At 44.6% G+C, this 61598-nt stretch overlaps 1 protein-coding gene and 1 long non-coding RNA gene across 2 annotated transcripts; one reads left to right on the forward strand and one right to left on the reverse strand.

Annotated features, from left to right (window-relative positions):
• Positions 1-4130: 4130 nt before the first annotated feature.
• LOC106569968 (uncharacterized) lies at positions 4131-7889 on the reverse strand. Its single transcript, XR_006769115.1, has 2 exons — positions 6809-7889; positions 4131-5083 (listed from the first exon to the last, which is right to left on the reverse strand). It is a non-coding gene; the product is annotated as an uncharacterized lncRNA (long non-coding RNA).
• Positions 7890-19834: 11945 nt separating this feature from the next.
• LOC106570006 (protein ELYS) lies at positions 19835-59217 on the forward strand. Its single transcript, XM_014141899.2, has 36 exons — positions 19835-20113; positions 22263-22388; positions 22663-22916; positions 23013-23193; positions 23321-23528; positions 23618-23734; positions 28507-28591; positions 28984-29134; positions 30867-30999; positions 31208-31389; positions 31505-31566; positions 33177-33305; positions 33448-33538; positions 33769-33858; positions 34125-34265; positions 43472-43576; positions 43776-43872; positions 44992-45115; positions 45286-45342; positions 45645-45791; positions 46807-46997; positions 47118-47262; positions 47395-47526; positions 47736-47883; positions 47994-48144; positions 48292-48384; positions 48593-48749; positions 49009-49227; positions 49373-50207; positions 50705-50810; positions 50897-51006; positions 52572-52849; positions 53031-55146; positions 55263-55363; positions 55701-55780; positions 58173-59217. The coding sequence occupies exons 2-36, from the start codon at positions 22268-22270 to the stop codon at positions 58366-58368; spliced, it is 7533 nt and encodes a 2510-aa protein (XP_013997374.1). The 5' UTR covers positions 19835-20113; positions 22263-22267; the 3' UTR covers positions 58369-59217.
• Positions 59218-61598: the final 2381 nt, after the last annotated feature.

Genomic DNA, 61598 nt, shown 5'->3' on the forward strand with positions numbered 1-61598 from the left:
CGTTGTGTAATGGTTAAAGAGCTATTGAAATGTTTAAAATTAGATTTGTCACTATGTTGACAGTCCCGTAAGGAAAACTACAGGCGAATATCCGTTGAATATGTATATATATTGTATATATATTGCTCTCGCTGCTGGTGATTCTCTGATCCACTCTACGCAGACGACACCATTCTGTATACTTCTGGCCCTTCTTTGGACACTGTGTTAACAACCCTCCAGACGAGCTTCAAATGCCATACAACTCTCCTTCCATGGCCTCCAACTGCTCCTAAATACAAGTAAAACTAAATGCATGCTTTTCAACCGATCGCTGCCTGCACCTGCCCGCCCGTCCAGCATCACTACTCTGGACGGTTCTGACTTAGAATATGTGGACAACTACAAATACCTAGATGTCTGGTTAGACTGTAAACTCTCCTTCCAGACTCACATCAAACATCTCCAATCCAAAGTTAAATCTAGAATTGGCTTCCTATTTCGCAACAAAGCATCCTTCACTCATGCTGCTAAACATACCCTCGTAAAACTGACCATCCTACCGATCCTCGACTTCGGCGATGTCATTTACAAAATAGCCTCCAATACCCTACTCAACAAACTGGATGCAGTCTATCACAGTGCCATCCGTTTTGTCACCAAAGCCCCACATACTACCCACCACTGCGACCTGTACGCTCTCGTTGGCTGGCCTTCGCTTCATAATTGTCGCTAAACCCACTGGCTCCAGGTCATCTACAAGACCCTGCTAGGTAAAGTCCCCCCTTATCTCCGCTCACTGGTCACCATAGCAGCACCCACCTGTAGCACGCGCTCCAGCAGGTATATCTCTCTGGTCACCCCCAAAGCCAATTCCTCCTTTGGCCGTCTCTCCTTCCAGTTCTCTGCTGCCAATGACTGGAACGAACTACAAAAATCTCTGAAACTGGAAACACTTATCTCCCTCACTAGCTTTAAGCACCAGCTGTCAGAGCAGCTCACAGATCACTGCACCTGTACATAGCCCATCTATAATTTAGCCGAAACAACTACCTCTTCCCCTACTCTATTTATTTATTTAATTTATTTTGCTCCTTTGCACCCCATTATTTCTATTTCTACTTTGCACTTTCTTCTACTACAAATCTACCATTCCAGTGTTTTACTTGCTATATTGTATTTACTTTGCCACCATGGCCTTTTTTTGCCTTTACCTCCCTTATCTCACCTAATTTGCTCACATTGTATATAGACATATTTTTCTACTGTATTATTGACTGTATGTTTGTTTTACTCCATGTGTAACTCTGTGTTGTTGTATGTTGTTGAACTGCTTTGCTTTATCTTGGCCAGGTCGCAATTGTAAATGAGAACTTGTTCTCAACTTGCCTACCTGGTTAAATAAAGGTGAAATAAAAATTTAAAAAATATCCAACTTGAAACTGTCTTTACCTCTGTCAATTCTGTCAGGCAGAAATGAGCGATCAGGAAGGTTACCGCTCACGACCTCTACAAGCCAGAATGCTGAATAAAATTATACTTTACCGGTTGTCCGCATGGTTGGTCCTTTTGCAGGTAAGAATGTGAGAATATATCCACAGGAAAGTATAATCAAACTATTCAAAGCGCTAGAAGAGCATTAAGATTCATTTCACTGAGATAAAATGTGTTATATATTTGTCTTGTCAGAAGCTATTGAACTAAGCATACTATGTAGTTGATATACAGTGGGGGGGAAAAGTATTTGATCCCCTGCTGATTTTGTACGTTTTCCCACTGACAAAGAAAGGATCAGTCTATAATTTTAATAGTAGGTTTATTTGAACAGTGAGAGACAGAATAACAACAAAAATATCCAGAAAAACGCATGTCAAAAATGTTATAAAATGATTTGCATTTTAATGAGGGAAATAAGTATTTGACCCCCTCTGCAAAACATGACTTAGTACTTGGTGGCAAAACCCTTGTTGGCAATCACAGAGGTCAGACAGTTCTTGTAGTTGGCCACCAGGTTTGCACACATCTCAGGAGGGATTTTGTCCCACACCTCTTTGCAGATCTTCTCCAAGTCATTAAGGTTTCGAGGCTGACATTCAGCAACCAGAACCTTCAGCTCCCTCCACAGATTTTCTATGGGATTAAGGTCTGGAGACTGGCTAGGCCACTCCAGGACCTAGGGACAGACGTTCCCCAACGGAACGCCTCACCAATATCCAATGGTATAGCGTGGCGCGAAATACAAATACCTCAAAAATGCAAAACCTTCAATTTCTTTCAATTTCAACATATGACTATTTTACACCATTTTAAAGACAAGACTCTCCTTTATCTAACCACATTGTCCGATTTCAAAAAGGCTTTACAACGAAAGCAAAACATTAGATTATGTCAGGAGATTACCCTCCCAAAAATAATCACACAGCCATTTTCAAAGCAAGTATATATGTCACAAAAACCAAAACCACAGCTAAATGCAGCACTAACCTTTGATGATCTTCATCATATGATACTCCTAGGACATTATGTTATACAATACATGCATGTTTTGTTGAATCAAGTTCATATTTATATCAAAAAACAGCTTTTTACATTAGCATGTGATGTTCAGAACTAGCATACCCACCGCAAACTTCCGGTGAATTTACTAAATTACTCACGATAAACGTTGACATAAAACATAACAATTATTTTAAGAATTATAGATACAGAACTCCTTTATGCAATCGCGGTGTCAGATTTTAAAATAGCTTTTCGGTGAAAGCACATTATGCAATATTCTGAGTACATAGCCCGGCCATCATGGCTAGCTAATTTGACACCCACCAAGTTTGGCCCTCACCAAACTCAGATTTTTTGGATTACCTTTGCTGTTCTTCGTCGGAATGCACTCCCAGGACTTCTACTTCAACAACAAAAGTTGTTTTGGTTCGAAATAATCCATAGTTATATCCAAATAGCTCCGTTTTGTTCGTGTGTTCAAGTCACTATCCGAAGGGTGACGCGCCGGCGCATTTCGTGACAATAAATTTCAAAATATTCCATTACCGTACTTCGAAGCATGTCAAACGCTGTTTAAAATACATTTTTATGCTATTTATCTCGTAAAATAGTGATAATATTCCAACCGGGCGACGTTGTATTCGTTCAAACACTGAAAGAAAAACATGGAGACGTCTCGTGCATGCGCGCTCCTGGTGTCATTGTTCTCAGCAGGACCACTCACAAAAACCCCTGCTGTTTTTCGCCCAGAGACTGGAGAGCTCTCATTCCACTTTATGGCGTTTTCTGAGAGCCAATGAAAGCCTTACAAAATGTCACGTTACAGCAGAGATGCTGTATTTTTGATAGAGATGCCCTAGAAGGAGAACAAATTGTCAGACAGGGCACTTCCTGAATAGAATCTTCTCAGGTTATGGCCTGCCATATGAGTTCTGTTATACTCACAGACACCATTCAAACAGTTTTAGAAACTTTAGAGTGTTGTCTATCCAAATCTACTAATTACATGCATATTCTAGTTTCTCGGCAGTAGTAACCAGATTAAATCGGGTACGTTTTTTTATCCGGCCGTGAAAATACTGCCCCCTATCCCAAACAGGTTAATGTGCTTCTTCTTGAGCCACTCCTTTGTTGCCTTGGCTGTGTGTTTTGGGTCATTGTCATGCTGGAATACCCATCCACGACCCTTTTTCCATGCCCTGGCTGAGGGAAGGAGGTTCTCACCCAAGATTTGACGGTACATGGCCCCGTCCATCGTCCCTTTGATGTGGTGAAGTTGTCCTGTCCCCTTAGCACAGGGGTCGGCAACCCAAAATGTTGAAAGAGCCATATTGGACCAAAAAAACAAAAAACAAATCTGTCTGGAGCCGCAAAAAATTAAAAGCCTTATATAAGCCTTATAATGAAGGCAACACATGCTGTAAGTGTCTATATTAGCTATTTTAGCCTACTATCAAAATGATAAGTAGGCTACAAATACATAATGAGCATTCATGATTAAACGTTTATTTTACCTGCAGCGCTTCCTGGAGAGAATGACACACCACGTGACTACTCTGCTGTACGATGGTGCTTTAAGTTTAACTTCCATTATAATATTAATGTATTAAGTTTCGTTGCATTGATGAAATTATAGAAATACAATACAGAAATCAGATTTTTGATGTCATTTTTATTTTAGGATTTGAAAAAACAACAACAAAATGTGCAACGTGCATAATAGGCCTCCTGTAATTTCAGACCTCCCCATGGAAATAAAATGCAGTCCTTTTCAATCCTCAATAATACCATACAATCCTCTTCTCTTTTCCCCCTTATCTGGGCAACAGACAGAGTGCAGTAAAACAGCAGCCTTTTGAAAAGCTAAAGTATATAACATTTAAATAATACAGTTTAAGTTCGATTTGCATTATCCTCTTCTCTTTAGTTTTCTGCAAATGTGCAAGGGTAAAATGCAGCAGCACCCTCTTCTCTTTTGACATGCACAATACAATGCAGCCATCCTCGGACCTGAGCAACAAAACACAATAATATCCCTATGTGTCATTCCAAATATATACTGACAAAAATCCGAAATCACTTTATAAAAACAGCCACTTTGTTACTAAATATGTGCCTATGACAGGATTGTGTTCTTACCCGTTTAATGTGACTTCTGTTTTCGGACATCACTGGACAGCTTCTCAACATCGGGCATGTAAGATGTAACTTTAATCTTCACGCAGGACTGCAAGCTCTCATCTGTGAGGCGGGTGCGGTATTTGGATTTTATGTAGTTCATGTTTGAGAATATCTGCTCGCACAGGTATTTTGATCCAAAGATGGATAATACTCAAAATGCATATTTCTTCATGTTCCTATAACTGTCAGGAAGAATGGAAATGTCTTTCCACGTTACTCTTTTTGTTATTTGACAACTTCTCATTACAAAGCAGACATGCAGGCAATCCTTCCGCATTGGCAATGAAAGCAAATGATTCGGTCCAAGAACTGTGGAATCCTCTGTTCTCCTCAGCTATCTTTCTCTTTTTCCCTTTGGGATCCATGGCCCATGACACACCCGCCGGTTTGTTTGCAACAGCCACCTGTCTGGCACTACGTCGAGCTGAAAGAAACGTGTGTCGCAGGCTATGACGTAAATCTTCGTTGACAGAAATGTTGTAATTAAATATTTATTATACACATTTTTACAGCATTGGATAATAAATTATATTAAAACAAAAAATATATTCACACCATCTTTTTCCATTTTCATATTTTTGAAAATGCTCCAGGGAGCCACTAGGGCGGCGCTAAAGAGCCGCATGCGGCTCTAGAGCCGCGGGTTGCCGACAACCGCCTTAGCAGAAAAACACCACCAAAGCATAATGTTTCCACCTTCATGTTTGACGGTGGGGATGGTGTTCATGGGGTTATAGGCCGCATTCCTCCTCCTCCAAACACGGCAAGTTGAGTTGATGCCAAAGACCTCCATTTTGGTCTCATCTGACCACAACACTTTCACCCAGTTGTCCTCTGAATCATTCAGATGTTCATTGGCAAACTTCAGATGGGCATGTATATGTGCTTTCTTGAGCAGGGGGACCTTGCGGGCGCTGCAGGATTTCAGTCCTTCACGGCGTAGTGTGTTACCAATTGTTTTCTTGGTGACTATGGTCCCAGTTGCCCTGAGATCATTGACAAGATCCTCCCGTGTAGTTCTGGGCTGATTCCTCACCGTTCTCATGATCATTGCAACTCCACGAGGTGAGATCTTGCATGGAGCCCCAGGCCGAGGGATATTGACAGTTCTTTTGTGTTTCTTCCATTTGCGAATAATCGCACCAACTGTTGTCACCTTCTCACCAAGCAGCTTGGCGATGGTCTTGTAGCCCATTCCAGCCTTGTGTAGGTCTACAATCTTGTCCCTGACATCCTTGGAGAGCTCTTTGGTCTTGGCCATGGTGGAGAGTTTGGAATCTGATTGATTGCTTCTGTGGACAGGTGTATTTTATACAGGTAACAAGCTGAGATTAGGAGCACTCCCTTTAAGAGTGTGCTCCTAATCTCAGCTCTTTACCTGTATAAAAGACACCTGGGAGCCAGAAATCTTTCTGATTGAGAGGGGGTCAAATACTTATTTCCCTCATTAAAATGCTAATCAATTTATAACATTTTTGACATGCGTTTTTCTGGATTTTTTTGTTGTTATTCTGTCTCTCACTGTTCAAATAAACCTACCATTAAAATTATAGACTGATCATTTCTTTGTCAGTGGGCAAACGTACAAAATCAGCAGGGGATCAAATACTTTTTTCCCTCACTGTACAACTAACCTCTCTTTCACACACACAGTGACACCCTGAGCTCTCACAGTCACTGCGACTGGGCTTCCACCCTTCTTACAGGTCTGGCCAATGTACCGTTACACTAGGGTTTTACCCTCCACAGGACTACCCTGTTCAGGACTTCCCCTCTCTCTATGAGATTTTACCCTCCACAGGCTTTCTGCTCAGGACTTATCTGTGAGATTTTACTCTCCACAGATCTATTCTGCTCGGGACTTACTCTTGAAATTTTATATCAGCCTGGATCTCGCAGAGGAAAACCTCCACTTGGGTCCTATACTTATGGAACCTACCCTACACCATAGTTTTATCTGGATCTCGCAGAGGAAAACTTCCACTCGGAACCTATCCTCATGGAACCTACCCTACACCAGTTGTTAAACAATGGGCCTACCGAATTAAACTCATGCTCTCCAGGTCCGTATCCTATAATTGTTCAGCCTATGATTCTCATCTCCCCAAGATGTCAAAATGAGTGGAAACAGGTATAGGAATTCGCCTACCTTGTTTGTTGCCAGCTCTGCTCCACTGATCTGGACTCTTTGGTTTGACTACAAATCATGGTGAACCCTCCTCGCAGCGCTATCTTTTAGGTTCTAATTTTGAGTAAATAACTCACGGACACTGGAGAAGCTTAACCAAGTTTAATTCTTCCCAAAGGGTCGATACAGCTGTAATTCAAACACAGACATGGCTTCCCCCGTGGTAGTATTCATTCCCCACTTTGGGTGGAGTCTCCTCCTTATCGCTAAACATTGCATCATTATTGCTGAGCAGGGAGCTGAGTGATATGATCCTTCAACAGTTTCTCCCCTTATCAGTACTGCCACATGTGATCGTGTTCCCTGCACTCAGCCCCTCCCAAACTTCATTATGGCACCCCTCATGTCTCTTTTGTAACTAATGTTCCTATAATTCTGAGTATAACAATGTTCCAAGTTTAACCCCAAATCCAACACCAGGACAAAAATAGTAAACCCCATCAATGCTCCAAATGTGGGAGAGGGTTCACCAAAATTGTTTTTTTTCAAAAAACATCAGGAATCCCATGTTGAAGAGTGGCCTTACCACTGCTCTCTGTGTATGACGGGTTTCATTTCAGCGTTACGCTTTAAGGTACATCAGCAAAACTATGCAAAAGAGGCGCGTTCTCAAAAAGTGTGCGCGTTCTCAGTTTAAGAAGGAATATTATGAGAAAACATAACCCACAGAGGTCATAAATGCCCTGACTGTAGGACGGAGTTCAATTTATTAAGTGAATTTCAAACTCACCAGCATCAAGTACATAAAGAAAGGAGTCTTCACAATTTTTTTCAGTGTGGTTATACTGCCATGAATGCATAAAGAAGCACCAGCAAATTCATACAGGTGAAAAGCCGTCCGTCTGCTCAACCTTGGAGAAGAGCTCTGTCGAATCAGAAGTCCCGAAAACAGACCAGCGAAGTCGTACAGAGGAGAAGCCTTTCTCCTGCTCTGACTGTGGGAGAGGCTGGCTATAAGTCGTCATTAAGCCTAGAGCTACACCGACGAAAAATGCATAAAGGAGAAAAGCCTTATGTGGGGAGTGTTTCATGACACTGTGACGCCTAGAGGCACATCAGTGACTACTGAGCCACACCTCAAAACCTCATGGAATTGTGGGTGTTGAGACACAAGAGGATTTTAACGGGTGTCGTCGTAATGAGACCAAGGTGCAGCGGAGGATGTGTGTTCATCTTAGATATTTAATGAAAAAAGGAGAACACTATACAAAAATAAACCAAAGACGACAGCAAAACAGTCCCGTCAGGAAAAACTCTCAACAGAAAACAGTAGACAGAAACAATCACCCACAAAAACCCAAAGGAAAAACAGGCTACATATGTGTGACTCCCAATCAGCAACAACAAACTACAGCTGTGCCTGATTGGAAGCCACACGGCCAAAATCAACGAAACAAACCAACCTAGAAAAAAGAACATAGAATGCCCACCCAATGTAACACCCTGGCCTAACCAAAATAAAGAAGAAAAACCCCTCTCTATGGCCAGGGCGTTACAAGGATGGTGGTATTGAAAGTGGAAGAAGTAAGTATGGCCCGAATGACTTGGTGATCACTACTGGGCCAAGCTGCAAAGTTGTAAGTAAAATTGTGCAGCAGTGCTGATTAGGATGAGTTTTTCATATGAGATTTTATGGATGGGGGACCAGGGCATATAAACATATGATCTAAAAAAGGCGACGTGTCGCGCTGCATGAGGCAAATGGTGGTCACACCAGATACTGACTGGTTTTTGGATCCACGCCCCTACACATGATTGTAGCTAGGAATTATGGGTGCAACAGCTGGCATTAGCATAGAGGCAGGCTTTCCATTAATTATACTGAACAAAAATATAAACGCAACATATTACAGTTCATAAGAAAATCAGTCAATTTAAATAAATTCACTAGGCCCTAATCTATGAATTTCACGGATGCAAAACTGAAAGCGCGAACCATCGCATTTAACCACATTTAAGCGTGTTAACCCTCGCAAGATTGCCGGCCCAGACGGCATCCCTAGCCGCGTCCTCAGAGAATGCATAAACCAGTTGGCTGGAGTGTTTACGATCATATTCAATCTCTCCCTATCACAGTATGTTGTCCCCACATGCTTCAAGATGGCCACCATTGTTCCTGTACCCAAGAAAGCAAAGGTAACTGAACTAAATGACTATCGCCCCGTAGCACTCACTTCTGTCATCATCAACTGCTTTGAGAGACTAGTGAAGGATCATATCACTTCTACCTTACCTGACACCCTAGACCCTCTTCAATTTGCTCACCACCCCAATAGATCCACAGACAATGCAATCGCCATCGCACTGCACACTGCCCTATCCCATCTGGACAAGAGAAACACCTTTGTAAGAATGCTGTTCATTGACTCTAGCATAGCATTCAACACCATAGTACCCTCCAAGTTCATCGTTAAGCTCGAGGCCCTGGTTCTGAATCCCGCCCTATACAACTGGGTCCTGGACTTCCTGATGGGCCGCCCCCAGGTGGTGAAGGTAGGAAATAACACTTCCACTTCGCTGATCCTTAACACTGGGGCCCTACAAGGATGCATGCTCATCCCCCTCCTGTACTCCCTGTTCACCCATGACTGCGTGGCCACGCACATCTCCAACTCGATCATCAAGTACAGACGACACAACAGTAGTAGGCTTAATTACCAACAATGATGAGACAGCCTACAGGGAGGAGGTGAGGGCCTTGGGAGTGTGGTGCCAGGAAAATAACGTCTCACCCAATGTCAACTAAACTAAGGAGCAGATTGTGGACTAAAGGAAACAGCAGAGGGAACACCCCCTATCCATATCGACGGGACCGAAAGCTTTAAGTTCTTCGGCGTACATATCAATGACAAACTGAAATGGTCCACCCACACAGACAGTGTAGTGAAGAAGGCGTAACAGCGCTTCTTCAACCTCAGGAGGCTGAAGAAATGTGTCTTGGCCCCTAAAACCCTCACAAACTTTTACAGATGCACAATTGAGAGCATCCTGTCAAGCTGTATCACTGCCTGGTATGGCAACTGCACCGCCCGCAACCGCAGGGCTCTCCAGAGGGTGGTGCGGTCTGCCCAACGCATCACCGGGGGCAAGCTACCTGCCCTCCAGGACACCTACAGTACCCGATGTTACAGGAGGGCCAAAAAGATCATCAAGGACAACAACCACCCGAGCCACTGCCTGTTCACCCCGCTATCATTCAGAAGGCGAGGCAAGGTCAGTACAGGTGTATCAAAGCTGGGACCCGAGAGACTGAAAAACTGCTTCTATCTCAAGGCCATCAGACTGTTAAATAGCCATCACTAGCACATTAGAGGCTGCTGCCCTATATACATAGACTTGAAATCACTGGTGTGATGCACGTCATAGAGAGGAGACCAAAGTTCAGCGTGGTAAGTGCTCATGATTACATTTTATTATTACTCAGAACACTAAACAAAATAACAAACAAAGGAAAAACGAACGTCACGTTCTGCAGGCTTTCACTGAGCTGACAAAAACAAGATCCCACAACTGAAGATGGGAAAAAGGGCTGCCTAAGTATGATTCCCAATCAGAGACAACGATAGACAGCTGCCTCTGATTGGAAACCATACTCGGCTAAAACAACAAAAACTAGATTGTCCACCCCACCGCACACCCTGACCTAACCAAACTAGAACAAATAAAACGTCTCTCTAAGGTCAGGGCGTGACAACTGGCCACTTTAATAATGGAACACTAGTCACTTTAATAATGTTTACATATTTTGCATTACTCATCTCATATGTATATACTGTATTCTGTCCTATTCTACTGTATCTTAGTCTATGCCACTCTGACATCGCTCGTCCAAATATTTATATATTCTTAATTCCATTCCTTTACTTTAGATTGTGTATATTGTTAGATATTACTGCACTGTTGGAGCTGGAAACACAAGCATTTCGCTACATCTGCAATAACATCTGCTAAACATGTATATATGACAAATAGAATTTGATTTGATTTGACTGGGAATACAGGTATGCATCTGTTGGTCACAGATAGCTCCAGCATTAGGTTTGGTAAAATAAATCCCCAATTGTAAGAACCCTATTTTACTATGACATCACATTGTAAACAATGAGCCTAACAGATTATCATTGTACATTGCCAAAACTGAACTGTTTTGTAGATGTTTTTGTTGATTTGATTTTCACATTAATGTATTCTTGCAAACCTAATAGGTAAGTTTTACCCAAGGTTTCACTCGAGAATTGGAAGATAAATCGTTGAGCTAGCCGCTTGTCACGTCCTGACCAGTGAAAAGGGTCATTTTGCCATAGTAGAATGGTCAGGGCGTGGCAGGGGGGTTGTTTTGTGTGTTTTGGGGTTGGTTTGTTTCTAGGGGAATTTGTTCTAGTTTTCTGTTTCTATGTTTCATTTTCCATGTGTGGCCGAGTATGGTTTCCAATCAGAGGCAGGTGTCTTTCGTTGTCTCTGATTGGAAGCCATACTTAGGCAGCCTGTTTTTCTTTGGGTTTTCTGGGTGGTTGCTTTCTGTTTAGTATGTTAGGATACCTGACAGAACTGTTTGGCTGTCGTTTGTTTTTCTTTGTGAAGTGCTTTTTTTTAATTCAAAAATAAAAGATGAGCACTCAACACGCTGCGCCTTGGTCTGTTCACTACGACACCTGTGACAGCCGCTAGTATTTACCTCCCTTTCGAAAGTGTCAAGCAGTGATGTAATAGTGAAAAATGTTGTTGCTTTTTATAATGCAAAATCTTCTCATTCTCTCAGGAGGAACCAAGGACCATCGACATGGAAAAAGAAGAAGAACAAAAGGGAGAAGAAGAATGCTAATAAAAGGAAAATATGGCTGTCTCGAATGTGGGAAGCCAGGTTAAAAGACAGCAGATTACCCACACGGGAAAGCAGCCTTACCACTGCTCTATGTCAAATCAAATCAAATTTTATTTGTCACATGAGCTGAATACAACAGTAAAATGCTTAATTACAAGCCCTTAACGAACAGTGCAGTTTTAAGAAAATACGCACTACCCTCTAGTGTCTTGCGGTCGGAGGCCGAGCAGTTGCCATACCAGGCAGTGATGCAACCCGTCAGGATGCTCTCGATGGTGCAGCTGTAGAACCTTTTGAGGATCTGAGGACCCATGCCAAATCTTCTCAGTCTCCTGAGGGGGAATAGGTTTTGTCGTGCCCTCTTCACGACTGTCTTGGTGTGTTTGGACCATGTTAGTTTGTTGGTGATGTGGACACCAAGGAACTTGAAGCTTTCAACCTGCTCCGCTACAGACCCGTCGGTGAGAATGGGGGCGTGCTCGCTCCTCCTTTTCCTGTAGTCCACAATCATCTCCTTTGACGTGATCACGTTGAGGGAGAGATTGTGGTCCTGGCACCACACTGTGAGGTCTCTGACCTCCTCCCTATAGGTTGTCTCGTTGCTGTCGGTGATCATAATGATGGTGTTGGAGTCATGCCTGGCCGTGCAGTCATGAGTGAACAGGGAGTACACGAGGGGACTGAGCACGCACCCCTGCGGGGCCCCCGTATTGAGGATCAGCGGGGCGGATGAGTTTTTACCTACCCTTACCACCTGGGGGCGGCCCGTCAGGAAGTTCAGGATCCAGTTGCAGAGGGAGATGTTTAGTCCCAGGGACCTTAGCTTAGTGATGAGCTTTGAGGGCACTATAGTGTTGAATGCTGAGCTGTAGTCAATGAATAGCATTCTCACATAGGTGTTCCTTTTGTCCAGGAGTGAAAGGGCAGTGTGGAGTGCAATAGAGATTGCATCATCTGTGGATATGTTGGTGCGGTATGCAAATTGGAGTGGGTCTAGGGTTTCTGGGATAATGGTGTTGATGTGAGCCATGACCAGCCTTTCAAAGCATTTTATGGCTACAGACGTGAGTGCTACAGGTTGGTAGACATTTTGACAGGTTACCTTAGTGTTCTTGGGCACAGGCACTATGATGGTCTGCTTGAAACATGTTGGTATTACAGACTCAGACAGGGGCAAGTTGAAAATGTCAGTGAAGACACTTGCCAGTTGGTCAGCGCATGCTGCAGTACATGTCCTGGTAATCCATCTGGCCCTGCAGCCTTGTGAATGTTGACCTGTTTCAAGGTCTTACTCATATCGGCTGCGGAGAGCGTGATCACACAGTCGCCCGGAACAGCTGGTGCTCTCATGCATGTTTCAGAGTTACTTGTCTCGAAGCGAGCATAGAAGTTATTTAGCTTGTCTGGTAGGCTTGTGTCACTGGGCAGCTCTCGGGTGTGCTTCTTTTGTAGTCTGTAATAGTTTGCAAGCCCTGCCACATCCGATGAGCGTCGGAGCTGGTGTAGTACGATTCGATCTTAGTCCTGTATTGATGCTTTGCCTGTTTGATGGTTCGTCGGAGGGCATAGCGGGATTTCTTATAAGCTTCCTGGTTAGTGTCCCGCTCTTTGAAAGTGGCAGCTCTACCCTTTAGCTCGGTGCGGATGTTGCCTGTAATCCATGGCATCTGTTTGGGGTATGTACTGTACGTACAGTCACTGTGGGGACAACGTCATCAATGCACTTATTGATGAAGCCAGTGACTGATGTGGCGTACTCCTCAATGCCATCGGAAGAGTCCCGGAACATATTCCAGTCTGTGCTAGCAAAACAGTCCTGTAGTTTAGCATCTGCTTCCTCTGACCACTTTTTTATTGATCGAGTCACTGGTGCTTCCTGCTTTAATATTTGCTTGTAAGAAGGAATCGGGGATAGAATTATGGTCAGATTTGCCAAATGGAGGGCAAGGGAGAGCTTTCTATGCATCTCTGTGTGTGGATTAAAGGTGGTCTAGAGATTTTTTCCCTCTAGCATGTGTCCAAAGACTTTCAAAACAGCCAATTACATAAAGTTACAAAAACGACGACATACAGGAGAGAACTGTTACCCCAGCTCTCATTGTGGGAAGTGATGCCCCACTTCACAAGGCCTGAAAAGTCATGAGAAGACCCACACCCAACTGAAGAAGAGCTATAAATGCTGTAGGATGAAGTTTCATACATTAAAAAGATTACAAGTACACCAGAAACGACATGAAGGAAAGAAGCCTTACTCCTGCCTTGAGTGTAGGGAGAGTTACACCTCGCCACACTACCTATTCTGTTGAAGTCGGAAGTTTACATACACCTTTGCCAAATACATTTAAACTCCTTTTTTCACAATTCCTGACATTTAGTCCGAGTAAAAAATCCCTGTCTTAGGTCAGTTAGGATCACCACTTTATTTTAAGAATGTGAAATGTCAGAATAATAGTAGAGAGAATGATTTATTTCAGCTTTTATTTATTTCGTCACATTCCCAGTGGGTCAGAAGTTTACATACACTCAATTAGTATTTGGTAGAATTGCCTTTAAATTGTTTAACTTGGGTCAAACTTTTCGGGTAGACTTCCACAAGCTTCCCACAATAAGTTGGGTGAATTTTGGCCCATTTCTCCTGACAGAGCTGATGTAATGGAGTCAGGTTTGTAGGCCTCCTTGCTCGCACACACTTTTTCAGTTCTGCCCACAAATGTTTTATAGGATTGAGGTCAGGGCTTTGTGATGGCTACTCCAATACCTTGACTTTGATGTCCTTAAGCCATTTTGCCACAACTTTGGAAGTATGCTTGGGGTCATTGTCCATTTGGAAGACCCATTTGCGATAAAGTTTTAACTTCCTGACTGATGTCTTGAGATGTTGCTTCAATATATCCACATCATTTTCATTTTCCTACCTCATGATGCCATCTATTTTGGGAAGTGCACCAGTCCCTCGTGTAGCAAAGCACCCCCACAACATGATGCTGCCACCCCGTGCTTCACGGTTGGGATGGTGTTTTTCGGCTTGCAAGCATCCCCCTTTTTCCTCCAAACAAAACAATGGTCATTATGGCCAAACAGTTCTATTTTTGTTTCATCAGACCAGAGGACATTTCTCCAAAAAATACGATCTTTGTCCCCATGTGCAGTTGCAAACCGTAGTCTGGCTTTTTTATGACGGTTTTGGAGCAGTGGCTTCTTCCTTGCTGAGCAGTCTTTCAGCTTATGTCAATATAGGACTCGTTTTACTGTGGATACTTTTGTACCTGTTTCCTCCAGCATCTTTACAAGGTCCTTTGCTGTTGTTCTGGGATTGATTTGCACTTTTCGCACCAAAGTACGTTCATCTCTAGGAGACAGAACGCATCTCCTTCCTGAGCGGTATGACAGCTGCGTGGTCCCATGGTGTTTATATGTACTATTGTTTGTACAGATGAACGTGGTACCTTCAGCCGTTTGGAAATTGCTCCCAAGGATGAACCAGACTTGTGGAGGTCTACAATTGTTTTTCTGAGGTCTTGGCTGATTTCGTTTGATTTTCCCATGATGTCAAGCAAAGAAGCACTGAGTTTGAAGGTAGGCCTTGAAATACATCCACAGGTACACCTCCAATTGACTTAAATGATGTCAATTAGCCTATCAGAAGCTTCTAAAGCCATGACATAATTTTCTGGAATTGTCCAAGCTGTTTAAAGGCACAGTCAACTTAGTGTATGTAAACTTCTGAACCACTGGAATTGTGATACAGTGAATTATAAGTGAAATAATCTGTCTGTAAACAATTGTTGGAAAAATGACTTGTGTCGTGCACAAAGTAGATGTCCTAACCAACTTGCCAAAACTATAGTTTGTTAACAAGAAATTTGTGGAGTGGTTGAAAAATGAGTTTTAATGACTCCAACCTAAGTGTATGTAAACTTCCGACTTAAATGTACTATTAGAATCCATAGCACTTATTTGACTTGTTAAGCAAGTTTTTACTCCTGAACTTATTTAGGCTTGCCATAACGAATGGGTTGAATACTTTTTGACTCCAGACATTTCAGCTTAAATTATTATTTTATTTTCTAAAAACATATTTCCACTTTGACGTTATGGGGTGTTGTGTGTGGGTGTGTGGGCCAGTGACACAAAATCTCAATGTTATCCATTTTAAATTCAGACTGTAACAACAAAATGTGGGAAAAGTCAAGGGGTGTGAATACTTTCTAAATGCCAGAATGGTCACATCAGTGCATCCCATAGAGATAGATGGAGAACACTACTTGGAAATAACCCATAGTTTGTATAGAGATTGCCATTGATGGCTTCCAACCTTTTTAAAGTAGTCAACTGGGTGGGAGTTCTATGGGTTAAGGAAAGATCACATGATTCCATCCAGGTCATCAGGAAGAAACAGCCAATTAATTATACTTGTGAGGAGGTCAGAGACCTGGCCGTGTGGTGCCAGGACAACAACCTCTCCCTCAAAGTGATCAAGACAAAGGAGATGATTGTGGACTACAGGAAAAAGAGGACCGAGCACACCCCCATTCTCATCGACGGGGCTGCAGTGGAGCAGGCTGAGAGCTTCAAGTTCCTTGGTGTCCACATCACCAACAAACTAACATGGTCCAAGCACACCAAGACAGTCGTGAAGAGGGCACGACAAAACCTATTCCCCCTCAGGAGACTGAAAAGATTTGGCATGGGTCCTCAGATCCTCAAAAGGTTCTACAGCTGCACCATCGAGAGCATCCTGACTGGATGCATCACTGCCTGGTATGGCAACTGCTCGGCCTCCGACCGCAAGGCACTACAGAGGGTAGTGCGAACGGCCCAGTACATCACTGGGGCCAAGCTTCCTGCCATCCAGGACTTCTATACCAGACTGTTCTCTCTGCTACCGCACGGCAAGCGGTACCGGAGCGCCAAGTCTAGGTCCAAGAGGCTTCTAAACAGCTTCTACCCCCAAGCCATTAGACTCCTGAACACCTAATCAAATGGCTACCCAACTATTTGCATTGCCTCTCCCCCTCTTTTACACCGCTGCTACTCTCTGTTGTTATCATCTATGCATTGTCACTTTAATAACTCTACCTACATGTACATATTACCTCAACTAACCGGTTCCCCTGCACATTGACTCTGTACCGGTACCCCCCTGTATATAGTCTCGCTATTGTTATTTTAATGCTGCTATTTAATTACTTGTTACTTTATTTCTTATTCTTATCCGTTTTTTTTTTTTTTTTTACTGCATTGTTGGTTAGGGGCTCTTAAGTAAGAATTTCACTGTAAGGTCTACACCTGTTGTATTTGGCGCATGTGACTAATAAAATTTGATTTGATTTGACATTCAATAACTGCAGGTGGCAGTAAGTGGCAGTAAGTTCAGACAACATACTCCATGTGGCAGTATGCATCTTTTCAGTTTGTTTACCAACTCATAGCAGTGTTAGATGAGCAAAATGGAATACTTAAAAATGGAGCTGGCCTCAATGGCGCTGCCCGTGCTCTCACAGATGCCATAATGAGACAGATACAAAGCTGAGTCTATGGTGCATCCTTGACATTAACATCTAAAACCAGATAGAAATGATAATGATATATTTTTAAATAACTGCCCTTTTTCTGGCACGCAAATTGCTTTGATTAACAAATCAGTCCTAAAGCAAATCCCGATATAGCCCTGGAACAAAATTATTTCCCACTGTGGCAGTGGCGTGTATTCATGGATGCCAAGGGAGGCCAGGCTTCCCCAAAGAATTGACCAAGACAAAAACATAAAATAATGTATCTTTCGTCTCTCTGTGTTTTCATAATTTTCCTTCAATTCGCAAGAGGCTGAATGTATATGGGATTATAATGATGACAGAACTACCTGAGTTTATTTTTTTATTTCGTGGTTGCACATTGAGATTCGTGGTTGCAAGTACGATTCGCAAATGTGTAATTTAATTTCGCAAGCTTGTATCATGATGTGTGAAAGATTTAACAACAGTCGCAAACTTGTGACATTTCAATACATTCAATAAGATTTGCAAACATAATTTATTTTCAGAATTATTGCAAGTCCATTTATGGCTATCAATATTGTTGTTTGAATCAAAAATACACTTGCAGATTTTGAATCTGCACACGCTCTATCACTGTCACATGCTGTAACAAGAGCCTGGATGGTGACACATCTGCTTCAAGTTGCCTGACTGAATACGTGGGCTGTCGTAGAAATATTCGTCCAATAATATTTCTCAGATACCGGAACTTGTGAATTCAAGGTAGACTTTATTACAAAGTAACAAGCCGAGCTGGTCCATGGATCAACTGTCTTCCCAGCCTCGGCACACTCCTTGTATACAGTTTTCATCCTTACATCACATACATAGTTACTCCTCTTTATGTTAATGATCAACTCTTTTTGGCTTCGCGCCACTATTGTTTGAGGTGGGGGTTTTCCCGCCTCTACAAATCATTTAACACTCTACAAATCATTGAACCGATTATATTGGTGGCGCAACTGTGACAGTTTGGTAAAAAAAAATAATAGGGGCCTTTCCAGGCTGCAGTCACAAGTACAATCATTATTTAGATCATATCAGCACCCAACAGGCTATAGTCATAAGTACATTCATTCTATTGATTCTGACACTTCTTATCCAGGCATGCATCTGGATTACAATGTGTGTCTATGTAACGGTCTTCGTCGTCCTAGGATGAAGGGGAAGAGAAATCAGACCAAAATGCAGCGTGGTAAGTGTTCGTCATTTTCATGTTAAAACTGAACACTAATGCGACAAGCAAACAAAAGAACAACCGAACAGTTCTGTCAGGTGCAAAACACTAAACAGAAATTAACCACCCACAAAACCCAAAGGAAAACAGGCTGCCTGAGTATGGCTCCCAATCAGCAACAACGATATACAGCTGTCCCTGATTGAGAGACATACCCGGCCGAAACAAAGAAATACCAAACATAGAAAAAAGGACATAGAATGCCCACCCCAACTCACGCCCTGACCAACCAAAATAGAGACATAAAAGGATCTCTAAGGTCAGGGCGTGACAGTCTATTTATTTTGTATATTGGCTTTTCTTATGCTATACAGGTGTGGTTACAGGTTCCTTTAAAGCTTTTAATGATTCTGTTTTATTACATTAATATTTCACAATATGCTACTGAAAAATCGCCATAGGCCTTCAGTGGTACCTTCCCCTTTGTTGACTGCAAGAGTCTCCTTATCTCTGTCTAGTAGCCATTTAAGATGTATGTAACAACTCAAATATTTACATCAGTTATTTTTCAGAGCTGATCTGATTGGTCAAAATACCAACTCGTGAAAAAAATATCAGAATTGGGCTGCCAGTCTAAACGCAGCCTATTTGTCCTATTCTTCAGTCTTGTTTGGGATATATATTTCACTTGGCATACCTGTGTGACGTCTTATATACATGAATACAAATGTATTCACCCTAGATATGAGACGTTCATTGATTTTAAACCTTTTTGAATCATAAGCTCTGTATTTTCTTGATGGAGAAAGTCTGCATGTTGTCAGATGTAGTTAGTAAAAATAACATTTTTTACAAGAGTAGTTTATTTTTTATAGCCTTGATCGTTGCATCCTTCCTCAGGGAACTGTCTGCTGATAGCTGACAACATGGTGGCAGTTTTGCTATAGTGCTCCAGACTTCCATGGCCGAGGCTCCTCTGGTTTTGACCTTTTGCCTGTCCACGACCCTTCTCTTGCCTACCCTTTTGGAATATAATACATATCAAACACTCTGAATCTGGGTCTTGCCCTGAGCCCTTAAAATTAGGCCATATATTTTTGTTATTGTGAAAGATGCTGTTAAGTCTCATAGCCTACCTCAGTCTGTTATTAAGTTATTTTATATAGGCCTATGCTTGGAAATAAATATACTACAACTAAACCCTCTTGTGAAGTCAAATTAAAAGGAAGATTATTGTTTAAATGAATTACTTTACTGGTGTAGGTGTTCTCCATCTGTTGCTCTGCAACACTTGCATAAGTTAGCTATATTTTCAGCACCTCCTATTGATTGCGAACCACTGCCTCACACGCAGAAGAAAGATATAAACAGTTTACTTTCTCGCGATGTTTATTTCTGGCCCTTTGACGTTTGCGTGATTTTGTGAAGCAAGTGATGCGCAGTAGCTCTTACGTTATACCTGCGCAGTAGCTAGATCTACATGGAAATGGCGCCTGCGTTGAACTCTAGCAAGTAGACAGTTATCTCGTAGCCAGTGCAACTAATTCAGTAGACACGGTCCTTCATACTGAAACATTTATGGGTTTTCGACAGTTGTCCTAAAAAAAAAGTGTTTGCAAGAAAATCGGATTATTATGACAGGGCCGAGGAAGAGTCGTAACGGAAAAGACATCACATTTTATTAGCTACTAACGTCGTTGGTAGTAGTACGTTACTACGGTCAACATCAGGTAACGTCTAGCTAGCTAAGGTTATAACGTTATTTACCTTTACCAGTTGGAAGAATTGGCAGATTCTCTTCCTTTAAGCACAACGGAGCAGTTACTCGGGTTGTACCCAAAATTGGCTAACTATTTAGATACGTTAGCTTGCTAGCTAGGCGGTTAATTTTAGCATAATGCTACCTCATGCGAGGTTTTGATTACCCCGCCTCACACGTTGCTATGATTTAACTATGTCTAACGACGTTACGGGGTATTTACAGGATGCTAACGTTAGCATAACACTGGTTATTTACCAATATGTAACAAGACTAGTAACTAGCGCACAGCATATAGGACAGCATATAGCTAGCTAACGTAGTTAGTTTACTACAGCAGTTCGTCGCTGCAGTCTAGCTAGCTGGCTAGCAAGGCCGATTATATATTAGGTAACTCACGTTAGCTAGCAAGTTAAGTCAACGGATGCAGTTTCTTGTAATTACTGTTTTCGCTACAGTCCCAAAAGTCACTGTCAACTTACTCTACTAGTTAGTTAACTAAGATATTAAGTTAGCTGGCTAGTAAGAAAACTGACATCGTGGTGTCGGAATGAACTATATGTCCGAGAGACGGCTAGTTAGTTAACGTTAAGCTAGTAAAGTTCGTTAGCTCAAATCAGAAGTAAAGGGTGTCATTTCCCCTTGGTTTAGCTAGCTAGCTTAACGTTACATCACAAATGTTTAGATCGACAGCCATGTATAACGTTACTTCTAAAATAAGTAACTTACATGGTTCTGAATTTCGGTATTTAGTCTGGCTAGTTACCGTTAGACAGGACATTGTTTTCAACACGTTAGCGTACGCAAGGTGTGATAGTGATACCGACACACAGGTAACCAATCACGTTTTACATTAGTTAGTTAGCTATATTTTAAAGTCTCGGCGTTGCTCGTTAATCGAGTTTAAGAGCATGTTAGTAGATTCCGTTTTATATCTAGTTTGTTTCGGGGTATTTAGATGTCAGACGGTACTCGACTAGCTACTCCAATATTCTGCATCTAACTGTACCACGCCTTGTCAAGCTGCGCGGGAGTAGTCTCGGTTTCTTTTACATAGATGGCTAGTAAGTTAGCTAGCTAGGCTACTTGCTTGTGAAAGGGGTGGTATTTTGCATGATGCATTGCGGTATGCATGACACATGGCATGTTAGGTGAAATTCTGAGGCTAGTCAAAGTAATCCATTGGTCAAAGAAGTTATGACACTAACTCGATATGGTGTTTTGCTCATACTGGACCAAACTCATACAGTGGCACAGAAAGCTGTAGTCGTGCTGTCTGCCTGACAAGTGTTCAATTACTTAACGTTACCCTTTAATGTACATCTATACAAGGCTCTCTAAGATAGTGTTATCTTGTGGACCATGCACTCTTCATTGGGAATCAAGAGGGTAAACAGTAACGCAGTTTTAACATGGTTAACACACAGAGCAACATGCCATGTCGGAGCTTTCCGATATTTATCTAACTTCTCACGATACTGTTTATTTATGTGGTTGTGTCAGTTGTTTAGGCTGCTACTGGTAATATGGTAATGGCCTACTAGATAATCATCTGTCAACGCTTTACATAGCACCAAGAGAAGGACATGCACACAAACACTCCTGCAGCTTTTATTCCAGCAGGCCCAGAGCCCAAACTGCTGACAACTGGGAACCATAACACAGCATAAATACCTCTTTTGTCTCCTTTGAGTCCCCTCATAGCCCCAAAGGCAAAACCTGGTGGAGGCTTAGAGAGTAACTGTTTTCTTATGGTCTGATTTGAGCTCAGTTGCTGTGCATGGTGCTGTCATTCTGTTACCAAACTTAGCTTCTGCACTGTAAAAGTAAATGTGTTTGTGTAAAACTTTCAGTGGGAGTTAAAAGTAGTCATTGTGCATAATTGTATGGATTGTTTAACTTTAGAATCATTGGTTTTTGTTTGCCATTTTTAAAGTGAAAAATCTGAGTCTCAGCAACGTTCTGTTACTGTGGAATTGCCAAGCAACAAGAGAACTGTGTACGTTTTGGCACGCATATGTGCCTCAAACCTGGAGTTTGGAAGAATCACAAGTAATGCTATGTCTGTTTTTGTCTGTTTTGTACATAATGTTTTGTACAACGTCCTGTTTTGTGTGTAGTGAACATGCGTGACCTGGCAGCCCAGGTCACCAGCAGCCTGCTGCGTTTCCCGGGGGTGACTGTAGACGCTCTGGGGGAGGATGAGATCACCCTGGACTCTGTGCTTCATGGGAAGTTCACTGTCGGTAAGTCGGTGTGTATGCACGGCGGCGATCTCTCTCTATCTGACCATCCTGGAGAGGACAGAAGTACAGCACATCCACAAATTAGGCCTACAGCGTCAGCCCCCTCAGTTACCAAAAATAATCGCATTCTAAAGTCTTAAAATAACAAAAAATACATCTTAAACAATCCCTTTTCAGAGGAGAGGTTTTACAATAAACCACCATGAATTAGTAGGCCTAACTTGCCTGCTCCCTTTTCCCTACCTCACTGATGTGCCACCCTCCCTGGGCACAGGTCGTAGCGGGCTAGCATGGCTCGCCTGTGGGCCCCAGCTGGAGGTGGTCCATGCGGTGACAGGTGAGCGCCTGTCCGCCTACTGCTTCTGCGGCGATGGGGAGCACCCCCCCAGCGTGCTGGCGGCCAGGGACTTCTCCTGGCTGAAAAGGACCGGGCTGCTTGTGGGCCTTGAGGAGGCCCAGGGCAGCATGCTCTGTCTCTATGACCTGGGTATCTCCCGAGTGGTCAAAGCCGTAGTCATACCGGGCAGGGTGAGTGCGCTCTCACCATCTACTACTGTCGCTTACATCAACTGGTTGATTTGATTGATTGTGATGTGGACTGACTGACTAACTGATGATTGGCAGATCAGGGCCATCGAGCCCCTGGTGAGCTACGGTGGGGCCAGTGCCAGCACACAGCACCTCCACCAGAGCCTGCGCTGGTTCTTTGGCGTGGCAGCGGTGGTCACGGACCTGGGACATGTCCTCCTAATGGACCTGTGTCTGGATGACCTCTCCTGCAGCCAGAGCGAGCTGGAAGCCTCAGGTCAGCGCGTGTGTGTTTTAAAATAACACAGACACAACTTTACTGGCCCACAGTTCCTTTCAAGATTGTGAGAGTTTGATGTGTGTGTGTTTTCTCCCCAACCCACACCCTTCTCTGTCCTCTCCAGATCTGGAGGTGGTGAGTAAGTCCCTAGCTGAGATCCCCCGGCTACGCGAGCAGGAGACTCGTCAGGGGAGACATCTCTGTCTGCAGCTGAGCAGCCCCACGGGCACAGGGGCCACGGCTCTGCAGTACATCCCTCGCACCAACCAGCTGGCCGTGGGCTTCTCCGACGGATACCTGCAACTCTGGAACATGAAGACGCTCAAGAAGGAGTGAGTTGACGACCCAGGGATGACATGGTGGCTATGGTAAACCTTCAGTTGTAGCTTTTTCTGACTGTCTCTGCTGTGTTCTCCCACAGGTATCACTCCCAGCTGGAGGGCGGCAGGGTGCCAGTGTATGCCTTCACATTCCAGGAGCCAGAGAACGACCCCCGCAACTGCTGTTACCTGTGGGCCGTCCAGTCTGCCCAGGAACAGTGAGTTCTCCCTCCCCACCTGTCTGCCTGCTTGAGGCACAAAGTTCCGTAACTCTTGGAAGGGGTCATAGTGTGCACACCAGACCAGGATGTGATGCATTTGAAGTATTTGAAATACTTGAGGTTGTTTTAGTTTGTCCCGGACAATGGAACCAATGGAATAGTTGCAGCTCCATGTGGGCTCCCAGCACCTTCCCCTCAGCCCCAATCTCTTTGGTATTCATATACAGTACCTGTCAAACACACCTACTCATTCCAGGGGTTTTCTTTATTTGTACTATTTTCTACATTGTAGATGTCGTGTCTTTGGGCACCATTAACTGAAGACATGTTTATCAAAATAACTCCCTGTTATTATTATTATTACGCGATTAAACTGATTAATCGTTTAACTGTAATTAACTAGGAGATCGGGGCACCAAGGAAAATATTCAGATTACAAAGTTATAATTTTCCTAATATAACTTTCCTATATTATAACATTATATATTATAGTATAGGCCGATTTATCTTCTGGTTTAAATGGTGTATTTTACCTCGCGTCCGTCTCATTCCAAACGTCATAAATTGTTGTATCTGCACAAACCCAGTCTTTACTAAGTCATCCATACATCAACTATCTTAAAATAATTTATTTACTAAACAAAGTAATTCACATAAAGCATACAAACAGTAATTATCGTCACAAAGAATTGGTACAGTAATGTGTCCTAGTGGGCTAAACCGGCATGGCGGCTTGTTAAACCAACAAGGGGGGGTGAGCTGATAAGACCCTACAGAGTTGATAAATATTAACAATTGATATGCTAATCCTTTGCACATGAACGCTCACTCATTCGGGAACAATTGCAATCAATATATATTTACCCTCAGTGTGTCGTCGGGATCCTTGTTGGAGAGTTTTTGTCCTGTTGGAGAGTTTTTGTCCGCGTTCTCTCTCTCTCGGTTAGAATGGATCTTTCAAAGAGACATTCATTAACCTCTATGGGCTAGGTGGGACGCTTGTGTCCCACCTACTCAACAGCCAGTGTATTCCCGTGGCGCGTTATTCAAATTCCTCAAAAATGCAAAAACTTCAATTTTTCAAACATATGACTATTTTACACAATTTTAAAGACAAGACTCTCGTTAATCTAACCACACTGTCCGATTTCAAAAAGGCTTTACAACGAAAGCAAAACATTAGATTATGTCAGCAGAGTACCCAGCCAGAAATAATCAGACACCCATTTTTCAAGCTAGCATATAATGTCACATAAACCCAAACCACAGCTAAATGTAGCACTAACCTTTGATGATCTTCATCAGATGACAACCCTAGGACATTGTTATACAATACATGCATGTTTTGTTCAATCAAGTTCATATTTATATCAAAAACCAGCTTTTTACATTAGCATGTGACTAGCATTCCCACTGAACACTGCCGGTGAATTTACTAAATTACTCACGATAAACGTTCACAAAAAGCATAATTATTTTAAGAATTATAGATACAGAACTCCTCTATGCACTCGATATGTCCGATTTTTAAAATAGCTTTTCGGTGAAAGCACATTTTGCAATATTCTCAGTAGATAGCCCGGCATCACAGGGCTAGCTATTTAGACACCCAGCAAGTTTAGCACTCACCAAAGTCAGATTTACTATAAGAAAAATGTTATTACCTTTGCTGTCTTCGTCAGAATGCACTCCCAGGACTTCTACTTCAATAACAAATGTTGGTTTGGTTCAAAATAATCCATAGTTATATACAAACAGCGGCGTTTTGTTCGTGCGTTCAAGACACTATCCGAAAGGGTAAATAAGGGTGACGAGCATGGCGCAATTCGTGACAAAAAAATTCTAAATATTCCATTACCGTACTTCGAAGCGTGTCAACCGCTGTTTAAAATCAATTTTTATGCAATTTTTCTCATAAAAAAGCGATAATATTCCGACCGGCAAAGCCTGTTAACATTCAACGAGAGAAAAAGTAAAAGCATGCTATTCCCTCATGCACGAGCCTCGTCTAATGGCCGTCTGATAGAGCACTTGCCAAACGAGCAAATGTGTTTCAGCCTGGGCATTGAATTACGTCATTCAGCTTTTTCCCGGGTTCTGAGAGCCTATGGGAGCCGTAGGAAGTGTCACGTTACAGCAAAGATCCTAAATGTTCAATAAACAGAGGCAAGAAGAACAACCACTTGTCAGACAGGCCACTTCCTGGTGAGAATCTTCTCAGGTTTTTGCCTGCCATATGAGTTCTGTTATACTCACAGACACCATTCAAACAGTTTTAGAAACTTTAGGGTGTTTTCTATCCAAAGCCAATAATTATATGCATATTCTAGTTACTGGGCAGGAGTAGTAACCAGATTAAATCGGGTACGTTTTTTATCCGGCCGTTTAAATACTGCCCCCTATCCCCAACAGGTTAAGAACACATTCTTATTTTCAATGACGGCCTAGGAACGGTGGGTTAACTGCCTTGTTCAGGGGCAGAACGACAGATTTTTACCTTGTCAGCTCGGGGATTCAATCTTGCAACCTTACGGTTAACTAGTCCAACGCTCTAACCACCTGCTTTACATTGCATTCCACGAGGAGCCTGCCTGTTACGCGAATGCAGTAAGAAGCCAAGGTAAGTTGCTAGTTAGCATTAAACTTATCTTATAAAAAAACAATCATAATCACTAGTTAACTACACATGGTTGACGATATTACTAGTTTATCTAGGATGTCCTGCGTTGCATTGAATCGATGCGGTGCGCATTCGCGAAAAACGACTGTCATTGCTCCAACGTGTACATAACCATAAACATCAATGTCTTTCTTAAAATCAATACACAAGTATATATTTTCAAACCTGCATATTTAGCTAAAAGAAATCCATGTTAGCAGGCAATATTAACCAGGTGAAATTGTGTCACTTCTCTTGCGTTCATTGCACGCGGAGTCAGGGTATATGCAACAGTTTGGGCCGCCTGGCTCGTTGCGAACTAATTTGCCTGAATTTTACGTAATTATGACATAACATTGAAGGTTGTGTAATGAAACAGGAATATTTAGACTTAGGGATGCCACCCGTTAGATAAAATACGGAACGGTTCCGTATTTCACTGAAAGAAGAACCATTTTGTTTTTGAGATGATAGTTTCCGGATTCGACCATATTAATGACCCATGGCTCGTATTTCTGTGTGTTTATTATAATTAAGTCTATGATTTGATAGAGCAGTCTGACTGAGCGGTGGTAGGCACCAGCAGGCTCGTAAGCATTCATTCAAACAGCACTTTCGTGCGTTTTGCCAGCAGCTCTTCGCAATGCTTCAAGCGTTGCGCTGTTTATGACTTCAAGCCTATCAACTCCCAAGATTAGGCTGGTGTAACCGATGTGAAATGGCTAGCTAGTTAGCAGGGTGTGCGCTAATAGCGTTTCAAACGTCACTCGCTCTGAGACTTGGAGTAGTTGTTACCCTTGCTCTGCATGGGTAATGCTGCTTTGAGGGTGGCTGTTGTCGATGTGTTCCTGGTTCGAGCCCAGGTAGGAGCGAGGAGAGGGACAGAAGCTATACTGTTACACTGTCAATACTAAAGTGCCTATAAGAACATCCAATAGTCAAAGGTATATGAAATACAAATCGTATAGAAAGAAATAGTCCTATAATTCCTATAATAACTACATCCTAAAACTTCTTACCTGGGAATATTAAAGACTCATGTTAAAAGGAACCACCAGCTTTCATATGTTCTCATGTTCTGAGCAAGGCACTTAAATGTTAGCTTTCTTACATGGCACATATTGCACTTTTACTTTCTTCTCCAACACTTTGTTTTTGCGTTATTTAAACCAAATTGAACATGTTTAAATATTTGAGGCTAAATTGATTTGATTGATGTATTATATTAAGTTAAAATAAGTATTCATTCAGTATTGTTGTAATTTTCATTATTACAAATAAATGTAAAAAAATCTGTCGCTTAATTGGTAGCGGCTTTTTTTAGTCCTCCGATAATCGGTATCGGCGTTGAAAAATCATAATCGGTTGACCTCTAATGACTACCACAGCATTCTGCAGCGATACACCATCCCATCTGGTTTGCGCTCTGTGGGACTATCATTTGTTTTTCAACAGGACATTGACCCAAAATGCACCTCCAGGCTGTGTAAGGGATATTTGACCAAGGACAGTGATGGAGTGTTGCATCAGATGACCTGGCCTCCACAATCACCCGACCTCAACCCAATTGAGGTGGTTTGGGGTGAGTTGGACTGCAGAGTGAAGGAAAAGCAGCCAGCAAGTGCTCAGCATTTGTGAGAACTCCTTCAAGACTATTGGAAAAGCATTTCTCATGAAGCTAGTTGAGAGAATTCCAAGAATGTGCAACGCTGTCAAGGCAAAGGGTGGTTACTTTGAAGAATCTCAATTATAAAATATATTTTGATTTATTTAACTTTTTTTGGTTACTACATGATTTCATGTCATTTCATAGTTTTGATGTCCTCACTATTATTATACAATGTAGAAAATAAAGAAAACCCCTTTAATGAGTAGGTGTCCAAACTGATACTGTGTATGAGAGGACTGGATCAGTGAAAACAGTATGGTGGAAGCTCCACACTTTACAGCTTGTATGCAAATGTGGCATTGGTACTCAGTGGTCATAGCACACTGTTGGCCTTTATTTTGCATAAATACTCATGCAGCATTAACCACCTCATGTCAATGCACATGACTTGGTGTATTTGCTGCCCTTTAACACATCTCCCTCTCTCTTCTCCCTCTCCAGCGAGGGAGACGTGGTCAGTCTGCACCTGCTCCAGCTGGCCTTCAGTGAGAGGAAGTGTTTGGGCTCAGGAAAGATCCTCTATGAGGTAACCGTAATTTCAACCCATGTTTTTACCTCAATGATTTTTTTCTGTCTAACTGAAATAAGTAGCTATTCCCGCTTCCAGCAATGCATCGAGACAGGTCCAATTTCTGTTCAATGCCCCTTTTGTTTGGTAAAGACTGTACTGACGGTCAACTGGATGTTCAGGGTCAAGTGTTTGGACCGCGATCGTGGTGTTAAAGCCCAAAGCTTGCTGGTTTCCAACAGTTCTTCTCAATGTTTCAGTCCTGATGATGTAATTTAGTCATCTATTATGCCCAACCATATTTATTACTTACTTAAATGTGGTGCTTTCACTGCTTTGAGTCCTTTTAATCTTTCCATTGGCACTGTATTAACGTTAATCCTCTCCCCCGCCGTCTCCTTTTCTCCTAGGGTCTGGAGTACTGTGAGGAACGGTACAGTCAGGAGCTGAGCAGCACAGCCTTCCCCCTGAGGGCTCAGGCCACCAACACCCGCTTGCTCAGCTGCCAGACCATCGAGAAGTTCCGACACCATCCTGACAGAGACGACAGCATGAACGAAGGTACCTTTTCCTTCATCTCAAATCTTTTCAGGATTATATTGGTGTCTAAGTGACCAGAAAACCAACAAAAAAAATGGGATGTGTTCTTTATTACCTACGCGGGTGGTATTCACTTACTAGACACCAAACGGACCGAAAAGGAGTGGGGCTACCTGGACTTGTCCAACAGGAAATGCATATTTGTTTTCCTTTGCAAAATGATTTGCCACAGTGTGCTCTAATGAATGCGACCCTGGAGCGAAAAGGATGTACAGTTGAAGTTGGAAGTTTACATACACCTTAGCCAAATACATTTAAATACTCCGTTTTTCACAATTCCTGACATTTAATCCTAGTAAAAATTCCTTATCTTAGGTCAGTTAGGATCACCACTTTATTTTAAGAATGTGAAATGTTAGAATAATAGTAGAGAATTATTTCAGCTTTTATTTCTTTCATCACATTCCCAGTGGGTCAGAAGTTTACATACTCAATTAGTATTTGGTAGCATTGCCTGAAATTGTTTAACTTGGGTCAAACGTTTCGGGTAGCCTTCCACAAGCTTCCCACAATAAGTTGGGTGTATTTTGGCCCATTCCTCCTGACAGAGCTGGTGTAACTGTGTCAGGTTTGTAGGCCTCCTTGCTCGCACACACTTTTTCAGTTCTGCCCACAAATTTTCTATAGGATTGAGGTCAGGGCTTTGTGATGGCCACTCCAATACCTTGACTTTGTTGTCCTTAAGCCATTTTGCCACAACTTTGGAAGAATGCTTGGGGTCATTGTCCATTTGGAAGACCCATTTGCGACCAAGCTTTAACTTCCTGACTGATGTCTTGAGATGTTGCTTTAATATATCCACATCATTTTCCTCCCTCATGATGCCATCTATTTTGTGTGAGTGCACCAGTCCCTCGTGCAGCAAAGCACCCCACAACATGATGCTGTCACCCCTGTGCTTCACGGTTGGGATGGTGTTCTTCGGCTTGCAAGCTTCCCCCGTTTTCTTCCAAACGTAACGATGGTCATTATGGCCAAACAGTTCTATTTTTGTTTCCTCAGACCAGAGGACATTTCTCCAAAAGTACGATCTTTGTCCCCATGTGCAGTTGCAAACCGTAGTCTGGCTTTTTTATGGCAATTTTGGAGCAGTGGCTTCTTCCTTGCTGAGCAGCCTTTCAGGTTATGTCGATATAGGACTCGTTTTACTGTGGATATAAATACTTTTGTACCTGTTTCCTCCAGCATCTTCGCAAGGTCCTTTGCTGTTGTTCTGGGATTGATTTGCACTTTTTCACCAAAGTACGTTTATCTCTAGGAGACAGAACGTGTCTCCTTCCTGAGCGGTATGATGGCTGCGTGGTCCCATGGTGCTTATACTTGCGTACTATTGTTTGTACAGAAGCTTCTAAAGCAATGACACATTTTCTGGAATTTTACAAGCTGTTTAACGGCACAGTCAGTTTAGTGTATGGCAACTTCTGACCCACTGGAATTGTGATGCAGTGAAATAATCTGTAGGTAAACAATTGTTGGAAAAATTACTTGTCATGCACAAAGTAGATGTCCTAACCGACTTGCCAAAACTATAGTGTGTTTTCACAAGAAATTTGTGGAGTGGTTGAAAAACGAGTTTTAATGACGCCAACCTAAGTGTATGTAAACTTCTGACTTAAACTGTATTTGATGCTTGCTCTTTCATTGTTGTGGTCACTGCTGGTACTCAGGCTTTCTCTCCTTTCTCCCCCGTCAGTTGCGTCTCCAGACACCAGCGTGTCCATTTTCAGCTGGCAGGTGAAGGCCTACGGACAGGGCAACCCCTCCACTTACATCGGCGTCTTTGACATCAACAGATGGTACCACGCACAGATGCCTGACTCTCTGAGGTAGCATTCTGACATAAATATCCCGTCAACAGCCGCCTAAATTGCATGGTGTGTCCAATTTCCCCGAATACCAGGTGTTTATCAATCAGATGATTTATTCATTTATGAATGTAGTTGGTTGGGGGTGTTGATGGGAAACTATTTTTTGGGTTGATAGAAAGCTTTTACATGATTACATGACTATGTAACCAACGTGTGTGTGTGTCAGAACGGGGGAATCTCTGCGCAGCTGTCCCTACCTGGCCGTGTGGTCTCTGGATTCGGTGGTGGAGATGACGTCACCCTGCCCCCTGTTGGACGTCCTGGTGCACGAGCGCAGCCTGAGCCGCGGCCTGCCCTACACCTGTCCCCCGCCAGAACAGTTCTTCAACCCCACCACATACAACTTCGGCAAGTTGGACACACAATGCACGCCTTTTCACACAACACCCTGAGTTCTTTAAAGCCATTCAGATAAGTTTTGTAATGTTGTCATGACTTGGTCATTTGTTTTTCCTTGGAACAGATGCAACCTGTTTGCTCAACACTGGTATTGTGCACTTAACTTGCTCTGGGTATCAGAAAGAGGTGAGTTTATCCCTACGTTTTTGGTGTATTTTCTCCATCTGTATCTTTGCAAAGATAGTTATAGTGCATGCGGAAAGTATTCAGACCCCTTGACTTTTTCCACATTTTGTTATAGTACAGCCTTATTCTAAAATTGATTAAAGTAAAGATTTTCTTCATCAATCGACACACAATACCTCATTATGACAAAGCAAAAACGTCTATTTTGACGTTTGCAAATTTATATAAAAACAATAACTTTATTTACATAAGTTTTCAAACACTTTTCTATGAGATTCGAAATTGAGCTCAGGTGCATCCTGTTTCCATTGATCATCCTTGAGATGTTTCTACAACTTGATTGTGGAGTCTACCTGTGGTAAATTCAATTGATTAGACATGATTTTGAAAGGCACACACCTGTCTATATATGGTCTCACAGTTGACAGTCCATGTCAGAGCAAAAACCAAGCCGTGAGCTTGATGGAATTGTCCGTAGAGCTCCAAGACAGGATTGTGTTGGCATTGATCTGGGGAAAGGTACCAAAAATGTCTGCAGCTTTGAAGGTCCCCAAGAACACAGTGGCCTCATCATTCTTAAATGGATGAAGTTTGAAACCAACAAGACACTTCCTAGAGCTGGCTGCCTGGCCAAACTGAGCAATCAGGAGACAAGGGCCTTGGTCAGGGAGGTGAGCAAGAACCCCATGGCCACTCTGACAGAGCTCCAGAGTCCCTCTGTGGAGATGGGAGAACCTTCCAGAAGGACAACCGTCTTTGCAGCACTCCACCAATCAGGCCTTTATGGTAGAGTGGCCAGACAGAAGCCACTCCTCAGTAAAAGGCACATGACATCTCGCTTGGAGTTTGCCAAAAGGCACCGAAAGGACTCTCAGACCATGAGAAACAAGATTCTCTGGTCTGATGAAACCAAGATTGAACTCTTTGGCCTGAATGCCAAGCGTCACGTCTGGAGGAAACCTGGCACCATCCCTGCGGTGAAGCATGGTGGTGGCAGCATCATGCTGTGGGGATGGTTTTCAGTGGCAGGGACTGGGAGACTCGCGAGGATCGAGGGAAAGATGAACAGAGCCAAGTACAGAGAGATCCTTGATGAAAACCTGCTCCAGAGTGCTCAGGACCACAAACTGGGTTGAATGTTCACCTTCCAACAGGATAGTGACCCAAAGCACACAGCCAAGTCAACGCAGGTGTGGCTTCAGTACAAGTCTCTGAATGTCCTTGAGTGGCCCAGCCAGAGCCCGGACTTGAACTCGATAGAACATCTCTGGAGAGACCTAAAATTAGCTGTACAGAAACACTCCCTATCCAACTTGACAGAGCTTGAGAGGATCTGCCGAGAAGAATGGGAGAAACTTCCCAAATACAGGTGTGCAAAGCTTGTAGCTTGTTTTTTCTTTGTCATTATGGGGTATTGTGTGTAGATTGATTAAATAGTTTTTCCCCTCATCAATTTTAGAACAAGGCTGTACTGTATCTTTCCGAATGCACTGTACATATGGCTAACATGAAGACTCTCAATTTATTGACTATTAAGCCTATAGTGATCCGTAGTCTATATAGCAGGATGTTATCTTGTGAATCACATTAACTGTCTCTTGCTGTCGCAGACTCTGAGCTTCTTAAAGAAGGCTGCTCCCTGCTCCAGTGATGTCATCTCAAACGGCTACTCCCGCTGCCTGATGTCCGGCCTGCTCTCCTCTCGCCTGGCCGACGTGCAGCCATCCAGCCTCTCTCAGGTACACACACAGCTTTTGAGAGGTTGACGGTTATTCCTTTTTGCTGTATAAACTTTCCAATGTCTAAAGGTTTTTAAGGACTATTTTACATATGTGAATGCATTAGCCAAACGTGCCAAACTCTCTTCCTCTCTCTGGTCAGGAAGAGCAGTTGGACGCCATCTTGTCTACAGCCATAGAGACCAGCTCCTTGGGCCTGATCACCAGCTGTATCAAGCAGTGGACCGCTGAGGGTGAGACACTGCATAACAACACTGGCACCCTGTTATTTAGATCAACCCTGGCTTCATCTCCTCTACTACATGTTCACTAATCCGAACACACACAACAGGTGAATCACTTGAAGATATTCACATCCTCGCAGATAGAGGAAAGGAGACGAGGTGACACAGCCAGTTTGGGTCTAGATTGTATTCTCGATTGGATTTCTCTCTAATGTAAATTGGTGGTATTGGCTTCACAGAGCAACCAGGCTCTGCGGTGAACCTGCGCTACATTCTGGAGTGGGCCTGGGACAAGGTGGTACACACCAAGGAGCAGCTGGATGGCATATGTGAGTGTTTCCTACTACAGTGATCAGCATGACACTCTGTCAACACCTTGTTGATCTTCTGGTTTACATTAAAAAGAATACTCATGGCTGCGTATTTGGTTGGTAACTGTAGCAACTTGCAGCTGTGTTGTCATGTGATTTCTTCAAGCATTTTGGGATTTGATATGTTTTCCTAGGGCAATAGATTTTCTTATAAGTGAGGAGGTCCAGCAATCTGGACTGTGTTTTCTGATTTCCATCTGCCCTTATTCTTTGTCTCCCCCCAGGTGCTCCCCTGTTTGACAGCTCGTCTAACTTCACGGACTCCCCGACCCTTCAGCTGCTGCAGCACAGCCAGAGGCTACTGGGGAACCTCAGCACCATCTTCCACTGTCTGCTCAGAGAGGCACAGGAACTCACTCAGCGAGGTAAATCCTAATTCAGACAAGGGGCACTGTTGCAAGGAGGCTTATTTATTTCAATGTTGAAGCACTGGTCTTTGACCGAGCAGAGCGGCTTATGGTGCTCATGCACCTGAATGCCACTTTGCTTCTGTAGAGAAAATGTACAAAATATCAATATTTTGTGAGGCAGAGAGGGGGTTCACACAAGTGTCTTGGTTGGTGGCTTTCACTCCCTGTGGTTAGAGCCATTAACACACCCTTTACTAAAATGTCGCTAGAGAAGAAGGCTGACGTTCTACGTGTCCCCAACCAATTCGTTTTTTGGTTTGTTTGCGTTTGTAACATTTTTAAATGTATTTTGTACATAATGTTGCCGCTACCATCTCTTATGACCGAAAATAACTTCTGGACATCAGGACTGCAATTACTCACCATGGACTGGCAGAATCCTTTTTTTCCTTTAGCGAGTCTGACAAGCCCGACGTGAACGATATACTGCTTTCTCGGCAACAGGCACAGATCCCCGTGATTTGTGTGAAGAGGAGGCAGAGAAAAAGGGTCCAGAGGGCAGGTTGCCTTCTGACAATTTGTAGGTGATCGAATAAACCCCTCCCCCCACTTCCTTCCATTCTGCTAGCAAACGTGCCATCTTTGGAGAATAAAATTGATGATTTACGAGGAAGTTTAAACTACCAACGGGACATTCAAAACTGTAATATCTTATGCTTCACGGAGTCGTGGCTGAACGACGACACTATCAACATACTGGTTATATGATGTACCGGCAGGATAGAACAGCGGCGTTTGGTAAGAAAAGGGGCGGTGGTCTATGTATTTTTGTAAACAGCTGGTGCACGATATCGAAGGAAGTCTCGAGCTATTGCTCGCCCGAGGTAGAGTTTCTCATGATAAGCTGTAGAACACACTACCTACCGAGAGAATGTTCATCTGTATTCTTTGTAGCTGTTTACATACCACCACAGTCAGAGGCTTGAACTGAGATGGCATTGAATGAGCTGTATTCCGCCATAAGCAAACAAGAAAATGGTCACCCAGAGGTGGCGCTCCTAGTAGCCGGGGACTTTAATGCAGGGAAACTTAAATCCGTTTTTACCAAATTTCTGTCAGCATGTTAAATGTGCAACCAGAGGAAAATAAACTCTGCACCATATTTACTCCACACACAGACACGCATACCAAGCTCCTCCCTCAGCCCTACATTTGGTAAATCTGACCATAATTCTATCCTCCTGATTCCTGCTTACAAGCAAAAATTAAAGCAGGAAGCACCAGTGACTAGATCAATAAAAAAAAAAAAAAGTGGTCAGATGAAGCAGATGCTAAGCTACAGGACAGTTTTGCTAGCACAGACTGGAATATGTTCTGGGATTCCTCCAATGGCATTGAGGAGTACGCCACATCAGTCATTGGCTTCATCAATAAGTGCATCGATGACGTTCTCCCCACAATGACCGAACCTACATACCCCAACCAGAAGCCATGGAATACAGGCAACATCCGCACCGAGCTAAATGCTAGAGCTGCCGCTTTCAAGGAGCAGGACTCAAAACCGGAAGCTTATAAGAAATCCCGCTATGCCCTCCGACGAACCATCAAACAGGCAAAGCATCAATACACGACTAAGATCGAATCCTGCTATACCGGCTCTGATGCTGGTCGGATGTGGCAGGGTTTGCAAACCATTACAGACTACAAAGGGAAACACTGCCGAGAGCTGCCCAGTGACACAAGCCTACCAGACGAGCTGAACTACTTCTGTGCTTGCTTCAACGCAAATAACACTGAAACATGCATGAGAGCCCCAGCTGTTCCAGAAGACTGTAATCACTCTCTCTGCAGCCGATGCGTGTAAGACCTTAAAACAGGTCAAAATTCACAAGGCCGCAGGGCCAGATGGATTACCAGGACGTGTACTCAAAGCATGCACTGACCAACTGGCAAGTGTTTCACTGACATTTTCAACCTCTCCCTTTCCGACTCTGTAATTGCAAAATTTAAGCAGACCACCACAGTGCCCTCATAGCTCATCAATAAGCTAAGGACCCTGGGACTAAACACCTCCCTCTGCAACATGATCCTGGGTTGCCCCCAGGTGGTAAGGGTAGGTAACAACACACCTGCCACGCTGATCCTCAACACAGGGGCCCCTCCCTCCTGTACTCCCTTTTCACTCATGACTGCACTGCCTGGCACGACTCCAACACCATTAAGTTTGCCAATGACAACAATGGTAGGCCTGATCAACGATGAGACAGCCTATAGGGAGGAGGTCAGAGACCTGGCCGTGCGATGCCAGGACAACAATCTCTCCCTCAACGTGATCAAGACAAAGGCGATGATTTTGGACTGCAGGAAAAAGAGGACCGCGCACACCCCATTCTCATCGACGGGGCTGCAGTGGAGCGGTTTGAGTGCTTCAAGTTCCTTGGTGTCCACATCACCAACAAACTAATATGGTCCAAGCACACCAAAAAAGTCATGAAGAGGTGACAAAAAAACCTATTCCCCATCAGGAGACTGAAAAGATTTGGCATGGGTCCTCAGACCCCCAAGTTCTACAGCTGCACTATCGAGAGCATCCTGACCGTTTGCAGCACTGCAACTGCTCGGCCGCCGACTGCAAGGCACTACGGAGGGTAGTGTGACTGACCTAGTACATCACTGGGGCCAAGCTTCCTGCCATCCAGGACATAAATACCAGGCGGTGTCAGAGGAAGGCCTTAAAAATTATCAATGACTCCAGCCACCCTAGTCGTGGATTTGGATCGAAGATGGCGTAGCAGTCGGACATGGGTTTGTCCTGACCTGTGTAAATAGTTTTCCTTGTTTTTTTTTTTTTCTTCGTATATATTTTAATCTCACTTTCCATCTACGGACTGAATATACTCTTCTGCAACCCGCCTCACCCAATGTGGTACGGATCTGCTATTTTTCGACTTTAGAACCGGAACCCCCATCAGAAGCTAGTCAGCTAACTAGCTACTAGCTAGTGGTCAGTTAGCCACTGCTAGCGGTCTTCAACGTTAACTCGGACACCAGTCAGCTTCAGCTCGGTCAATATCAAATGTATTTATATAGCCCTTCTTACATCAGCTGATATATCAAAGTGTTGTACAGAAACCCAGCCTAAAACACCAAACAGCAAGCAATGCAGGTGTAGAAGCATGGTGGCAAGGAAAAACTACCTAGGAAGACCAGAACCTAGGAAGAAACGTAGAGAGGAACCAGGCTATGAGGGGTGGCCAGTCCTCTTCTGGCTGTGCCGGGTGGAGATTATAACAGAACATGGCCAAGATGTTCAAATATTCATAAATGACCAGCATGGTCAAATAATAATCATAGTGAACAGGTCAGGGTTCCATGGCCGCAGGCAGAACAATTGAAACCGGAGCAGCAGCACGGTCAGGTGGACTGGGGACAACAAGGAGTCATCATGCCAGGTAGTCCTGAAGCATGGTCCTAGGGCTCAGGTCCTCCGAGAGAGCGAGAGAATTAGAGAGAGCATACTTAAATTCACACAGGACACCGAATAAGACAGGAGAAATACTCCAGATATAAGACTGACCCTAGCCCCCCGACACAAACTACTGCAGCATTAATACTGGAGGCTGAGACAGGAGGGGTCAGGAGACACTGTGGCCCCATCCGATGATAATCTGGACAGGGCCAAACAGGCAGGATATAACCCCACCCACTTTGCCAAAGCACATCCCCCACACCACTAAAGGGATATCTTCAACCACCAACTTACCATCCTGAGACAAGGCCGAGTATAGCCCACAAAGATCTCCGCCACGGCACAACCCGGGGGGCGCCAAACCAGACAGGAAGACCACGTCAGTGACTCAACCCACTCAAGTGATGCACCCCTCCTAGGGACGGCATGGAAGAGCACCAGTAAGCCAGTGACTCAGCCCCTGTAATAGGGTTAGAGGCAGAGAATCCCAGTGGAGAGGGGAACTGGCCAGGCAGACAGCAAGGGCGGTTCGTTGCTCCAGTGCCTTTCCATTCACCTTCATACTCTTGGGCCAGACTACACTCAATCATAGGACCTACTGAAGAGATGAGTCTTCAATAAAGACTTAAAAGTTGAAACCGTCTGCTTCTCACATGGGTAGGCAGACCATTCCATAAAAATGGAGCTCTATAGGAGAAAGCCCTGCCTCCAGCTGTTTGCTTAGAAATTCTAGGGACAGTTAGGAGGCCTGCGTCTTGTGACCGTAGCGTATGTGTAGCAGGACCAAATCGGAAAGATAGGTAGGAGCAAGCCCATGTAATGCTCTGTAGGTTAGCAGTAAAACCTTGAAATCAGCCCTTGCCTTAACAGGAAGCCAGTATAGAGAGGCTAGCATTGGAGTAATATGATCAAATTCTTTTGTTCTAGTCAGGATTCTAGCAGCCGTGTTTAGCACTAACTGAAGTTTATTTAGTGCTGTATCTGGGTAGCCGGAAAGTAGAGCATTGCGGTAGTCTAACCTAGAAGTAACAAAAGCATGGATAAACTTCTCTGCATCATTTTTGGACAGAACATTTCTCATTTCTGCAATGTTACGTAAATGGAAAAAGCTGTCCTTGAAACAGTCTTGATATGTTCTTCAAAAGAGAGATCAGGGTCCAGAGTAACGCCGAGGTCCTTCACACAATACCTGCCAGTCTGCGCAGCGCGATATCAACTTAGAGCATATCTGACTGCTTTTTCTCTGCCACCTCTCTGGATTCCTACCGCAAGCTCTGGACCATTACACCAGATCATCGCAGCTAACTAGCTGCAATCTGAGTGGCTACTCCTGGCTAACACCTCTGGCCCAAAGCAAGCACCAGTTAGCCTCGAGCTAGGCCCATCACCCGGCTAGCCGAAGAGGTCTACCAGCTAATTCTTGGTCTACAATACCTCTTTTGCCAATTGGCCTGGACCCTTTATTGCTGACAAGGAGCCCCGCCGATCCATCACGACTGGTCTGCCAACATAATTATCCGAGGTGGTTTCAACAGGCTCTTCCGTTGCGACGTCGCCGAAGAGCCATCTGCTGGCCCCGGCCTTACTAGCTTTCTGAATCGCCGTGTCTCCAGCTCGCCTAGCATAGCAGCGACTACCGAACGGCTCCCCGACTCCCCTATTGCTGCTCATTGGACCCTATGATCACTCGGCTACACATGCCTCTCCCTAATGTCAATATGCCTTGTCTACTGCTGTTTAGGTTGGTTATTATTGTTTTATTTCACTGTAGAGCCCCCAGACCCACCCTAAATGCCTTTGCTAGCTCTTTTGTCCCACTCTCGACATACGCGGAGACCTCACCTTGCTTAACTGGTGCCTCCAGAGATGCAACCGCTCTCATCGTCTCTCAATGCCTAGGTTTACCTCCACTCTACTCACATCCTACCATACCATTGTCTGTACATTATGCCCTGAATCTATTCTACCACGCCCAGAAATCTGCTCCTTTTATTCTCTGTTCCCAACGCACTAGACGAACAGTTCTTATATCCTTTAGCCGTACTCTTATCCTACTCCTCCTCTGTTCGTCTGGTGATGTAGAGGTTAGCCCACAGCTATTCCCAAGGCGCTCTCATTTGTTGATTTTTGTAACCGTAAAAGCCTTGGTTTCATGCATGTTAACATCAGAAGCCTCCTCCCTAAGTTTGTTTTATTCACTGCTTTAGCACACTCTGCCAACTCTGATGTCCTAGCAATGTCTGAATCCTGGCTTAGGAAGGCCACAAAAAAATCAGAAATTTCCATCCCCAACTACAAAATTTTCCGACAAGATAGAACTGCCGAAGGGGGCGGAGTTAGCCTGCAGAGTTCTGTCATGCTATCCAGGTCTGTGCCCAAACAGTTTGAGCTTCTACTTTTAAAAATCAACCTTTCCAGAAACAAGTCTCTGACCGTTGCCGCTTGTTATAGACCACCCTCAGCCCCCAGCTGTGCCCTGGACACCATATGTGAATTGATTGCCCCCCCATCCATCTTCAGAGCTCGTGCTGCAAGGTGACCTAAACTGGAATATGCTTAACACCCCGGCCGTCCTACAATCTAAGCTAGATGCCCTCAATCTCACAAATAATCAAGGAACTTCCAGGTACAACTCCAAATCCGCAACCATGGGCACCCTCATAGATATCATCCTGACAGACTTACCCTCTAAATACACCTCTGCTGTCTTCAACCAGGATCTCGGCGATCACTGCCTCATTGCCTGCGTCCGTAATGGGTCCGTGGTCAAACAACCACCCTCATCACTGTCAAACGCTCCCTAAAACACTTCAGCGAGCAGGCCTTTCTAATCGACCTGGCCCAAGTATCCCGGAAGGATATTGACCTCATCCCGTCAGTAGAGGATGCCTGGTTGCTCTTTAAAGTGCTTTCCTCACCTTATTAAATAAGCATGCCACATTAAAAAAATGTAGAACTAAGAACAGTTATAGCCCTTGGTTCACCCCAGACTTGACTGCCCTTGACCAGCACAAAAACATCCTGTGGCGTACTGCATTAGCATCGAATAGCCCCCCCCCCGATATGCAACTTTTCAGGGAATTCAGGAACCAGTATACACAGGCAGTTAGGAAAGCTAAGGCTAGCTTTTTCAAACAGAAATTTGCATCCTGTAGCAGTAATCCCAAAAAGTTTTGAAACACTGTAAAGTCCATGGAGAATAAGAGCACCTCCTCCCAGCTGACTGCCCACTGCACTGAGGCTAGGAAACTGTCACCACCGATAAATCCTACGATAATCGAGAATTTCAACAAGCATTTTTCTACGGCTGGCCATGCTTTCCACCTGGCTGCCCCCCCCCCCCCTTCTCCTTCACCCAAATCCAGACAGCTGATGTTCTGAAAGAGCTGCAAAATCTGGATCCCTACAAATCAGCTGGGCTAGACAATCTGGACCCTCTCTTTCTAAAATTATCCGCCGAAATTGTTGCAACCCCTATTGCTAGCCTGTTCAACCTCTTTCGTATAGTCTGAGATCCTCAAAGATTGGAAAGCTGCCGCAGTCGTCCCCCTCTTCAAAGGGGGAGACACTCTAGACCCAAACTGCTACAGACCTATATCTATCCTACCCTGCCTTTCTTAGTTCTTTGAAAGCCAAGTTAGCAAACAGATCACTGACCATTTCGAATTCCACCGAACCTTCTCCAATATGCAATCTGGTTTCCGAGCTGGTCATGGGTGCACCTCAGCCACGCTCAAGGTCCTAAACAACATAACTGCCATCGATAAGAGACAATACTGTGTAGGCGTCTTCCTCGACCTGGCCAAGGCTTTCGACTCTGTCAATCACTGCATTCTTATTGGCAGACTCAATAGCCTTGGATTCTCAAATGACTGCCTCGCCTGGTTCACCAACTACTTCTCTGACAGAGTTCAGTGTGTCAAATCGGAGGGCCTGTTGTCCGGACCTCTGGCAGTCTCTATGGGTGTGCCACAGGGTTCAATTCTCAGGCTGACTCTCTTCTCTGTATACATCAATGATGTCGCTCTTGCTGCTGGTGATTATCTGATCCACCTCTACGCAGACGACACCATTCTGTATACTTCTGACCCTTCTTTGGACACTGTTAACAAACTTCCAAACGAGCTTTAATGCCATACAATACTTCTTCTGTGGCCTCCAACTGCTTTTAAATGCTAATAAAACGAAATGCAAGCTCTTCAACCAATTTCTGCCTGCATCCGCCCGACCGACAAGCATCACTACTCTGGACGCTTCTGACTTAGAATATGTGGACAACTACAAATACCTAGGTGTCTGGTTAGACTGTAAAGTCTCCTTCCAGACTCACATTAAGCATCTCTAATTCAAAGTTATATCTAGAATCAGCTTCCTGATTTTGCAATAAAGCCTCCTTTAGTCATGCTGCCTAACATACCCTCGTAAAACTGACTATCCTATCCTATCGATCCTTGACTTTGGCGATGTCGTTTACAAAATAGCCTCCAACACTCTACTCAGCAAACTGGATGTAGTCTATCACAGTGCCATCCGTTTTGTCACCAAAGCCCCATATACTGCCCACCACTGCGACCTGTAGGCTTCCGTCGGCTGGCCCTCACTACATATTCGTCGCTAAACCCACTGGCTCCAGGTCATCTATAAGTCCTTGCTAAGTAAAGCCCTGCCTTAACTCAGCTCACTGGTCACCATAGCAACACCCACCCGTAGCACACGCTCCAGCAGGTATTTTTCACTGGTCATCCCCAAAGCCAACACCTCTTTTGGCCGCCTTTCCTTCCAGTTCTCTGCTGCCAATGACTGGAACGAATTGCAAAAATCACTGAAGCTGGAGACTTATCTCCCTCTCTAACTTTAAGCATCAGCTGTCAGAGCAGCTTACTGATCACTGTAACTGTACACAGCCAATCTGTAAATAGCACACTCAACTACCTCATGCCCATATTGCTATTTTTTTTATTTTTTGTTGTTGCTCTTTTGCACCCCGGTACTTGCACATCATCTGCACATCTATCACTCCAGTGTTAAAGCTAAATTGTAATTATTTCGCTTCTATGGCCTATTTATTGCCTTACCTCCCTAATCTTACTACTTTTGCACACACTGTACATAGACTTTTCTATTGTGTTATTGAATGTACGTTTGTTTATCCAATGTAACTGCTGTTTTTGTCGCACTGCTTTGCTTTATCTTGGCCAGGTCGCAGTTGTAAATGAGAACTTGTTCTCAACTGGCCTACCTGGTTAAATAAAGGTGAAATAAAATGACTAAATAAAGACTGTTCTCTCTGCTAATGCATGGCAAGCAGTACCGGACCACCAAGTCTAGGTCCAAGAGGCTTCTAAACAACTTCTAACCCCAAGCCATAAGACTCCTGAACACCTAATCAAATGGTCACCCAGACTGTAATCTATGCATAGTCACTTTAATAACTCTGCCCACATGTACATATTACCTCAACGAACCGGTGCCCCCGCACGTTGACTCTGCACCGGTACCCCCCCTATATATAGCCTCTATTGTTATTTTACTGCTCCTCTTTAATTACTTGTTACTTTTATTTCTTATTCTTGTCTGTATTTTTTTTAACTGCAATGTTAGTTAAGGGCTTGTAAGTAAGCATTTCTCTGTGAAGTCTACACTTGTTGTATTCGGCGCATGTGACTAATAAAATGTAATTTGATTTATGTGCCTCTACATACCATGTCATGGTATGTCAGAATTGGGTGTTGTAATGCAGTTATTTGTGCAGGTCTGCTGGGTCTCATCAATAAGAATCTGGTGTCCAGCCTTATCTCCCAGTACGCCCAGGTGGTCCTCTGGTTCTGTCGGACTGGACTCCTGCCCGAGGGCTCCGGTAAGACCACGTACTGTGGTAGCACTTCAAACATTTGAGTTCAGTCCATATTCCATGCCACCTTTTGGAACATAGACCACTTTCATCATGTACACCAAAAGTAGTGCACGTCATAGGGAATAGGGTGCCATTTCAGATGCAGTGCTAGAGATGTCCACTATTATAGATGTGTAATAGTTTTAATTCCCCCCTCAACCAGATGACGACGCTGTGCAGATCCCTCGGCCCTTCTACAGCTACTCTGTGAACCAGAACTACTACACCATCCGCAGAGAGGAGCTGCAGCAGCTCTCCAAGTGAGTGCTGTTCATATCACCCACAAGAGTTGGTTCAGGACTGAATGTAAAACACATCAACAAGAAGAGATGGGAAAAGTTTAACTTAGTCCCCTCAGTGTCATTCTTCTAAAGATCTGTTTTTTTTTTATAATGTTGTATACGGTATGGGTGTTTCTCAAAATGCATAGCACTGTGCTCCGAGCACGGGAGCGTTGGGAGTATGAGTCCAAGTAAAAGTGTCAAAATGGAGCATGGAGGGTCTTATCGAATGCATACTCCGTTTTGTAAGCTTCATCGGAAATGTATGCAAAGAAATATGACGCAACCAATTTAAAAATGATACAAAATGTCTTAATCAATGCCGGCCATTATTTGAGCTGAAGCAAGAGAAAATACACTCCAAATTCGAATGTTTCCTATTCACATCTCATATGTTGCCTGACTACAGTATTGTGTCTTGATACGTTAATAAGTACATGCTGTGTTCATTTTGGCATATTTGCCTGCCTACGTATCATAGATCGCAAGTCCAGAATAAGTCAATAGGCCTAACTGGCTAGCTACTACTGTTAGCTAGATAGCCACGAAGAATTGGTAGCTAGCTACCTACAAGTGTTTAATCTACCTGGCATAACATTCATTTTTTTTCACTTTTGCCTGTTTAACTATCTGGCAAGCTAGATTATTACGATTCGCACATATCTAGCAGATAATTATGAAGTAAACATTTACTTTTTGTATGTCTTGTTTTGTCTATTGTTGCCATTGTCCTGGCTGGATAAAGGTTCAGTGAATGGGGAGGTTCAGTGTAAGGTAATACATTAGGAGTGTCGGTGCTTGTCAAAGGGAATGTTTTATGTGTTCTCCACGCTCTTGTCCTCACAAGAACGTACTCAAGAGAACGTCCTCTGAGAATGTGCTCTGAGCATGAGAGCGTGCAGTGCGGTAGTATGCATATTGAGAAACACCCTATATTTGGTATGCGTGTCTCATATTAGTGTCCATTTTCCTTCATGTTCCTACTGTGGAGCCCTACTGTGAAAGACTGTTTTGTGTTGTTTTGGGAAACTAATGCATTTCACGTAAGACCACCTCAACCACCATCAATATTTAGAATGAACCATCTGTTCTTCTCAGGGGGAAGTGGTGTGCAGACTGCCTGATGATTGACGGCTTGGTCGCCCAATGCGGTGATTGCTTGGTTGACCTGTGGAAACGGGACGAGGGCGGGACGGGACAGTATCCGCCCCCTACGCTACACGTAAGCATTTGGTACCTGTGCATTCACGCGCACACAAACACAGAGCCAAACAAGGATCTAACCTCCTACCTTGAGCACACTCTGAATGATTTCCATGGAATTCCATCTAGATGTAGACATAGTATAACAGAAGCAACACCCAGTGTTGATCTTCTCTCTGCTGTCCACAGGGCCTGCTGGATATTTACCTCCTGGAGAACATAGATGAATCTGCTAAGCACGCCATCGTATCCTTGCTCTGTACTGGGTTCCCTCGCAACTATCTTATTATGTGTTCATATCAGGGATTTGGTTAGACTTGAAATACCGTGTCCCGTCCTTACACTCCTAACCCACACAAGTGCCTAGACTCGTGAAATCCACTTAACACATACAGACCCACTCTTCTGCTGACACACACACACACACACACACACACACACACACACACACACACACACACACACACACACACACACACACACACACAGAGTATAGTGAGACAGTACACACTTCTCTCTCTGTGTGAGCCTTGACCCCTCCCCCCCAGGTGATCTACCTGTTGTTGGATGTGATGTATTCCTTCCCCAACAAGAGCGGTGGGTCTGTGGAGTCCTTCCCCACTGCCTTCGCCATCCCCATCGGCCTGGTCAAACTGGTGCAGGGCTTCTGGCTGCTGGACCACCACGACCACCAGGTAGACGCGCGCACGTGCACATATACAGGCCAGACGATAGAGGGTTATAACAAGTCACATTATGGAATACTGTATATCTGGAAGTTAGCATTTAGCAAGGATTGTGTTTGGTTTGTGATGGGGCCTTGCATGTGGAATTTCTAATGTGTACAGTGAGTTATATTTCATAATGAGTCGTTGGTAGACAGATTACCAGGATGTGTACTCAAAGCATGCGCAGACCAACTGCCAAGTGTCTTGACTGACATTTTCAACCTCTCCCTGACCGAGTCTGTAATACCTACATGTTTCAAGCAGACAACCATAGTCCCTGTGCCCAAGAAAGCAAAGGTAACCTGCCTAAATGATTACCACCCCGTAGCACTCATGTCGGTAGCCATGAAGTGCTTTGAAAGGCTGGTCATGGCTTACATCAACACCATCATGCCAGAAACCCTAGACCCACTCCAATTCAACACATCTGCCATGCTGATCCTCAACACTGGGGCCCCTCAGGGGTGTGTGCTTAGTCCCCTCCTGTACTCCCTGTTCACCCACTGCTCGGCATCTGACCGTAAAGCGCCACAGAGGGTAGTGCGTACGGCCCAGTACATCACTGGGGCCAAGCTTCCTGCCATCCAGGACCTCTATACCAGGCGGTGTCAGAGGAAGACCCTAAAAATTGTCAGACTCCAGCCACCCAAGTCATAGACTGTTCTCTCTGCTACCGCATGGCAAGCGGTACCGGAGCGCCAAGTCTAAGACCTAAAGGCTCCATAAAAGCTTCTACCCCCAAGCCATAAGACTGCTCAACAATTAATCAAATGGCCACCCGGAATATTTACTTTGTTTTTACACTGCTGCTACTCGCTGTCTATCTATGCATAGTCAGTATATAAATTACCTTGACTTACCTGTACCCCTGCACATTGACCCGGTACCCCCTGTATATAGCTTCGTTATTGTTATGTGATTTGATAATGGTAGTGATAAAATGGTTTCCTCCAGTTGACACCTGAACTTTGACCCCCTCCAGAACTCCCTGGAGATGCTGCTGCACCCCACCACCTCCCCGTCCCTGTGGGGCTGGCAGCACGATCGCATCCTGCAAGCTCTCATGTGCCAGGGGAAACATGGGATCGCCCTGCGCTACCTCCACGTCATGAAGCCTCCGCTCTCTTCCACCGCTCAGGCCCAGCTCTGCCTGGCCGTGCTGCTACACAACAGGTGGCTGTTATAAGTGTGTGTTTGCTAGCATCCGTGCTAACAGTGACGGCATTGAGTTTTCTTATTTTTATTTTTTTTCCTGGTACGGTTAACATGTCTGTGTAACCCCTCTCCGTGTAGGTGTCTGGTGGAGGCCTGGGCCATGCTGAGGCAGCACTCCAACAGGCTGAACACGGAGGAGTTGTTAAGGTTCCTCTACCAGACCTGTCAGGAGCTTGGCCTCATGAAGGAGCTGCTCAAACTGCCCCTGGGTCTGGCTGAACAGGTAGGATGCCTTGTTCCCGCAACTTTCCTTTCTACCAGGGCGAAACACGACCCTGGCATGCTCATCAATAAAATGTTTTTTCATGTTGTGACAATCCCATCCCTGAAGATGTATCTGTTCGTGTGTGTGTAGGAGTGCTTGGAGAGGTTCCTGCAGGGTACAGGGGGTCTCCAGAACAGAGAGCTACTGATGATGCACTACCTGCAGCAGGCTAACTACGTCCCTGCCCTGCAGCTCAACCACACCCTCAAGATGAACATGGTGGTACGTACACATTTACATTCACTTTTAAGTAAACTCATGGTTTATTTATACACTTCACCAATAAACAGAACATATGCTACTAGAAATGTTGTGCAGGTTTTAGAAATAAGTCACCCTAACGTGTATGTGTTGATATGATGGTTGCATTGTGTAGTGTTGCTGAATTCTGCCGTTAATGTTTCTATTCCGTTCATATATCTGTTCTCCAGAACGAGAGAGATCCCAAGCTGAAGGAGAGAACCAAAACCAGGAACTCTATCCTGGACCAGTACGGGAAAGTTCTTCCTCGGGTCCAGAGGAAGCTGGCCACGGAAAGAGCTAAACCATACCACCACCCCTCCACCATCCTCAGAGAGGGTACGTGACCTCATCCCTCCCAGCTTATTATTACACTGCTCTGTACACGCTTCAAGGTTAGATTTATGTTTTCAGCGTAACCCTTGACTTCGATAGTGTGTTCTTCTTAGTGTCGCGACCACAGCCGCTGTCGACCATCGCCAAGCGGTCGGCCAATGACAACGTGCTGACCAGAGCGGCGTTCATCAACAGCGTCCTGTCGAAGATCGAGGAGGTGTGGGTGGGGAAGAACCCCACGCCCCAGTCCTCCCCACTCAAGAGGTGAGTCCCCAACCGCCCTGTCCCCAACCGCCCTGTCCCCAACCCACCCCTATCTGACTAAGATGTAAGTGATAAAGATGGGTTTTCCACCCCTGGATTTGATCTGTTCAATTGAGTTGTTTCCCTTCCCCTCTCCACGCCACCCAGCCCCAGGGCAGCGGAGGTGCTCTTCCCCTCCCGGGATCTGCCCGAGGCCTTCGTGGGCACGCCTATCACCATGGCCTCCAAGAGGAAGTCCAGGTACGACACACACCGAACCTCAACTTGACAAATTCCCACCTAACTCAGACTGGGTGGAAGTTCTAGTTATGTGCATGTTTCTCGTGTACATGTATGTGAGATGAGCTATAAATGACATACCGCTAGTCTTTTGTGTAAGAGATTTGACATGATGATTTCAATAAATCTGACATGCTTTCCTAACCCCTCCTCTTGTCCCTGCCCCCAGGGTGCTGGACCTAGTGGTTCACCCCTCTCAGACCACCCCTCCAGAGGGGGCACGACCCCTGCTGACACCCCCCAGGGCAGCCAGCTCCTGGAACCCCCCCAAAAGCATCAACAAGGCCCCCGAGCTCAGCCTGCTGCAGACCCCACAGGTGGTCAAGGTAAGACCCAGACAAAGGGGGAGGACGTCGACTGTCCCCACTGTCACACATGCTCCCACATCCTAGACACTGATGCTCACTGGCACGATGATTGGAAATCCCCTAGTTTTATTGCTTGGTTGGGAATGAACTTTAACCCCTACTAGAAGTTACATGGTCCTGAACACCACTGTGTCTGAGACCTAAGCCTGCTGCAGTGGTTTGTCAACTGTGTGTTTGAAACTCCACTGACTGTCTGCATGGTTGTTTCTTCCCGTAGCGAGCACGAGCCCTGGCAACGTCCGGTCCCTTGTTCTCAGCCTTCACCCCTCAGTCCATCCTGAGGAACAGCCTGCGCCCTACCCCCGTGGCCACCCCCTCTGCCTCTCCCGGGCGCTCTGTCACCCCCCCACTGCGCCCCAAGGAGAGCCGCATCACCTTCATCGAGGAGACTGCCTCGCCCGAGTCAGAGAAAGGCACCCTCCACTGGAGCAACGGGGTAAGACCCCCCAGACCACTGGGCCTTATTTAGTAACATAACAGTGGAATTGAGAGAATCTTTCTTATGAACAAACTTTTCAGATACTTTACCGTTGTGTACCGTGTTAATGATTTCATTAATTTCTATGTTTTGTACTCTACAGATCGCAACCGAGAATGAGATTAGCCTGCTGACCAGAGGCTCTCCACTGTCCAAGGCTGGACCTGAGGCCTGGACCTCACACCCTGCTGAGTATGATGAGGAAGAAGAGGTGAAGGTGACACATGTGAAGTTCCTGCCACCACCGGTCCGCGAGCCCTCACCAGAGAGGGGAGAGTCTGAGAGCGGCTCCTCTGTCCAAGAGGTCGACGTGGTAACTGCATTGCCTAGCACGTTGCCAGGACGACTCAGCCTAGGCTTGGAGACGAGCCAGGCCTCTGTTCTTTCAACGGACACCACCCTGGAGTTCCATGATGCACCTCTGCCTGAAGACCTGGAGATGGAGGCGCTTCAACAGCCAGCCAATGAGGTCACAGATGAGGAGGAGGAAGATGATGAAGTGGTGGTTAACCTCAAAACTCAAGCAGTACTGGAAGCCCCACTCTCAAAGGAGGAAGTGCAGCCTGCAGCAGCCAATGAACTGACTCTCCTCCTGTCACTGGAGGAAGGGCAGAACAAGGACCCGGAAGTAAAGGAAGAGGCGGTCAACAGCGAAGTGGAGCTGGACCACGAAGTAGGGGAGATGGAGGTCAGCCCTGAACAAGAAGAGCCTAAGGCTGAAAAGGAAGTTGTAGTCCAACCAAGGGTCACACAGGCAGTAGAACCAACTCCTGACACGGAAGTGGTTGAGGAGTCTAACCTTAACCAGGAAGTTATTGATCTGCCCAACCATAAGCTTGAGGTGGAGACTGCGGAGGTAGTGGAGGAGGAGACTCCCAAAGAGGATGAATCTCAACCCACTGAACCAATGAAACCTGTGGCTGCCACGGAACACACTGGTGAGGGTTCCACCCACCTGTGAGGACATCACTCAGCCAGGATCTTACAGCTGCTCCAGTAGACAAATTAAATGCATACATTCATGTCCTGCTTGGTTTCAGCTCTGTGTAGATGGTGTCAAACCTGTGTAGTCTGAGGCAAAGTGAACACCAAAAATGTGTGTTCAATCAAAAACGTCAATGTTTTTGAGGAACAGTTTAGATTTTCCTCACTGTGCAAAGGCACAACTGTTGGAGGTGATTTAGACTTTGATAATGTACAGAGGGCTTGTGAGGGTGAGCTCAGTGCATGTAACTCCAACCACAGTGAGATGAAGTGACTGAGCTAAACCTAACTGCATTGAATACTAAGCTTGGAAGAGTTTTACACAGGCAGGACTGATGTTGATGCAGTTGATTTTAAACCTACGATGACCTGGTTGAGTTCTCTCTCTCTCTCTCTCTCTCTCTCTCTCTCTCTCTCTCTCTCGCTCTCTCTCGCTCTCTCTCGCTCTCAGATCTGGATGAGTTTGTGGAGCGCCATCTGTTTGGCACCAACCTATCTCCTCCCCTGACCCGCTCGGGCATACACAAGGCTTCTGACAACTGGACATCCTTCAACAGGTACGTCCTGAAACGCATCCCAATGACATTGGTTGTGTATGTGCTTACAACCATTTATTGATATTAAACCTCTCTCCCCTGGGCAGTGAGCCGGTGTGTGACGTGATAACTCCTACAGCCGTCCCCCTGGCCCTCACCACCCAGAAGTCTGTGGCGTCCGTAGCCACCTCAGACCCCACGGGCACCGACTCCCAATGTGAGTGACCTCTCACCTCTTGCTCATGACTGTTTATTTGTCACATACATTGACTTCTAGGTCATGCGATCAGAGATCTAACACGGGCTCACTGTACGAGCTACAACCACAAAGGATTTTGTGTTTTTTATTGGCCGGCAGCAGAGTTATAATGGTCTGGAATGCTCATAATTAGAGATGCACGATATATCGGCGAACATATTGGAATCTGACAATATTAGCTAAAAATACCAACATCTGTATCATCCGATGTCTAGTTTAACGCCGATGTTAAAAACCGATGTCAAAGGTACCATGCATACCTATATAACGTAGGTACTTGAAGTAATAACGGCACTAAAAATTCTGCGCTACACGTGCAATACAGCATTCCTAACCTAGCCCACAATGTCTGCTATGTGGATTGAAGAGTAAGAACATTTCAGCGAGACAACTCAAAGGTGAAATCCATTAAAGCCAAGATAATGGAATTCATTGCCCTTGACAATCAACCGTTTTCTGTCGTGGGTGATGTTGGCTTTCGCCGACTGGTCGAGCACCGGTGCACACTACCAAGTGCACTATTTTTCAGATGTTGCCCTACTGGAGTTACACAGTAATAGCGTCACTGCTATTAGCTTCACGACAATCATACCATGGAACACCGTTTGGGTCTTTGCGTGTCAAAAAATATACAGTAGCACTGTCAAAGCTGTAAAGTCTGCATACAAGCAAACACCGGCCACAAACGATGTGTTTACAATACCGCGTTGGTAATAAAGCATAATTTGGGGTAGCTAGCTTTAGCTTGGTACCTAGCTAGCACCAATACAACCAGCCTGAAAAAAATGACCAGTAGAAACTGCGGTCATTTTCATTATTCTTAGCAATGTTTTTGGAATCCTTGTAAGTATTAGCTAGATTGCCACTTGTTCTCCTTTTGAAATTGAACTTCAGGTCATGAAAATAAATAGCTAACCACCTACTTAACCCTGTTGCCCAAAGCTGACCTTATATGCAGCCAGCTAGCTTCATCTGGCTAGTGACCTGACCGTGTTGTGAAGCTAGCCACAATAAGGATTAGGCACAATAGTGGAGTTTGCGGTTTGCCTTCAAAATAAAAGTATTTAATTGACAGTGATGCAAATGAATACAAATAGTAGAATTGTGTGTGTGTGTGTGTGTGTGTGTGTGACTTATTTAACTAGGCAAGTCAGGTAAGAACAAATTCTTATTAACAATGACGGCCCGGACGACGCTGGGCCAATTGTGCGCTGCCCTTTGGGACTCCCAATCCCTGCCGGATGTGATACAGCCTGGATTCGAACCAGGGACTGTGGTGACGCTTCTTGCACTGAGATGCAGTGCCCTAGACCGCTGCGTCCTTGTGTGTATGTGTGAACTATTTAACTGTAGTAGAATGCTTAAAAGGCCGCTAAAAATGTAAATATCGGTTATCAGTATTGTTGTTTTTTTGGGCAAGGAAAATATCGGTATCGGGCAAAAATGTCATATCGGTGGATCGCTACTCATAGCTAATGTTACCTTTAGTGAGTGTGTTTGATGGGGCTCTTCCCTCCCTGTAGCTGTGGTGAGCCTGAACGACAGTGAGGAACTCTCTAGTTCTGTATTGGCGGATGATGATGAAGAGGAGTCAGATGGTCCTGCTGAGGAGGACTCGGGCAGCGAGGTGGAGGTCATCGAGGAGGTGCAGGGGAATGGGAGGCAGCGAGCCCCCTTGCCGCCCCCCTCTCTCTTCCTGGACCAGCTCCCGCCCCTGCAGCCACACCCCCAGTTCCTGCCTGCCCTAGCGGAGCAGGATGCAGCTGTGCTCTCATTGGTCACCACAGAGGCAGACCTAAAGGTAAAACAGTGACTGTCTTAGGATTTCATAACTCAGTCACGTAAGCAGTGTGTAGACCTAAATGCTGTGGGAGACTGATGTTAAAAGTTGCACGTTTGAAAAGGGGGTTAAAGTATTTTGTTTTGTGATCGTAGGTTGTGCTCTGTAAATGTTCTCATGCTTCTCTGTGTTTCACCTACAGATGGTGGAGGATGACATGGAGGAGGAGGTGGTGATGGTGAGGCTGGGGGTAGGAGGAGACGAGGCAGAGGGGATTTGCTACACAGAGCTGAAGCCCTCCACCACCCTGCTGGTTCCTTTGGAGCTGGTGGAAGGGCAGGCCCTGGCCCACAGCGCCCACCTGGGGCTCATCGAGGTGGGGGAAGGCAGCGAACCAGAGGTACCCACCTCTGGAGCCCACAGCAGCTTCTCTCTGATGCTGGAGGATGGGGATGACGATGCAGACACTGTACCACTAGAACCCAGTAAGCATCTGACCACAGAGGAGGCAGGTGGCACGTCTGAGACGCCTGTGGCCGAACCGGAGGTCATTTGCCTGGGCACGGACAACCAGGACACCCCCCTGGCTGCGGCTGAGCCCCTGCAGGAGCAGGAGACTGAGATGGACACCCTGGAGGGGATGGACACCTTGGAGGGGATCATGGATAGCTGGACGGAGACAGAGACTGGTGGAACTGAGGCCATGTCGAAGGAGAATGTTCCTCTAGTCACGGACGTCCTGCCTGAATCCTTTGAGGCTAAACCAGCCAGATCAGCTGAAGATGTTGACACAGACCATGTAGAAGAGCCAGATGAGATCCCTGCTGACTCTGAACCAACTAAAGCAGAAGAGGCGTCATCAGTCCTGGATGAGAACGAGCAGCACAACGGAGCGTTGGAGGAAACGGAAGAGATGACCATGGAGACTCTCTCGTGTGCTCGTCGAAAGGAGGAGATGAAGGCAGACGTTGAGCTAGAGGAAGAGAGAGAGGAGCCCGTCTCTGTCCCTGCAGACCAGCCTCTTTCTCAGGTAGAAAGCAATGGATCCATCCAGTCAGACAACCATGAACCTGTCCAGGGAGAAGCCATAAGTGAGTTGGCAGCCATACTTGAAGAAGAAAAAGAAGCAGCTCAAACCGGAAATCCCTGTATAACCAGTGTGGAGGAGAGGAATCCGGACAAGACCTCCAACAGCCAGTCTGTGGAGGAAATCTCGGTGGGGGTCAGGAAAGCCCCATCCACTCCGACGCGCAGGATAACCAACCAGAGGAAGATGGTGAAGTTTACCTCAGTGGAGGCAGAAAGACCTGGGTCAGAGGACGAGACGCCGGCAGGACAGACTGAGATGGAGACAGACGCTCAGGTCCCGATCACACCCAGACGGATCACCAGGAGCTGCCGGCATGGCCAGGACTTTGGAGTTCCCGTCACGCCTCGCCGAAGCGCCCGGAAAACTGAATCCCAGCCAGAACCGGAGCCTTGGAGAGAGCAGGGGGAGAGGAAAGGGGAGGAAGAGGTCCTGGCGGCAACTGTGGTCCACTCCAAAGCCACCCCGACCAAACGGCGCACTCCACAGAAGGCCACTCCGAGGACGGGAACCCGCCAGACCAGGAACGCCCAGGTGGGGAGCGACAGAGAGCCAACAGCCATGGATGAAACGGCCAACCAGGTGTCAGTTCAGTCTGTTACACGCAGCACGAGGAAGAGCACAACTGGAACCAAGACCCCAGCCGCCCATACTCAGCCATTGGTCCCCCAGACTCAGCCGGTGGTCCCTGAGGAGGAAGAGAAGGGGAACGATGAAGGGGCCAAACAACAGCCCAGCAGTCCAGGCAGGGTGACCCGCAAGTCGACCCGTGCGGGTGTGACCCTTGCCCTTTTCACAGAGGAAGTGGTTGCCCTGACCCCTTCCCGCAGCCAGAGGAAGACGAGGGGCGAAGGCACCGCTGAGAAGACGCCCTCTGCACTCGCCCTGGATGACCCGCCCCTCAGCGGCTACCGTCGACCAACCAGGAGCTGCCTGTGGAACCACCAGGAGGAGGACCTTCCCCTGTTGGAGACGCCGCTGGAAGTGGACTCCGGAACGCCGGTGGCCGACGCCCTCATCCAGAGACTCCGTGACGAGGAGATCAAGAGGGAAGTGGTTGAGGCCCCGGTCATCACGGAGATGGTGAGAGTGAAGAGGAGAGTCACCAAGTCATTGGGTCAGCGGCCGCCCTCTCCACTCCCGATGGGAGACATGATGGTGCCCGAGGCCGACCAGGGAAGCCCCGTCAGGGACTCGTTCATCTACTCACCACCTCGGAGGAGAACCAGGGGTAACTAGCTCCTCATTTTTTAGCATATTTGCCTATTAGACTTTGTGATTAGAAGAGGAAGGTTATTCTGTGGTAGTTCTGGCTTTCTTTCACACCTTTCATCTTCTGTCTGATAGGTAGGAGAGTAGAGTCTCCTGGTCAGAATGACGTGTCTGCGCCTCCTGTTACTCGTACCAGGCGACCGGCGGACACCACTGCAGCACAGCCTGATAACGAGGTCAGTTGATCACGTCCTTTAGACTGATGTTAGACAAGACGGCACTGGCCGGTTCCATTTGCCTCCATTGCTCTCCTCCCTCAGCCACTACTTCAGTGTTCATAGGTTTAAATGGACTGTCCAGGTTTACACAATAGGGTGGAGTTGATTGCTCAGCCTAGCCCTCAAATATGATAACTGGTGGCTTTGGCATATTGCACTCACCTATCCCGTCCTCTCAGATCTGTGAACACAGAGGCAGTGTTCACAGATACATGGTCATTTGCTACATGTCAGGTTGCTGTTAGCTAAAACCATATTCAAGCTTAGTCTCTGACTCTATCTTTCTGTTGCTCAGGAAAAGCACTCATCAGAAGACGATGTGGACAAGGAGACGGCTGCTGCTAAAACCAGAGCACCCAAGAGGCGAACAACCAAGTAAGTTCTGTTGACATACTGCCATCGGCGTTCCTCTATTCAAAGCTGTCTTGTATATTTCTTCCCCTAACTGTCCTCAGAATAACACTCCATCTGCAATGTGAGTGCTCCAACCCCGCCAGGACTTGACATTAGCTCTTGTCCGGGACAAGTAAATAAATTGGCGGACATGAAGAATATACACGTTTTTTTAAATCACACAATATCAAACAATTACACAGATCAGAATTGCATCAGAGGGGCCAACATTGGAATATTATTCCAATCTATTTTTCGTGTACATAAAAAAAGCCTACAGGTCAGTGTAGGTGATATGCATATTGGCTACAGCCTTATGTCCAAACAGATGTTGACATGAGGGAGGCGCCAGGAAATGTAGCTTAACTTAAATGAGACATTTAGTTAAATAAATATAGGTTGAACTGCAGTCATTTTTGACAAATACAATGAAGGATAATTAACATTAACGTCTAAATTCTTGATTCTGTCGACATACTCGAGGCACGGTTCGTTCAGATCAAATGGTCACAAAACCGGAGAGTGAAGGACAGGGCCTGTTGCGCACCGCACATCACCCACCTTGAATCGGAGCGGAGGTGGTCAGCATTTTGAAACTGTTTAACCATAAACTTAATTGTTTAAAATATGGACGTTTTGTCATTCATGAAGCATATTGTTTCAAAGTAGCCTAGCCAAAATACGACAATATAAATGTTGAGGGAATTATTTAATAAACACGTAATATGCCATTTAAACCAGTATTTTACTCTGTTCTATTGGTTCTGTTCTATTGGTTCTGTTCTATTCAAAAACGTTATTTTATTGTCCCGCAGCAAAAGGCATAATCCTAGTCATATTAGTAACCCATGCTAGTTGATGATAATCCTAGTCATATTAGTAACCCATGCTAGTTGATGATAATCCTAGTCATATTAGTAACCCATGCTAGTTGATGATAATCCTAGTCATTAAGAACCCATGCTAGTTGATGATAATCCTAGTCATATTAGTAACCCATGCTAGTTGATGATAATCCTAGTCATATTAGTAACCCATGCTAGTTGATGATAATCCTAGTCATTACGAACCCCTGCTAGTTGATGATAATCCTAGTCATTAGGAACCTGTGATAGTTGATGATAATCCTAGTCATTAGGAACCCGTGATAGTTGATGATAATCCTAGTCATATTAGTAAACCGTGCTAGTTGATGATAATCCTAGTCATATTAGTAAACCGTGCTAGTTGATGATAATCCTAGTCATATTAGTAAACCGTGCTAGTTGATGATAATCCTAGTCATATTAGTAAACCGTGCTAGTTGATGATAATCCTAGTCATATTAGTAAACCGTGCTAGTTGATGATAATCCTAGTCATATTAGTAAACCGTGCTAGTTGATGATAATCCTAGTCATTAGGAACCCGTGCTAGTTGATGATAATCCTATCCATTAGTAAACCATGCTAGTTGATGATAATCCTAGTCATATTAGTAACCCATGCTAGTTGATGATAATCCTAGTCATATTAGTAACCCATGCTAGTTGATGATAATCCTAGTCATATTAGTAACCCATGCTAGTTGATGATAATCCTAGTCATTAGGAACCCATGCTAGTTGATGATAATCCTAGCCATTAGTAAACCATGCTAGTTGATTCATCTTTAGGTCTCTCCTCTTCTTAATGTCTAACAGATATTTTAATCTGTCACATGAAGCCACTAGTGTGTGCGGTGTGTTTTTGAAAACAGTTTTTTCCACTAATTGCATTTTAGAACATTCATACTTAGCCTACAGCCATGTGCTCATTGTTGAGCTGCTTATATGAAGACAAACTTCAACAGTTTAAGATAATCGGTCTGATCTGTTTCATCAGCCTCGTTGCTTTTACATTTTTCATATATGCAGTGGTTATATACATTTTGGATCTGTCGTCCCACAACTGTCCCAGAGTCTGTTTTGAATTGTAGACATATTTTTTTTATGCGACACCCTTTATTTATTTTATTAAGATGTAAAGTATGTGTTTGTAGTGTTGCAATGTTTTATAGCCTACCAAGGGTGGCCAACCATACTCCAGGAAAGTCTTGTAAAGGGGCAGTGTTGTGTTTTGAGACAGGATTGAATATGCAAAGAATCCAATGGGCAGTGTGGTCTACATTTGTGTTTGATTCTCTACCGTATAAAAAATATAGTAAGGCATTTTATTTTGTAAAGTGCTGTTAGACCTTTTAGATTTTTTTGGGGTGACAAGTGACTGGAGATTCTGTCCTGTTTGTCTAAAGCACAAGTGGCTAAAAAAGTTGGTCGTGCCCTGCTCACTCTCGATCAGTTTGTTCCAGAAGTCACGAGATGACCTTTCCTCTCTTATTCTCCTATCTCTCCCCCAGGCCCAAAGCAGCGCCCCCTCCCCCAGCCAAGGTGGATTTGATCTCTCCTATGCCCAGCCCGGCCGAGCCCGCCCCGCGCGTCAGGAGGAGGCTGGTGGAGGAGAACGACGCCTCCGCCTCCCGGATGAACCTCCGACGCAAACGAGTGCTGGAGGCAATCTTCCCCAAACCAGTCACCCGCAGGAAGAAACTATGATCGGATGCCATTTTAGCCCTGAACAAACTACAGCATCAACTTGGAATCTTAGACTGTCAGAACTCATGGGGTGAATCTCCTCGTCTCCTTTCCTTCAACTACCCTGAAAAATAGGATAGGGGAAAGTAGTATGGTACCTGCTGGGTATTTGCTTTTCAATACGCTATAGCGCAGATGAAGGAAAGGAGACTGAGAGGAATCCATTCTAGGGATACATCTGTGGACTGTACTCCTAACATTACTTTGAGGAAACTATTTTATTCATCTTTTCTTTCTTTTAACGGTTACAGCCTGTTTTTCTGTATTTAAGACAGACAACCAGTGGAGAATAAAAAAAAAAAAATGAATTAAGCAAATTTAATTGGATTTTGATATAATAATTTTATATAAATTATTGTTATGTTTACAGGGAGGAAGACTGATGGACTTGAACACCAAAAAAGTGTTTTTTATTTCTGGAGAATTCGTACATTTCTATAAATTGATGCATATGTAAATAGTCTCTTTTGCCATGTTATGAATAAAGTTGAATACTTGTGAATTATCTGTTTTTAATTTTAGTGTTTTGAAAATGTTTGGCTCATAATCACGATGCCAATGTCAGCCTTAAGACAATTATTTAAAGTTAATTGCTGTTTTTCGAATGATTTAATTTGCACTGATTTGGATAGTTTGGGCTTATTTTCCTGTACTGTATCACTAACATGTAAATAACCTACACAGTGAATCCACTGGGGCTGATGAGGCTTGTTTTAAGGTCATTTATTTGACCAGCATAACATGCCGATGAATGTCTTATTTTCCATGACTGCTCTTTGACAATAAGGTAAAGCTGAAGTATTTCATTGAGACTGTGTGGAGTTCTTGTCTCTGTCCAATGTTCTGCTCTCACCAGTAAGCAATAAGAAGCAAGTACTAAGACTTGAAACTGGTTGGCTAGAAACCTTGATTGTGTACATTTGGTAGTGGGGCACGAGTATTTGAATTGTTCCATTTTGACTTATGACCAATTTAAGGTCAGGGTCAGATTGAGCTAGATAAGACAGTTGAAATAGGGCAATCATGGGCCCAAAATGGCAGTATAAGACTAATGGGGACTGAGGGTTCAGGGAGGTATTAGTACCTGCACATATGACAAAAGTCAACTGTGTGTATCAGTAATGTAACTTTTATAAAGTTGTGTGTCTAGTGTTAGGTTCTAATTCTCAGAGTAAAACACTCAATGGACACTATGAAAGTTTAACCAAGTTTAATTCTTCCCAGAGGGTCAATACAGCTGCATTAGACAGACATTTTCACACTGCTGATATTTAACCTTTCCTCATTGGATGAGTCTCCTACAGATCTTAACAAACATCATTCTTTACTGCTAGGCAGGACACTAGTGATATGGGCCATAAACTTTTATTTCTCTCATAAGGTGACCTGACCTCAACCCCTCTTCATCACTAATCCATGGCTCTCTCCATGGCTCTCTCCCCTGCCACATGTAATCGCTTCCTTGCACTCAACACATTCCAAGCTTAGTTGCACACACTATATACCTTCCTCCTATAACCCTTAACTTCTAGTGTAGACCCTCTAAACTCCTTTAAATTAATCAAAACAGGAACCTTTTGCATTTGGCTCGAAATTCAAAAGGAAATTATCTTAAAGAAAAATGTCCTGTGTGCAACCTATATCCCCCCACTAGAATCCCCATACTTTAATGAAGACAGCTTCTCCATCCTGGAGGGGGAAATCAATCGTTTCCAGGCCCAGGGACATGTACTAGTCTGTGGCGACTTAAATGCCAGAACCGGACAAGAACCTGACACCCTCAGCATACAGGGGGATAAACACCTGCCTGGAGGTGACAGCATTCCCTCCCCCATATGGCCCCCTAGGCACAACTATGACAACATAACCAACAAAAACGGGTCACAACTCCTGCAGCTCTGTCGCACGCTGAGTATGTACATAGTCAATGGTAGGCTTCGAGGGGACTCCTATGGTAGGTACACCTATAGCTCATCTCTTGGCAGTAGTACTGTAGACGACTTTATCACTGACCTCAACCCAGAGTCTCTTAGAGCATTCACAGTCAGCCCACTGACACCCCTATCAGACCACAGCAAAATCACAGTCTACTTGAACAGAGCAATACTCAATCATGAGGCATCAAAGCCAAAGGAACTGAGTAATATTAAGAAATGCTATAGATGGAAAGTAGTGTGGAAACCTACCAAAAAAACAATTAGGCAACAACAAATTCAATCCCTTTTAGACAACTTCCTGGATAAAACATTCCACTGTAATAGTGAACGTGTAAACTTAGCAGTAGAAAATCTTAACAGTATATTTGACCTCTCAGCTTCCCTATCAAATCTAGAAAACTGAAGAAAATTAACAACCAAGAACAGAGACCCGGAAAACCTGAGTCTACGCCTTCACCATGGTGAATCACTAAAACAATACAGAAGTACACTACGGAAAAAGAACCAACAGCACGTCAGAAATCAGCTCAATGTAATTGAAGAATCCATAGGTTCGAACCACTTCTGGGAAAATTGGAAAACACTAAAAAAAAGAACAACACGAAGAATTATCTATCCAAAACGGAGATGGTAAACCATTTCTCCAATCTTTTTGGCTCTATAACAAAGAACAAACAGCAAAAACCTATACATGATCAAATACAAATCTTAGAATCAACTATTAAAGTCTACCAGAACCCACTGGATTCTCCAATTACCTTGAATGAGCTACAGGACAAAATAAAAACCCTCCAACCCAAAAAGGCATGTGGTGTTGATGGTATCCTCAATGAAATGATCAAATATACAGACAACAAATTCAAATTGGCTATGCTAAAACTCTTTAACATCATCCTTAGCTCTGGCATCTTCCCCAATATTTGGAACCAAGGACTGATCACCCCAATCCACAAAAGTGGAGACAAATTTGACCCCAATAGTGGGATATGCGTCAACAGCAGCCTTGGGAAAATCCTCTGCATTATCATTAACAGCAGACTCGTACATTTCCTCAGTGAAAACAATGTACTGAGCAAATGTCAAATTGGCTTTTTACCAAATTACCGTACGACAGACCACGTATTCACCCTGCACACCCTAATTGACAAACAAACAAAACAAAACAAAGGAAAAGTCTTCTCATGCTTTGTTGATTTCAAAAAAGCCTTCAACTCAATTTGGCATGAGGGTCTTCTATACAAATTGATGGAAAGT

This window comes from Salmo salar, chromosome ssa01 (assembly GCF_905237065.1).
Source record: "Salmo salar chromosome ssa01, Ssal_v3.1, whole genome shotgun sequence".
NCBI classification, from domain to species: Eukaryota; Metazoa; Chordata; class Actinopteri; order Salmoniformes; family Salmonidae; genus Salmo; species Salmo salar.

Coding starts and splice junctions, on each gene's coding strand:
- LOC106570006 (XM_014141899.2), top strand. CDS start 22,268: ATGCGTGACCTGGCAGCCCAGGTCACCAGCAGCCTGCTGCGTTTCCCG. Junction 33,539..33,768: donor CAAGCAGTGGACCGCTGAGG/GTGAGACACTGC, acceptor TTGGCTTCACAG/AGCAACCAGGCTCTGCGGTG. Junction 51,007..52,571: donor CACGGGCACCGACTCCCAAT/GTGAGTGACCTC, acceptor CCCTCCCTGTAG/CTGTGGTGAGCCTGAACGAC.